The sequence below is a fragment of the Impatiens glandulifera genome, chromosome 5 (assembly GCF_907164915.1).
Source record: "Impatiens glandulifera chromosome 5, dImpGla2.1, whole genome shotgun sequence".
In the NCBI taxonomy this organism is placed as follows: Eukaryota; Viridiplantae; Streptophyta; class Magnoliopsida; order Ericales; family Balsaminaceae; genus Impatiens; species Impatiens glandulifera.
In genome coordinates, this window is record NC_061866.1 from 18,129,879 (window position 1) to 18,201,967 (window position 72,089).

Genomic DNA, 72,089 nt, shown 5'->3' on the forward strand with positions numbered 1-72,089 from the left:
TTATTATTATAATAATTTTATAGAAATATATAAAAATATTAGAAATAGATGAGAAAAAATAAATAAAATAATTAGAGAGAGATTAAATAGAAGAGAGAATGAATAAAATGAATAAAAAAAATGAAATATATAAGAGAGAATGAATAAAAAAATATTTAAAAGTGATGAGGGAAAAAAAATGATAAGTTATAAGATTAAACGTTGTTGAGGCAGATATAGAAGAAATTGAGTTTAAACGTAAAATGTGTTTGATTATAATTTTGTGCGCGAACTTATTACATAAAATTATTATAACAAATTATTACGCAAACGCTCAAACACAACATTTAAACACTAAATCAAACATGGCCATTTTTTTTGGAAAACGATTTAGTATCATTTTATTAAAAATCTCATAGAAATAAAACCTATACGAATTCATAAATTAAGGGAAAATAAATATTTAGCTTAATTTTAAGTGACAAAAACAACATCAATGAATAACGGAATAAAATAAGCAAACAACAACCACAATTAATGAAAATTAAGTCATTTTAAAATATTTAAATAGTAACTTCCTAATAAGTAATGATCCATCTTTGACAAATCAATCAATTTATTTCACAAGTAGGAATTTGCCTCCACGTTCGAAGAAGTGAGTTGAGATAAAAGAAGATATCCCTCCAAAGTTGTTCAATATCTTTTCAAATTCTAGAAAAAAAAACTTTTGCATTACGCTCCATCCAAATATGATAAACAATATTGGCAAAGAAACACTTAAAGACATTTGAAGAAAAGTTTTACCCTTTGACTTGATGAGAGCAACACCTTTAGATGTGGAAAACTTATCCCAAAACAAAGAAGCAAATGGGCAGCCCCAAAAATATGATATAGGGTCTCCTCATTTCTCACACATAAAAGACAACTTAAATATGAAATATTCTTGTACTTCTTGATTCGATCTCGCGTATTAGGCCTTCCACAATACACCAACCACAAGATTAATTGGTGTCTAGGAATGATTTTTGAAGACTACACCAAATGAGACAATGGTACCGACTACCTTCTAGCATGAACAACATCCCATGTTAATCTCGAGAAAAACCTGACTTTACATTCAACACCCTAAATTCGAGAATCCTCACTGTCTTTAAAATGATAAGAATATGTAAAATGAAGAATCCTTGTTCCTTCTGAAATACTCCAAAAAAGATTGTTCAATTCCTCATTCTTGACTTGATGAATTGTAGACAATTGAAATTTCCTTTTGATTCGAGTAAGAGAAAAATACCTATTAAGAATAATTGGATGATCATCGAACCAAGGGTCATGACTCATGCCAAAACAGGGTTCCAATCCCATTTCCAATATGAATCTTGAGCATCTTATTAGTACCATCTTTGAGTTTCAAAATATTTTTTAGAGACCACACCATTTCATCTTAATTTTGCAAGTCCAAATCCTGATATCCTTCCTTATGAACCTCGAGTGCACCAATCAAACCCATAGTGAAACTTGTTTTTTCTCTAACGCTCAAAAATGCCGATAAGTTAGGGTTTTGTTCCATTCAATACAATTTTTAAGACCAATGCCCCCTTCTTCCTTGGGCTTACAAACATCAATCCATTTCATCTTCTTGCCTTCACGCCCTTGACTCCTCTAAATAAAATTCCTCATAAGTTGATCAAGCTCTTTCATGACTTTTTTTGGAAGAACTTTTGTTGCTCATAGCATCCAATAGTTCCTAAACCACCTTTGTGACATAGTCTCTTTGTAGCTCATCCCATAATAGAGTTATTCACATTTTCAATCAGTGGCATGCAATGAAAGGTTTAAAATTGCTTCGACGAGAGCGTCATTTTGTTATTATTATGCTAATCATCCCAATAGTTTGATATTTATAGGGTTTATGTAACTTGTATTTTATTTTAATTTTTTTAATATTTAAAAAAAATATAGAGAGATATAATAGATTAATACATAATAATTAAAATATTATCCTCTTTATTAATATATAATGACCATAAATTTACTGTTTAAAACTTAGCATATATATATATATATAAATTTTTGTAAGGTTCTATAAAGTAAGGGATACCCCGGGCTTGCCCTCGCTATAGTTATCGTACTAATCTTAACTAGAAAGTGGGGCATGAGTAGCGTACAACTATAGCACGTGGGTAGGCGGGTGCTAGCTTCAAGCATACTGCTTAAGCTGAGTATTAGACGTATTTCAGTTAGATAACGTCGTTTAATGAAATCAAACATCCCCGTCTAAGAGCAGAATCCATTAGACCGCCTGGTCTAATGGGATTAGACGTACGTCTAATTACAATCACTTTAGACTAATCTGAAGGAGTTAGACTTACGTCTAATTATACACTAACCATTAGACTGCACGTCTAACTCCACTGAGTTAGACTACACGTCTAATTCCGGTTCTACTTCAGACTAATCTGAAAGAGTTAGACTTACGTCTAACTTTCACTAATTAGACTACACGTCTAATTGTTACAAACCATTAGACTGCACGTCTAACTCCACTGAGTTAGAATGAACGTCTAATTCCGGTTTTACTTCAGACTTGTCTGAAGGAGTTAGACTTACGTCTAACTTTCACCAATTAGACTACACGTCTAATTGTTACAAACCATTAGATTGCACGTCTAACTCCACTGAGTTAGACTACACGTCTAATTCCGGTTCTACTTCAGACTTGTCTGAGTTAGACTTACATCTAAATTTCACCAATTAGACTACATGTCTAATTGTTACAAACTATTAGACTACACGTCTAACTCCACTGAGTTAGACTGCACGTCTAATTTCGGTTCTACTTCAGACTTGTCTGAAGGAGTTAGACTTACGTCTAACTTTCACCAATTAGACTACACGTCTAATTGTTATAAACCATTAGACTGAACGTCTAACTCCACTGAGTTAGACTGCACGTCTAATTCCGGTTCTACTTCAGACTTGTCTGAAGGAGTTAGACTGACGTCTAACTTTCACAATACAATAGACTGCACGTCTAACTCTGCTAAGTTAGACTACACGTCTAATTCCAAATATATTAGACTGCACATCTAACTCCGCTGAGTTAGACTGCACGTCTAATTCCAAAATATATTAGACTGCACATCTAACTCCGCTGAGTTATACTGCACGTCTAAATCCAAATATATTAGACTGCACGTCTAACTCCGCTGAGTTATACTGCACATCTAATTCCAAGATCTATTAGACTGCACGTCTAACTCCACGAGTTAGACCGCACGTCTAATTTCGAGATCTATTAGACTGCACGTCTAACTTCACTGAGTTAGACTGCACGTCTAATTACGGAATCTATTAGACTGCACGTCTAACTTCACGAGTTAGACTACACGTCTAATTATGTGCATCTAATGCTAAATCGGTCTAATGAGCCTCATTAGAGCCAAGTCTAATGAAATATGATTTCGATACACTTGCATCAAAACACATAAATCATTTCATCATCAAAATTCCAATAGTTAAATTATTTCAACACTTGGTCAAAATAATTTGACCCAACAATTTCCCCCTTTTTGATGATGAAATTGAAAACCTGCATAAATATACCAAAATATGCATTCATCATATAAATAAACAAACCTTGTTCACTTACATCACATTTCACAAATTTCCAAGACCAATATTCAAAACATCATCAAAGAAACATTGTTCAAAAACTTAAACAGAGTAAGAGAAAGGAAATTATTGTTCTTCCCTTTTAACTCGGGGATCGGTTGGGCTCATGTCTTGACCGGATAACATATTCAGAAACGGAGGAAGACTGCGACCACTATGACCGCTTCCACTTGATCTACCACCACGATCACCGCCACTGGCACAACCTCTTTGATCAAACCCAGATTGCCTACCTAGACCACCACCACTACTTCGGCCTCCATGATCACCACCGCTTTGACCTCCGCCTCTTTTAGTTGGCCTAGGATTTTCATCGTTACTTGGAGCTCGTTTGGATCTAGTGTCGGTTGACAAACCGTCACTTCTTCTTCTTGACTCACCTTGGGTGATTCGAGGTTGATCTCTATTAGCATTAACTTTAGCATTCTCCTTTGCTTGAAACTTCCTTGCAATAGAGTCAGCAAATTCCTGTCGTTCACCATCTGTTCTTCATAAACATCCTTGAATTTCCACCATTTGATTCTTTATCAGGCTGAATTCATCCATAGTCTCCCTATGACGGTCATCATTGATGTGCCTTTCAAGGTCCATAATTTCAGATTGACAACTGAAGAGCTTCTTTTCAAAATTGGAGAAGTTTAAATTTGAGACGTGAGTCTCATACGTGTTCTTCTTCAGAGTGTTCCAGTTCAGTAAGAACTTTGATAACTTCAGCAAAATCCTTTCTTTCTTCTTTCTGGGTGTTCAAAACCTTAATCATGTTTGATCCCATCGAAACCACGTTCTTCTGAAGAGATAAGAGCACAGAAGTCATAAACTTTAGAAGCTTAATACCTTCAGCAGAGGATTCTTCGTTGGATGAATTCTCTTGAGACTCTGCTGCCATGCTCTAGATAGGTTCAAAATGAGTGTGAATCTGCATGGATTTCTCCAGTTGATCCTTCTCAGCTACCTTATCAGCTTCATTATGCTCTTCTTTCGACAGTTCACTTTAAGCTCTCTGAAATCTTTCATACAGATCTCTAGAGTAGTGACGAGGGTTGTTGACATTTTCATGAACACTTCCCGCAATGATATTGGGGAATGGAAGGGGCCTGGCATAGCTTGCATATTGGTCATGTTCCTCCTCAGATGAGGAACTTTCTTCTTCAACATCCTTGTCTTTGGAGGGTTCCCCCTCAGATCTGATAATCTTTGGTTGAGTTACTTCAACCACCTTCTCTTGGGCTTCCTCTATTCTCACAATAGGGGATATCGCAACATTTTCATCAATAGGAGCTTGAGCAGACTCCTCAACCACATCTTCTTCAACCTCTGAGCCTTTCTCAACAGGGTTAAAATTAGCCTTTCTGGCTTCAAGAATTGGGAAAAGTACTCTTCCACATAAGCACGCTTCAACAAGATCCTTTCTCTTCAGAGCTTCAGCCACTTCTGAAGTTTTAGCTCACTTTAGAACTTTCTTCTCATTGGCTACATGCTTCTTTCACTCTCGGGTTATTGAAGAGTTTGATAGGGCTTCATTGCACTTGGCAGACAATCTTTCCAGGGACCATGATTCAAAAGTTTCCAACTTTTCAGCCGCAATGGCTTTGACTTGATCTAACACGAGGTCAGCAATGTTTGTTGCCTCTAATACTTCTTCATAAGCCGGAGTTTCAATATCTTTACCTTTTCCAACAACCTCGACGGGTTTTGGAGTAGGTCGGGGTTCATTGAAGACAATTCCACATGACAGCCTTGCGGAATGCATCAATTCGTAAGCCGATTGGGGTTTCTTGCACAGATCAGCAGGGAGCTCTACACGAGTAACATTCCTGGCCACTAAAGAATCTTTTACAGCAGATTTACCAGTAACAAGGGTAAGAACAACACTTTGTTCTTGTTGAGCACTTTCTGTAGCACCTGTGGCTACTTGATCGGGTTGCACAACAGGAGTCTCAGTCTTGTTAGCATTTTCATCATTTGGACCAGTTGACTCAACAACGGACCCTTCAGTAGTTTCTTTTATCGAAGTAAAAACGGATTCATCTTGTTCCACTACAGGAACATTAAACTTAGGCACATCGGCCACATGTCTAGAATAGGACGTTACCTTCATTGATTTAGACGCGCGGGGCGCCTTCGACTTTTTTTCCTTTGAGACACTAGATCTTGAGGGCTTTCTCAGGATGGTTGCCGGAGAAGATAAAGAGGACATGGGAGTAGCAGCAAGTATGCCTAGACCTTGCCTTAATCTTGAATCGACTGATTCAGATTCCTTCTTCGTGGAGCTTTTCAGAATGGAGGAACTGGCCTCCAATTCATTCATTGTCTTTGATCTTTTTGCCCCCGTTGACATGATGGAAGCAGACGGTTGTTTGGATCAAGTGGAAGGCTTACCACTTGTCTGATAACTAGACGCACCAGAAGCGAATTCCATATTGTTCTTCATCCTCATAAAGGTACTATCAACTGTAAGGGCAGAGAATACCCTGAGAGTGTTAATCTACTCAGGTTCACCCATAGGAACCCCCAAATGCTCCATCAATCGACTCAGTTGAGCCGCATACGTTATGATTTCCTTGTTTGCCTGGCAGATAGAAAAGCAAAGGTTCTGGAAAAGGGTAGATGCCCAGTTTACCTGGATTCCTTTTGAGATCGCGCACATATAGTCATAACGGTCTTGACTATAGAGATGAAAGGAACCAGACTTCCCTTGGAGGGCTTTTGCAATCACATCGTTCAGCAAAATGAAGTGGGGTTTGAGGACCTTCTTGTTTCCATTTACATGGATCATCGAGCCATCGGCAGAAAAGGCCTTCTTCATCTCTTGCATAATATCTGATGAAAGAATCATGTCGAACGCGTGCTCCTCCGTCGGAAGTTCAAAGAACTCCGCATATACAGTTTCATCGAACGATATTTCCACGTCGTTGACGGTTGCTACAATAGAATCTCCCACCATTAATGCAGATTTGAAGAACTCGCGAAATTCGTTTTCATAGAAAATGAATGGACCACCGAGATACTTTCTCAACCCAGAATACTCTAGGATTCTGAACATATCCACTACTTCCGACTGATCGAAAGTGTAGACCGATGGAAAATCCACCTACAATGTACAATGACCTAGAGTGATTTTCTTGTTCACCATTTTTAGAAGAATATGAACAGACACAAGATTTCAGAGAGATTTAGAGAGAAGAATGCAAAGAAAGCTGAGGTTCTTAAGGATTTCGAGAGATGAAAAGCTTTCAAACTCATGCAAGGATATCCTTATATAGACAGAGAAACGATACACAGAATAACCGTCACTTTTCTTAAGGGTATGGCCCATCAATAAGTGTTAGACGTCCTTTCCAAAGAGTCATCATTAAAAATGAGGGTATATCAGTCATTTTCTATAAACCTGAAAGACACGTGTCTTCATGTTGTTAAGATATGACTGTTTGATATTTAAGTGGGAAAAACGGATATCTCCTCACGTGAGACAGCAGTCCTTGATCAGTCTAATCGGCACGTAGTTAGACATTTTTCTTACTACATAAATCCATATATCTAAACGTCTATTAGACGGATGGGTCTATTAGACGCATACGTCTAATTCTGTGTTGTATAAAAATACGTCTAATGTCTATTACACGTGTATGCCTAATTCCGCATGAACATCACGTGTTAGACGTGTGTTTAATTATACGTGAGCATCCTCTTGCTCATGACGTAAAAACGTCTAACGTCTATTAGACGTGTACGTCTAATCGCGTAGGTTTTAAACCTCAACATATAGACTTAGATGTATAGATTTTGAGGAAAAATACATCTAAGTACAAACCATTTCTTTTATACACACTTGTCTAATAGACCGATTAAGGATTTTCGTCTTGAGAGTATCCTTACTTCCAAATTAATTTTCCCTCTCATTTTGTATAGGAACAGAAATGCATAAGAGACAACTTTTGTGGTCCACAGACCAAAAATATTTTTGACAAATAAAAAAAATTAATATACTAGAATGGCAAAAGCCATTGTTGATCTTCCAAGCTGTGTAATCAAAAGAATATTCTTCTTGCTTCCTTCCTGCAATCCTCTTGCATCACCTACAAAAGAAACTATTTACACATTTTTGTACCCATATTCAATTGGGTCCTCGATCAATTAGTCCCTTAGGAATCCATATTTGAGTTATTCTGATGGATTTCCCATTTTGTGTTGTAATTAATGCATAAGATTTTGACTTAGCAGATGACTTCCTGCTAGCCACCGATCCCTTAGACTTTGAAGAAGACTTTCTTTTAAAACTCCTTGACTTAGAGTCAGGTTTTAAATTTCCAGACTTATTAGCTGCTTCTAGCTTATTCTTAAGCCAGCTAACAGTCGGCGAAACATAAATTATTTCATTTTTGAAAGCTACTTCTTCATGAATAGGATCAGATTCAATGTTAGTCATACTCCCTTTGACAAAACTTATTGGCTTAAGCTTGTCAGTTGAGTTGGACTTTTTGCATGACAGGTTAGGGTCATTTCTATCAAATCCCAATCCGGATCTAGATCCAGCAGGTTTTAACTTGCTGATCTGATATTTGACAGCTTCTCCAGACTTTGTCCATGCACAGACAACATAGTTTAACCTCTTGTTTTCAGATGAAAGAGTTTGAATATGTTCTTTGAGCATCTCATTCTTAGATGAGATCTCTTCAATTTGGTTTGTTTACATCTGGTGAAGATTTAGTTTCATTTAGAGATTTTGCTAGCTTTCTGTACTCAATGACCATATCATCTAGTGCAACTACCAATTGTTCCCTTGAAAACCTTTCTGAGGAGAAGTCAAATACTTTAGTTTCCTGAGTCCTTTCTTCATCTTCTCTTACCATGAAGCAGACTACCTCTTCTTCATAACTTTCACTAGATGAAAAGTAGGAACCACGGCTGCTTCGTTTATTCTTCCAGTCACCTGCCATAAAAGCCTTCAGCTCTTTTCCATCATCCTAGGCATCTTCACGTTTCGGCTTCCGGCATTCCGATGCATAATGACCTTTAATACCACAGTTAAAACAAGTAACATTAGCTTTAGATTTTTTATTGTCATTAGAATTTGAAGAGTTTGAGTTAGAGTTGCTCTTCTTCATGAAGTCGCCAAACTTCTTCACAAAGAGAGACATGGCGTCGCTGCTCAGCTGTTGAGCTGCCATCTTCACATCCGGAGCGGTTGGTGGCTCTTCAGCGGTCACCAGCGCCTTGGCAATAATAACGGATGTGGGTTGATCTTCTTCCATGCTACAGTTTAGCTCGAACTCATAGGCCTTGAGATCAGCAAAGAGATCAAAGAAAGAGATCTTGTTAAGATCTTTGGATTCTCTCATCACCATAGTCTTTATGTCCCATTCCCTTAGAAGAGCACGCATGACCTTGATAGCAAGCTCCCTATTGCTATAGGTCTTGCCTAGGATGGATAGGGAGGAGACAATCTTGCTGAATCTGGTGTCGAAGTCGTTCATTGTTTCACCAGGACGCATCTTGAAGCTATCAAACTGCTAAGTAGCAACCATGATCTTGTTTTCCTTGGTTTGCTCGTTGCCCTCACACAGTTGGGTGAGTCTGTCCTAGACCTCTTTAATAGTATCACATTCGATAATGTAGTTGAACATGCTATCATCAAGAGATTTGTACAAAACATCGAGAGTCATGTTGTTAAGGTTGTTCTGCCTCTTTTCATCAGGGGTCCAGTCAGCTTTATCCTTATCGATCTTGATAGGACCTTCTGTGACGACACTCCACATGTCGTCATGAATAGAAGAAAGAGGAGCACGAACTCTTTTCTTCCATACAATGTAGTTTTCTCGAGAGAAGGTTGGAATGGTTGTAGCACTGCTATCTTTGGTTATGGTCGACATTTTTCAGGAAAAGCTTGAGAATAGAAATAGGGCTCTGATACCAATTGATATGATCGGCTTTATCGATAGAGACGGGGTCTGGCTATTGATGAAGGCTTATGAAAAACGGTTTGAAAGAAATCTTGTTAAGGATTTAATTCGCTTTCTATTCTACGCAAACCTTTGTAAACACTTGAAACAGATTCAAGGCGGAATTGTTTACTTGAGTTTGAAGCTGAAGATGAAAAATGATAATATGACAAAAATGAGAGAACCCAGCAGTTTGCTTATGGATGTTCGGAGAAACTCTCCTACGTCACCCCTTCTTCCAACCACCGGAATGATTCACTAAAATATGATTAGAATCAAATACAGTATGCACACACTTAGCTCACTATTGAACAGAACACACTCGGTTCAATTTACAAGATGAAGAATATCACTCAGCTAATGGTATTTTTGATTCTGGATCTCTCTTGATTCACACAGTACAATCAGGAAAGCAGTTTCACAGTATGAATATTCAAAGGCTTGATATCTCTTTGTAATTCCAGGAAGCAAGATGATAGAGAGATTGTTTCAATCAGTTAGGCAGATTGTCCATTGTCCTTGAGATTTGTTAAATACTGGGTAGAGATTAACGGTCGAATCTTTTAGAATGATACGTGTCACTCTTCCATTGGAAAGCCTCCATAATACACAACAGGTTATGAGCACAAGGATCGTGGCCGTACAACAATTGGTACTGCGCCGAATATTCCATCAGGGATGTACCTGCAAAACAAGTAATATGAGGGAAATTCTCTTACGTGGAATTATTTGGTTGGTTGCATATAGCTATCGTACTAATCTTCACTAGAAAGTGGAGCAGGAGTAGTGTACAGCTATAGCACGTGGGTAGGCGGGTGCTAGCTTCAAGCATACTACTTAAGCTGAGCATTAGACGTATTTCAGTTAGACGACCTCGTCTAATGAAATCAAACATCCCAGTCTAATAGCAGAATCCATTAGACCGCCTGGTCTAATGGGATTAGACTTACGTCTAATTACAATCACTTCAGACAAATCTGAAAGAGTTAGACTTACGTCTAACTTTTACTAATTAGACTACACGTCTAATTATACACTAACCAATAGATTGCACGTCTAACACCACTGAGTTAGACTGCACGACTAATTCTGGTTATACTTCAGACTAATTTGAAGGAGTTAGACTTACGTCTAACTTTCACTAATTAAACTACAAGTCTAATTGTTACAAACCATTAGACTGCACGTCTAACTCCACTGAGTTAGACTGCACGTCTAATTACGGTTCGACTTCAGACTTGTCTGAAGGAGTTAGACTTACTTCTAACTTTCACCAATTAGACTACACGTCTAATTGTTACAAACCGTTAGACTGTACATCTAACTTCACTGAGTTAGACTGCACGTCTAATTCCGGTTCTACTTCAGACTTGTCTGAAGGAGTTAAACTTACGTCTAACTTTCACCAATTAGACTACAAGTCTAATTGTTACAAACCATTAGACTGTACGTCTAATTCCGGTTCTACTTCAGACTTGTCTGAAGGAGTTAGACTTACGTCTAACTTTCACCAATTAGACTACACGTCTAATTGTTACAAACCATTAGACTGCACGTCTAACTCCATTGAGTTAGACTGCACGTCTAATTCTGGTTCTACTTCAGACTTGTCTGAAGGAGTTAGACTTACATCTAACTTTTACAATCTAATAGACTGCACGTCTAATTCAAAATATATTAGACTGCAAATCTAACTCCGCTGAGTTAGATTGCATGTCTAATTCCAAAATATATTAGACTGCACGTCTAACTCCGCTGAGTTAGACTGTACATCTAATTCCAAATATATTAGACTGCACGTCTAACTCCGCTGAGTTAAACTGCACGTCTAATTTCGAGATCTATTAGACTGCACGTCTAACTCCACGAGTTAGACTACACGTCTAATTTCGAGATCTATTAGACTGCACGTCTAACTCTACTAAGTTAGACTGCACGTCTAACTCTACTAAGTTAGACTGCACGTCTAATTACGGAATCTATTAGACTACACGTCTAACTCCACGAGTTAGACTGCACGTCTAATTATGTGCATCTATTGCCAAATCGGTCTAATGAGCCTCATTAGAGCCAAGTCTCATGAAATATGTTAGGATCTAGATCGCGGCTGGCGGACCGGGGTCTGACCGGTTAGCGCCTTTCACTCAACGGTTGGTGATTAATTCGGTTAGAGATTAACACCGGGGTTTCAATACTACACAAACTATCACAAACCCTTAAAACGAGTTTAAGTGCGGAAGTGGTTTGTTTCAGGTTGAAGCAGCACGCACACAAGATGAATAAGACCGGATTTAAGTAAAGTCGGTTTGGGGATTGGTAAGTCGGTTAGGATGATGTAAATCGGTTAGGATAGTACGAATCGGTTAGGATTGGTGAGTCGGTTAGGATAGTACAAATTGGTTAGGATTGGTGAGTCGGTTAGGATATTGTGTCCGTTAGGATATTGAGTCGGTTGGAAAATAGACCTGACAAAAAAAAGACACAAGACAGGTTTTTATGGATGTTCGGAGATAAAACTCCTACGTCACCCCTACTTCTTGAAACCGCGAGAAGGATATTCACTAAGGAATACTCAACCACACTACACAATCGAGTCTTATTTACTGCTCGATAATCACTCTTACAATTCTCACAGAAATTGTAATCACACTTAAGCTCTCAATCTTGTAGAGAGATAAACACACTTAATTTATCTTGTCTTGTATCTTGGTTTTTCGTATCTGGTATGCTTTGCCTCTTCAGCTCCTTTTATAGATGAAATGTGACAATGGTCACATTTCTTCAACGGATACCTTTAGGGTCATCTTTGAGTCTAATTGGTTGAGCAGAGGTTCAGCCTTGCATTAAATGCGGTTCTGGTTTCCAAGACATCGGTCAAATTGGCTAGGTTTGTCTTTTACTTAATATAACAACTTTCGATTGGACAGTTGCCTGCACCTAGAAGGTTGCGCCTCTGACTTATCCTAGAGTGGAAAGATCTCTTCAGACAATCTTCTGCAGCATGCAGAGTATCATCAGACTTGTATGGATATGGCAATGTCACAATCTGATCCTTTGATGTTATCTTCTGCAGATACCCAAAGTATCTGTTTGCACCGATTTGTAAGTTGTACTTAGTTTGATATTCTTGACTTCTTTCTCTAAGTAGTCTTCTCATCGGTTTTCCAGTTGGATACTGTATTTCGGTTTAGGATGTCTACCGGTTGTTCATGGCTTCAGGTTAACCGGATAACTTCCGGTTTTGGATACATCCTTTGCTTCTTCTTCTAATTGGTTTGATTACTTGTCCGGTTGGATTCTTGACTGGTCAGATTCTTGACCGTTCCTGATAACTTCAGGTTTGTTCATTTATTTCTTCTGGCCGGTTTGATATTCAACCTGATAACTTCAGGTTTGTTCATTTTCTTTTTCTGGCCGGTTTGATATTCAACCTGATAACTTAAGGTTTGTTCATTTGCTTTTTTTGGCCAGTTTGATATTCAACCTGATAACTTCAGGTTTGTTCATTTGCTCTTCTGGCCGGTTTGATATTCTAGCCAGTTAGATTTCTTGACCGTTCTTTCGGTTTACAACTCAACCGGTCTTGAACTTGAACATGTCCGGATTTCTGCATATAGGTTGAACCTGTCCGGATTTCTGCACACAAGTTGAACCTGTCCGGATTTCTGCACACAAGTTGAACCTGTCCGGATTTCTGCACACAGGTTGAACCTGTCCGGATTTCTGCACAAATGTTGAACCTGTCCGGATTTCTGCACACAGGTTGAATCTGTCCGGATTTATGCACATAGGTTGAACCTGCCCGGATTTCTGCACATAAGTTGAACCTGTCCAGATTTCTGCACACAGGTTGAACCTGTCCGGATTTTGAACTTCTTGACCGAACCGGTTGACCGAACGCTTTAACCGAGCTTCTTGACCGATCCGGTTGACCAAGCTTCTTGACCGATCCGTTTGACTGATCCGGTATACATTGTCGAGCCGATCTTGCCTATAGGTAAATTTCGGATTTTGCTCAGCTTCCCTGAAATAGCAAAACTTTAAATATTATTTGAAGTCGGTGAGATTTGATCCTTGGTCACCTATGTGACAAGCATGGGTGTTTACCACTACGCTACAACACCTTCTTGTTATAATTAAACCAATTAATATACTTGATATGACTTAACGTTTTATTTTCTAACAGTTTCTCCCTTTTTGATTATTTAGAATAAATATTCAAAACTTGTAATCATTGGCCGGTTTAAAATTAACTTACTTAATTTTTCTAACAATTTCTCCCTTTTTGATTATTTAGAATAAATATTCAAAACTTGTAATCGTTGGCCGGTTTAAAATTAACTTACTTAATTTTTCTAACAATTTCTCCCTTTTTGATTATTTAGAATAAATATTCAAAACCATGCAAGAAATAAGAAGTAGGCCGGTTTAAAATCTTATGTTTGTTTGGCCGGTTTAAAAATCTTATGTTTGTTTGGCCGGTTTTTGGAAAAACGGTTTGGTTTAAGGAGAACATTATTTGAAGAAGAATTTTGTATGAAAATTTTTGTAATCTAACAATTCTAAAATATTTCTAAGGGAAGAAAACTTAGACTCGAGAAGTGGCTTTGTGAGGATGTTAGCCACTTCATGCTTGTTCCTTTCATGTGATGTGTCTGTCAGCAGTCGGCTGTCCGGATGCAATGTTGTCTCTTCCAAGTTTTTGTCTTGATTTACCTACATTCATAGACAATAGAAAATCCGGTCTCCATTTTTTTTGGGTCCGTGGCTTAATAATCCCTTAGGAATCCATATTTTGATTATTTTGATGGACTTCTTGTTGTGTGTATGTATAGTATATCTATCTGTTGATGATTTAACTTTAAAAGATGATTTTTGGTAAACATCTCTTGACTTTCGGTCAAGTTTTTCTTTGCCATACAAACTGGCTGTCCTTCTCTCAGGTTTCAGCCAGCTTGAAGTTAGCTTTACATAAATCAGCTCATCCTTTGAAGTTATATCATTACAGCTTGTAATTTCTTCATTAAGCTTCTCATTCTTAGATGAGATCTCACTTATTAAAACATCAACCTCTTTGATTTGAGATGAACAACTTGAACTATTAGACTTGCTTTTTGAAATAGTTTGATTGAGAGATTTTAACAGTTTTATGTACTTAATGACCATGTCATTGAGTGCAGCAATTAAATCATCTCGGGTAAAGTCACCAAAGGAGAGATTAAATACCTCAGATTCTTTCTTAGCCGTGAGGCAGGTTTCAACTTTATCATCACTGTCGCTAGATGATGAGTCGTCCGAATCACTATCGGCCCATTTTCCATTACTTTCAGCAGCCATTAGAGCCTTATGCTCTTTCTGGTTCTCCTTTATTTGGTCACTACCTTCAAAAAGTTGAATCACCGTTTCCCATGCTTTCTTTGCAGTTTTGCAGTCTCTGATCTTACAAGAAATATTCCTGTCCAAAGCCTTGAAGATATGGTTTTTGGCGTGATTATCCAGATTATTTCTCCTATTATCCTCAGCTGTCCAATCCTTTCTATCTTTATCAATCTTTATCGGTCCTTCAGACAGGATGAACGACATCTCATCATCCATAGTGATTAAGTACGGGTGCATGCGTACCTTCTAGTTGACGAAATCATCGACTTCTAGCATTGGAGGCTTATCGAGAGTCATGCTTGCTTGAGTATTGAAACTAACTGCTCTGATACCAATTGTTAGGATCTAGATCGCGGCTGGCGGACCGGGGTCTGGCCGGTTAGCGCCTTTCACTCAACGGTTGATGATTAATCCGATTAGAGATTAACACCGGGGTTTGAATACTACACAAACTGTCACAAACCCTTGAACCGAGTTCAAGTGCGGAAGTGGTTTGTTTCAGGTTGAAGCAGCACGCACACAGGATGAATAAGGCCGGATTTGAGTAAAGTCGGTTTGGGGATTGGTAAGTCGGTTAGGATGATGTAAGTTGGTTAGGATAGTACGAATCGGTTAGGATTGGTGAGTCGGTTAGGATAGTACAAATCAGTTAGGATTGGTGAGTCGGTTAGGATATCGAGTTAGTTAGGATATTGAGTCGGTTGGAAAATAGACCTGACAAAAAAAAAGACACAAGACAGGTTTTTATGGATGTTCGGAGATAAAACTCCTACGTCACCCCTACTTCTCGAAACCGCAAGAAGGATATTCACTAAGGATTACTCAATCACACTACACAATCGAGTCTTATTTACCGCTCGATAATCACTCTTACAATTCTCACAGAAATTGTAATCACACTTAAGCTCTCAATCTTGTAGAGAGATAAACACACTTAATTTATCTTGTCTTGTATCTTGGTTTTTCGTATCTGGTATGCTTTGCCTATTCAGCTCCTTTTATAGATGAAATGTGCCAACGGTCACGTTTCTTCAACGGATACCTTCAGGGTCATCCTTGAGTCTGATTGGTTGAGCAGAGGTTCAGCCTTGCATTAAATGCGGTTCTGGTTTCCAAGGCATCGGTCACACCGGCTAGGTTTGTCTTTTACTTAATATAGCAACTGTCGGTTGGACAGTTGTCTGCACTTGGAAGGTTGCGCCTCTGACTTATCCCAAAGTGGAAAGATCTCTTCAGGCAATCTTCTTCAGCATGCAGAGTATCACCAGACTTGTATGGATATGGCAATGTCACAGTCTAATCCTTTGATGTTATCTTCTGCAGATACCCAAAGTATCTGTTTGCACCGATTTGTAAGTTGTACTTAGTTTGATATTTCTTGACTTCTTTCTCTAAGTAGTCTTCTCATCGGTTTTCCGGTTGGATACTGTATTTCGGTTTAGGATGTCTACCAGTTGTTCATGGCTTCAGGTTAACCGGATAACTTCCGGTTTTGGATACATCATTTGCTTCTTCTTCTAATCGGTTTGATTACTTGACCGGTTGGATTCTTGACCGGTCAGATTTTTGACAGTTCCTGATAACTTCAGGTTTTTTCATTTGCTTCTTCTGGCCGGTTTGATATTCAATCTGATAACTTCAGGTTTGTTCATTTTCTTCTTCTGGACGGTTTGATATTCAACCTGATAACTTCAGGTTTGTTCATTTTCTTCTTCTGGACGGTTTGATATTCAACCTGATAACTTCAGGTTTGTTCATTTTCTTCTTCTGGACGGTTTGATATTCAACCTAATAACTTCAGTTTTGTTCATTTGCTTCTTCTGGCCAGTTTGATACTCTGACCAGTTAGATTTCTTGACCGTTCTTTCGGTTTACAACTCAACCGGTCCTGAACTTGAACCGGTCCGGATTTCTGCACACAGGTTGAACCTGTCTGGATTTCTGTACATAGGTTGAACCTATCTGGGTTTTGAACTTCTTGACCGAACCGGTTGACCGAACGCTTTGACCGAACTCCGGTATACATTGTCGAGCCGATCTTGCCTATAGGTAAATTTCGGATTTTGCTCAGCTTCCCTGAAATAGCAAATTTTTAAATATTATTTGCAGTCGGTGAGATTTGATTCCTGGTCATCTGTGTGACAGGTATGGGTGTTTACCACTACGCTACTGCACCTTCTTGTTATATTTAAACCAATTAATATACTTGATATGACTTAACGGTTTATTTTCTAACAAAATATGATTTCGATACACCTACATCAAAGCGCATAAATCATTTCAACATCAAAATTCCAATGGTTAAATTATTTCAACACTTTGTCAAAATAATTTGACCCAACATAATTTTTTAATACTCATAAAAATATCATATAACAAAATTAATTATATCTCTAATCCTAATATTAAATAAAAATAATAATAATAATAATAATAAAATAATAATATATAATATTATTATATCTTATTTTTTCTCCATGCATTATATAATTTATTAATAAAATAATTTTTTATTTTTTCTCATATATATATATATATATATATATATATATATATATATATATATATATATATTTTAATTTAAAATATTTATCTCCTAATTATTTTTTAATAGATAATAATTATGTAATGTTACATATTTATTTATTTAATTTATATATAAATATTTATATCATATTTTTTCTAACTAATTGTTTTTTAAATACTAAATAAATATGTATATAAAAATAATTAAATATCTGATCCTAATATGAAATAAAAATAAAAATAATAATAATAATAATAATATATATATAACATTATAATTATATTCTAACTTTTCTTAAATTTATTAATAAAAAAAAATCATTTTTCTCTTATATATATATTATATTAATTTAAAATATTTATCTCTTAATTAATTTTTTAATATATAATAATTATATAATATTACATATTTATTTAATTTTATTTAATATATAAATATTAATATCATATTCTTCCTAACTAAAATTTTATAGAATATTTATAAAATTTAGTGTTTTATATTTTTTTCTTATTTTTAATTTATTTATATATATATAATATTCTGGTTTAATAGATTAAGTTTTGATTTATATATAAATATAATAAAAAAATATATTTATATAAAATTAATGATGACAAAGATTATATTTTTATAAATATTGCGCGTTTTTATTCAATTTTGTTTAAAATTTAAAATATAAAGTCTTAGTTTAGTTGGTTAATGAGTTTTACTTATTTTTATTATGTTCGAAACACATTTATAGCATTTTTATTTTATTAATTTTTAACAATTTTAAGTTTATAGGCCTTGTTCGGATTCGGATTATTGAAATAACCTAGAGGGGAAAATAAGTAATGATTAGTGATGATTTTGAGGAGATAAGAATATTTTTGGTAAAATTACTTAAAAGGTATTAATATATAATAAAAAAATAATAAATGGTAATTTAAAATAAAGAGTATTTTAGTATTTTGGGTAATAAATTGAGTGATGTGATTGATGAGAGGGGGAGTGAAAAGATGTTTGAGTGAGTTAGGTTATTTAATTAACCCCAACCGAACAAGGCCATAGATAGGTGACGCAGGATTCAATCGACCAAATTATCTATTTGTTCATATATATTCAAATTAACCACAATCCTCGATAAAAAAATATTCAAATTGAGCATTATATATTATTATTATATATATATATTATTATTATTATATATTTATAAATATATAAATATATATATATATATATACAAATTAAAATTGAAAACAAAATTTTACAATAAATAAATAGAAGTTAAGCCTGAACGGCATGCATTTTTTTTTAAAATTTAAATTTATGACGAGTATAAAATTATATATGACATGACCTAACAAAATTTAAAAGTATTAATATTTTTTCGTTTTAAAACTGTTATTAATTTTTTCGTTATTTTTATAAGTTTAACATATTTTTGTCAAATTTGTATGTATACAAAATATTTTTGATATATAAATAAATTTTACACCATAAATCAAATTAGTAAATAATTATAGTATTTTTTTTATTTAAAAACTAGTGTCAACGTTTAAGTTTAATTGGTTCACTAACTTATTTTGATTAACTAAAATGAATCTTTCGCAAGTAAATTTTGGGAACAATTACACTTGTCAGGAATCTTTTTATCATCAAACTCAATTAATAAAGGCATTATTTTGTTTTAAGAGTCTTTCTCATTATCATATTCAATGTTTGAGTTATATTTTAGATATTTATTGTCTAATGGTAGATTTGATTTAACTAATTAACTTTTATTTTGTTAAATAAAAATAAAAAAATTGAAAATTTAACTACTTTTATTTTTATTTTTAGATGTTACTAAACGAGCTTAAACCATATATATTGAACACAATTTTAAATTGTATTACCATAATATAATTATATATATATATAGATAAATCATGAAAACTCATGTAGTGATTAATATTAATAATAATAATAATAATAATAATAATAATAATAATAATAATAATAAGTAGAAAAGGCTATGGCCTATGAGTTACAGCTCACCTCTTTCTTACTATTAGATATTGGTTATTTAAGGATTTTTGGTAACTTTTTTATTAAAAAAATATATTTGATGAAACATATAATATTTAGATTTTTATTTATTTAAATTTTATAATTTATTACGATAGTTTAAGTGATAAAATAGTGTTTAAAAATTAAAACAATTCTAAGAACTAAGATAATGACTACATAAACAATTGTTTAAATTATTATAATGTCTCTCTTTTACTTAAAATTTAAATTTTATAGAAAACAAATCCACATCAAAAAACAGTTCGATGATAATAGGCACGGGTCAAAATTAAGTCCAGCTATACTAATAATTAATTAAGCTAAAGAAAAAGGAAGAGAAAAAAATTTAAATCAAGACCTCATTTTAGTAAGATGTTAACCACATTTTCTCTAATAATATTGTTAATTACATTTAAGAAAATGTCCCCAAACAGGCATTAAGTAGCCAATTATATCATATATGGTAATATTTTTGGCCAGTAGTTAATAAATAATAACCATCATATTGATTTGTGTGTATGAACAAATAACTTCATTTCACTTTACATTTTCTTATTCTGTTTTTTTTTATTAAAAATCGATCATAGCTATTTGATTGGCCAAGTTCATCAAATAATTACATAAATCACATTTTACAATTTATTTATTCGATCCAGGGTTATCTTTTCAAGTATTTGGTCTTCATGTTGTTTTAAGAAGAGTGACAGGGAAAGAAATTTTGAAGAGAGAATGACGTGTCATTACATCATTTAATGGAAAAATAATAAAGTGTAAAAAGAGAAAAGATAAAGAAAATTTATTAATTTTTCAACTAATTGTTACGTAATTTTCTCCCAAATTCTTTCCCAATCATTTCTCGTGTTTAAATATGCATTTGAATACATGCCATCTAAGAAACGAAGTGGATTAAAAAATAATGAAACAAATTCCATCTAAAAATTGAGGTAGATTAAAAAATAATAAAACATAGATGACAATGCATAAACTTTGGAAAATTTTAATTTTATATTATTTTTTATGTTAATTTAATAAATTTGAAACATTTTTATCAAGATTGCAAACCTAAATTAAATACTTTTTAAATAAATTTGACACTTTAAACATGGTGATACATAATATTTTTTTCATTATTAAATTAGAAATGTTTTTTTATTATATCCTTAATAAGGTTGTTAAAATTTCGAGTTAAATCATTTTATGATTTCACATAAGTTTAACGAGTCTAATTTTAAGTAAACTCTTAAATAGATAAACTCTTACAATTTTAAATTTATGATAATAAGATTTTACTAATGTATAAATAATTTCGATTTTACGATTTTATACGTTTAAAAAAACAAATTATATTTAAAAATTAAAAATAAAGTTATTATTTTTATTATAATTAGTTTTGTAAGTATAATTTATTATTATTTTTTTTTTAATTAATTTTTTACTTAGATATATATTTTTTTCTTAAATTGGTTAAGTATATAAAACATTTTATTATATATATATATATATATATTAATATATAACTATTATTTTTTCAAATTAAACTCTTACCATTTAAATTTAAAGTTTAAAGTAAACTTTAAATTTTATAAGCTTACAATTGATAAACGATTTTACGTAAATTCTCGATTTTGATTTTCTTAGTTCTGATATCTCCTGTACTAATTATTTATTATTATTTATCGGATATAAAAGAAGATTTTTCAAGTTAATTTCTTCAAAAGAAGATTGCAAAAGAGGAGATTGCTTTAATTTGCCTGCTGGGTGAAGACTCTCATTTGTTACTAGACTAGTGTGATTGTTTGGGATGGATAAGATACAAGTCACCACTTAAAAAAACTTTCCTTGTAAAGAAAAAATTCATTTAAAGTACGATATATGCAAATATATTTGTGGCCCAGCTGCCATGCACCCCACCACCTATAATAATTTAGTTTCTTGTTTCAGTTTGTCTCAATTGAACTATCATTAACCCATATCAACGAATGCACAAGATTTCGTCCAACCTCATGATATGTACTTGATTCTTACATATGGAGAAAGACGTGTCATTATTGGAGTCAGTCCAGAGTAAGTCCGGCAATTGCATGAGCTAAAACTAATTCATTTCCTAAGCAACAAAATAATTTAAAACTAAAATAATAATAATAATAATTCTCCCTTTTTTTCACTCTCCCACACTTTTTATCAAATGTACAGCTAAGTTCCTAACAATTCATTTAAGAAACCTCTTCATTTAATAATGACCAATGAAAATTTTGATCACCATCAGAAAGAAAAGAACATCGATGAGAATATATATATACATAGTTGTGTTAAATATTTTAAGAGAGTTAGACTTACTTCTTGGACTTCAACTTCTTGGAATTTTGAGCGTTTTTGTAAGGGAAATGATAGAGAGTAGAAAATTTTTGACAAGAATAAGTAGGAAAATAATTTGTCATCCCTCTATTGGGTTGAAATTTTAAAATTCTCTTTCCTTTTACATTTTCAATCCAATGGAGGGATGAAATTTAGGGTTTAGGGTTTTACATCATTTACCTACATAATCCTGTCAAAATTTTCTTGCTCTTCATCATTTCCCTTTTTTTTAATATGATAAGTAGATAACTTTCATGATTTTGTACAATTAGTTTTATTTTGATTTGTTAAATTTTGGGACCAAATATGTAAATATATTGGAATGGTTAATTCCTTTAAAATATTAAGAAATAAATTATACACACATCATATTATTGTTATTAGGTGACATTGAATCTTATCTTAAAGACCAAATTTAAAGATGGGTCTAGGACATAAATAAATTTATTTTTTAGACTAAAGTGATATAACTATATGACCTCTACTTAAATTTAAAATATCTAAACTATTATAACTCCCACTTGAACTTACAAAGTTATAGTTAGTATGACTTCCATTTCAAGTTAACTTAAATAGGTTATATTGATTTTCGTTCTTATAAACTTTAGTACTTAGTTACTAGTTTATCTAACTCTTTAAATATAAATTTACCTATAAGGTATAGTTCAAGTGACAAACATGCTTACTAAGAGAACAATGATTGTGAGATAGATTCTCATTAAGAACTCCTTAAATTGAAATAGGTGTCATTTCTATTAGGTAATGCTAATTTATTCAATTCAGTGGAGTTAGAGAAGATAGAATAATGATAGAAGGGAATTATATTTTCTATATACGTAAATATTACATCAACACTATTTATATACATTACATTCATTGAAATATTAAAATAATAAATGACAACACTAATGATATAATTGACAGACCCTTGGTTGGTGTTGATGTTTCCTCAGGAATGAATGAGACTTTATGTTTTCTAGTCTCCTTGGAATGTAAAAAGACATCTTTATCTTTAATAGCCTCCATATCTTTAATAAGTGGTAAGAGTCAGCTTAACGGATCAAAAAGTCACGGGTTCAAATTCAATTAAGAGCGTTTTGAATTTAAGCGACGAACATGACTGTGAGGTGTTAGGTTAGTTCTCCTTTTCAATTTTTCTATAAAAAAATTCTTATATTAAAAAATAATAATAATTAATTATTAAAGATTATACAAATTTACTTGATCCATCAACTTCACTCATTATCTTCCCATTCCCAGCTAGCTAGCTTCTCTCTTTCTTTATTTATTGCTACAATTCGCGGGCAGCAATTCCTGACCTATCTATCTCTTTAATTAAGTTCATATCAATTCAACTTCGAATTCTATACTAGTTCTTCATACAAAATTCTTAATTGTTACAATAATAATATTTACCTTTCATTTCATCATTGATTAATTTATAATTCCAAACATAGAAAAAAATGGTTGCCTCTTCTAATATGCTACTACTACTACTGCTAGTGGTCTTCTGTTCTTGCGGCGGTTCATCTGACACGGTAGATTCGCAATTTCTGAATGTTCCTGTTTCGCAGTTCATAGATTCTATCAAGTTCACCATTGACGCCGTAGAACAGGTTGCCTCCATTGTCTCACGCTTCGGTACCAATTTTGGCGAATTTCGGCTCTCCAATGCAATCGCCGACTGCATTGATCTGCTAGATTTAACCGCCGAGGAACTCTCCTGGACTCTCTCAGCTTCTTCTGATCACAATTCCAATCAAGGTAAAACAAAACATCATACTATTTTGTTCTTTACTTAATTGAAATGTTAACTATGTCACTTGATCACTTGTTTGAGTGCATTGAAGGACGAAAAGACAACAACAACGGCACAGGATATCTAAGTTCTGATTTGAGGACATGGCTTACTGGGGCCCTCGCAAATCAGGATACATGCATAGATGGATTTGACGGCACCAACAGTTTTATTATCAAAAGTGCCATTGCCGGCGGCCTAAACCAAATCTCTTCCTTGATCCTCCAATCGCTCCAACAAGTTCACGATACTCCTCCTCCTCCTCCTCCGACCTCCCCTTCCAGGCAATGGAACCCTGCGTGGTTTAGTTCTAGGGAACTCCAGACCGGTTGGGGGTCGGTCGACGCGGTGGTGGCGACAGACGGCTCCGGGGATTATAACAAAATTATGGACGCGGTAGCCTCTGCTCCATTATTGAGCACGCGGCGGTTTGTGATCTACGTTAAGAAGGGAGTGTATAAGGAATATGTGGAGATTAATAAGCATCAATGGAATATTATGATCGTGGGAGATGGAATGGATGCAACCATTATTTCGGGTAATCGAAGTTTCAAAGGTGGTTACACAACTTTTCGGTCAGCCACTTTTTCTGTGAATGGGAAAGGATTCATAGCACGGGACATCACGTTTGAGAACACGGCAGGGGCGGAGATGGAACAAGCGGTGGCATTCAGGTCGGACTCTGACTTATCTGTCTTGTACCGATGCGGCATAAAGGGGTTCCAGGACACGCTGTACGCTCACAGCTCGCGCCAATTTTACCGGGAGTGTCGCATTTCCGGCACGGTGGACTTCATATTTGGAGATGGCACGGTGGTGTTCCAAAGCTGCCAAATCGTAGCACGGAAAGGAAAGCCGAATCAAAAGAACGCCATAACAGCCCAAGGGCGGAAACATCCCTGCAACACTACCGGGTTTTCGATCCAATTCTCAAACATATCGGTGGAAACAGAGTTGTTAGTGGACAACCAGACGCAGACGTATTTGGGTCGGCCATGGAGGTTGTATTCGAGGACGATGATCATGCAATCTTACATAGGCCCGGGGATAAGAGCCGAGGGGTGGCTGGAGTGGAAGGGGGATTTGGGTCTCAACACACTTTGGTATGGAGAGTATATGAATTATGGGGAAGGGGCAGGGGTGGGAAACCGTGTCAAGTGGCCTGGATTTCATCTTGTCAAGGATCCTTCGCATGCAAGAAATTTCACGGTGGCGGAATTCATTTTGGGGGACTACTGGTTGCCTGCTACAGACATCAAGTACACAGCCGGCTTGTCGGTTTAATATAAAGTTTAATATAAATAAATAAATAAATAATTAACATTGGAATAATCTACCCAGTATCTAATTAGCTGATCATCATCAGTTATTGAGTACTGCTGGTTTGATTTATTATTTATTCAAGGGGTAAAGTAAAGAAGGGTACTTCCACGAAATTGATTCATTGGTGAATGTGATGCTCAATTTAAATTAATGAACTATTTATTATGTAAGTTAATATTATGAAATAAAATAAATGTCTAATAAAAAAATTTGATCTGTGCAGTTCTTTCTTGTGCTAATGTTAGAGATTCCCCGTAATCTCTCCTCATTAAACAACGTTTAAACTTTTCAACGAGTCTAGGGTTAAAAATGCATTAGATTGATCGAAATACTGAAACCAGTCATTAGTTAGAATTTAGATACTGACAAGGACCGTGTATACAAATGAGCTCGAATCAAAAGTTGATTCATATTTCTATGTCAAAAGCCAAAAGTTTTTCTCTCCTTAACTCGTCAATCTTTCAGTCAATTGTTTTATATAAACATATTCTAAAACTTTCATTTTTGAAATTAAATTCTCCACTTTGGAGAGGCAGATTCATTGCACAAAACCACAAATCATCGACTGGAATGCACGACGCTTCACGAAATTAGAGGATGAAGAATCAAAAACTTGTTTGAGATGGTCACAAGAATCACAAAAGTCTGTGTTGGGTGTGAATGTTATTGGAGTTTGACTCAGTTATCTTGTTTATCGATTCCGTTGAACCATTATTTCACACAAAGGAGCCAACCCTCTCACTAGCATCCAACACCACAAAGGAGCTTAAACCTCTACCTCCCACCAAGAGAGTAGTATCTATTTATATTATTAGATCAAGTCCAGTAAGTGGTTTACTAGAGATTGAGCCACAATGTTGAGTCAACTAATACCCAACAATCTCCATCTTTGGCCCAAAATAGTGCAAAAACACAATCACGAAGTCACAAGACACATCATCACCAATTTATTACCACCGAGGCAACAAAAAGAATATCCAAGGTAAACTCGTGTCACAAAGACCATGACAAGAACACAAAGAATGCGAAAATCACAAAGATTAAACGCAAGAGCACAAAAAATGCGAAAAATCACAAAGATCAAACGCAAGAGCACCAAACAAACGAAAAATCACAAAAATTTAACGTAAGAGCAAAAAGCATACGAAAATCACAAGATTGAAGGAAATATCACAAAGCATGCCATGTCCACAAAGGATGAACCTCAAAGAACTTTCTCTAAGTCAAAGTTTACCATCCGTTGACATGAAATAAATTTTTCAGTAGGTAAACACTTAGTACTCATATCAGCAGGATTAAATTCCAAAGGAATTTTCTTTAAAATAACAATGCATTTTCAACAATATCCCAAATGTAATGAAACCGAACATCAATGTGCTTAGTTCTATCATGAAAAACAAGAATTTTACATAGTTGAATAATAGATTGACTATCAGAAAACACAATCATATTTTTGTCAAGAAAACCAATTTTAGACAAAACAACCTTAAGCTAAATTGCTTCCTTAAAAGATTCAGTGACAGCTACATACTCTGATTTTGTAGTAGATAAAGCAACAATGGGTTGAAATTGAGACTTCCAACTTATGCAAGAGCCACACAATGTAAACACATAGGAAATAATAGACTTTCTATTATCCCTATCATTAGCATAATTTGAATCCACATAACTAACCATCTTAATACCTACAGAACAATAGAGAAAGTCAAGCCAACATGAATGGTGGTTTTCAGATATCTCAAAAATCATTTCAAAGCATTTCAATGAGGCATACATGGGTTAGACATAAATCTACTCAAGTAACTAAGTGCATATGTTATATCAGGCCTAGTACTAATCATGAAATACATAACAGATCCTATAACATTGGAATAAGTCACATTCTTCATTTCAGTTATTTCAGTTTCAGTCTTAGGAGACTAGTCTTTACTTAACACAAAGTGGGAATCAAGAGACACATTCACAGATTTAGCATCAGACATAGAATATTTACCCAAAATTTTAACAACATATGCACTTTGATTCAACACAAGAGAAAATTTTGTTCTATCTCTAATGATATTTATGCCCAAAATCTTGAAGTAAAGGCAATGATCAGAAGAACTTCTTTTAAACATCAAAGATTGCATGCACTAATTGAACTTAATATTCCATTGCCTATGAGATTATTTTAAACCATACAAGGCTTTTTTTAACAAAAAAAACATGATCAAGCAACTTGGGTCAACAAACCCATCAAGTTGATGCATATATATATTCTTATCAAGTTCACCATGTAAGAAAGCAGTAGTAACATCCATTTTCTTCAATTTCCAATCAAAGTGAGCGACTAAATCAAGTATAATTCTAACAGTAGTGAATTTGACAATAGGAGCGAAAATTTCAGCATAATCTATTCCCTCCTTTTGAGTAAATCCCTTGGCTACTAACCTTTCCTTGAATCTAACTTTTTCAGACTCTTGCTTCACCTTATACAATCACTTGCAATCCACTAAGGAGCAATTATGAGGTTTAGGAACAAGTTTCCAAATATAATTAATTCTCAAGGAATTCATCTCATTATTCATAGCAATAATTCATTTAGTAGAAAGCTTAGACCTCAAAGATTATTTGTAAGAGCTAGGCTCATTACAGTCTATGGATTCAAACATATTAAAAGAAAATTCAGACATATTGCAATCATTCAAATTATCATCCCTAAATCTAACAGGCATTCTAACCGTTCTTCTACTTCTATCCTTAGCAAGTTGATAGTCATGCAAATCATCAGACAAATCATGTGAATCAGACAACACATTTGAATCATTCAAATTATCAAGAAAATCATGCGAATCAGATAAAACATTTGAATCATGCAAATTATTAATATCATGCACATTATCATGCTCCACCTCATTGAGAACATTCACATCATGTTCAACTAGTTGATCAAAAACTACAAGCACATGCTCCACCTTATTATGAGCATCATTAACAGGACATAGGAAAGCAGGGAAAATTATTCTCATTAAAGACAACATCTCTACTTATCACAATCCCTAGTTCAGGTTCACTCCTATCCCTAAGCCTATAACCTTTTACCCCTTCAGGGTAACCTAAGAACACACATTTCTTGGACCTAGGATCCAACTTGTCAACCTTCTGATGCACATAGCCAACACAGCCAAAAACTTTCAAGTTGCTCAAATCAAGAGGTTTAACTGAAAACATAGATTTAAGACATTTCTCTCCTAAGGGAACACTAGGGGACTTATTTATTAAATAAGTAGAAGTGTGTAAAGCATCCCCCAAAACTTCTTAGACAACCTAGATTACGCTAATATAGGTCTCACCTTCTCTAAAAGTGTCATATTCATCCTCTCAACAACACCATTCTATTGTGGCGGGACACAGATCTATGCCTTTTAATACCCCATGTAACACATAAATCATTCATATGTTTATTACAAAACTCAAGACCATTATCTGTCCTAAGGGTTTTAATTCTCTTACTTGTTTGATTCTCAATTAAAATCTTCAACTCCTTAAACTTTTCAAAAACATCAGACTTATGTTTCAAAAGTAACACCTAAACTTTCCTAGAATAATCATCAATGATGGACATAAAATTTTGGTTCCCCCATGTGTAGCAACACTAGAGGGACCCCACACATCATCATGCAAATATTCAAGGATATTAGTACACTTAGACACGTTTGGGTAAGAGGAGAAGGGAAAACTCACATTATGTTGTTTTCCTAGCATACATAATTCATAGAAGAGAATGGGGGATAATTTATCACTACCAAAGTGACCACCTTTATGAAAAATCTCTAGACCTTTGTTACTCATGTGACCTAATCTATTATTCCAAAGAGCAAATTTATCACCAATCACAGAGTTCTTAAATGGTACATAACAAAATTGTCAAAAGTTAGCTTTAAAACATAAAATAAAATACAAACACGTCCTTAACAAAATATTTTTTTGTTGGAAATATTATTCTTAGATATTTTATAACTTGTTTATATTTATCAAATTTTATTAAGATATTTAAAAACAAAAAATAAAGAAACCACAAGAAATGTTAAACAAACAAGCCCTTAGATTAACGGGGTTCAGGCGAGAAGTCACCAATTGGGCAACTGATTGAGAGACCGATCAATGAGTTCACGTACGCGGGCATGGGCGACCTAGGTGTACAAGAGAAATAAAAGGGAAGCCTCGAGAATCAATCTCAAGGCAAGAAGTAGGTGCTCCATGCTCGGACGCCCCTTTTAATTGTTGGTCGGACATCCAAAGAACATAATCCAATAGTTGTCTTCAATTCTCAGTTAGAAAATAAGTCATGTCTTAGGTCGTTGGCTAATTTTTTCGGTCGAAAATTAGGCAACGACCAAGGGTCTCAATCATTCACCAAGCCAAATAGTACCAAGATTTCAAAAACGTTTTTATTGTATTTCCCAATCTCAAGTAAACCCTGGCTCAATCCTAATCAAACTTGTACTATAAAACACAACTTATTAACAAGGTCCGATCATGATGACATGTTATAACTTGTAAAACCAAAAATTCACACCCCAAACCATAATTTTTCGAAACTATAACTTTGGAGACTTTTCCTTTGCGCTTGTCTCTTCCAAATCATTCTAGGAACATGTTCAAATGATTTTGAAATGCATAGGTAGACTCTTGTTAAAAAGAAACACTTTGAAACTAAAATTCACAAAAGTTTAAATTCATACGTTTTGGTCTTAATTCATTTCATTCATTCATTCAAATCAATCTAGACTTGTCACATAACACGCTAAGAACTATATCAAATCTTAAGATTGAACAGTAAAGAGCTGAAATGCAAAAACAAATTTTTTTTATCATAATCGTTGTAGACACAAAATTTTCACTCCCCAATTATATAGTTTATATATTTTTAATAAATCTCAAACTTATTGATATACGAAATCCATATACGAGCTCATTACACAAATTATTAAGCAAGTACTTACTTTTATCGCCATTGTCTTGTCAATATCACTCCAAAATAATTAATTTCGAGTTCGGTTAAGAATGGATCAAAATATAAAGATAAAGGATGTTAATAGATATTTGAATTTGAATTTATCTATTATGAATATATTTATTTTATTTTGAAGGTTGTTTTGAAAATAATGAGGTATTAAATAAAAAAAATGGGTCGAGTTTTATCCGACCGACCGAGAATCAAGATCGGAGCATTCTCGAGGAGTCTTCAACAAACACCTAAAGACTTGGTAAAGGTAATTATGGAAAATTTTCATTTCTTAATAACGATTTTTCTCCATCAATCCAAATCCAAATTTGAATTGGTCTAATACAGTGGAAAGCTAGGAGAGTATATTATTTGAATAATCAACAAATTCATATAAATAACTATGAGGAATTATTCAACAAAAAGCCAACACAAATAGGTAAATTTAAATTTGAAATTCCATGGAGTTTTAACCTATTTATTTTATAGCACCTTATAAATACTTTACCCTAACTTTTTTTTAAAGAGTACAACCTCTTAAATCCTCTAAATTTTTGTTTTTGAATTTTTGAAGTCAGAATCCCAATCATATGGTATTGACACTTTGCAGTTTACTTCATAAGAAATTATTGAATCATTGTAAGGATCCCTAAAACTGCAATTTTTTTTTTTTAAGTTCTTGAATTATATATTGATTGAATTATTGAATTGAATTTGTATTATTGAAATTTGGTATATTTTGAAGATTCTTGTCTTTTGCTTTTTCTTAAATCCAATTTAAAATTGGAATCCCCGAATTTGCATGTATTAGATTAATTTGTAGGTTTGTGTTCTTGAATTGGTCAATTAAAATAGAAGGGTTAAAAAAATACCCATGGTTGTTCTCTAACAATGTGAGAGTCTCTAATTGTTCTTCGAGTCGTAGAACCATGCGTCATAGTTTATTTGTTTCTAATTAAGATTTCATGTCACCCAAACCCCGATCGTCTAATTTATGCACTAAGATCGACTATTTGATTTAATTACCACAAAAACTGGTGATGGCTATTAGCTTTTGGTCGTTGATAATCAAATCAAAGCTGATGGATCTCCCCCATTTGTTAAACTCTCTTACCTCGATTAGGTTCATAGTCTATGTCGGAAACATATTTGTTTTAGCTTCTGAGTTGGGATGACCATTTTATTAATAAGGTCCTAGATCACATGTTTTAAGGAAAGGTAGAAGTTAGTGTTGTTCCCTTTAGCTTGGTGGTATTCAAACCACTCATTTGGGAAAGCTCTAATGATAGGCCTTTTTAGCTTTGAATTAAGACATTAACTAAATTATTTTCTCTAAGAATTCCAGGAGATTGAGATAGTTTCATGCTCATATTGTTAATTTTTCTAGTTGACTTAGGTGCAAATGGAGTAACTCATTTAGATTGTATGGGATAAGTTGATTGACGATTAGGGGATGATTCATGAGGGTGCCATAGCGCATCGTTCATCATTTCTGGTATTTCTATATCCCACGCATTAACGATGTAGTTTATCTCATCTTTAGCTTTCTTCTTATTTAAATGAGGGTTACTCTAATATGACGGCATGCCCTCGATGACTCCTTTCCTTGACGTATCGTCATAGCCCATCCTAGAAGTGATCAAGTCATCAAGGAAGGAGTATCAATTGACGGACATGATCTGTGTACATGCTACGTTCATGTTTGCGTATATAATATCGACATTGGTTTGTTCATTAAGAAACTCGTTGATCTATTACAAAATTGAGCTACTCGAACTCTATTAAATTGAGATCGAGTAGAGCTTTAACCGAGTTACTCACGAGCAGCTTGACTCGTTTACATATTTGGGCTAGATATTCATTTATTGACATGTCAATTTCAATGAAACAGACTTCCCAATTTCACTCCCCATGTCAAGTGGATTTTCAAAAATATTGTTGGATGCAAATAGATTTTCAAAATCAAACACAAAGTTGACGGCTCCATTGAATGACATAAAGAACGTCGTGTTGTTAAAGGCTTTCATCAACAACTTGGTATTGATTATGTAGAAACATTCAGTCTAGTAGTAAAACTAACAATATTCTATAACCCTGAAAAATTCTTCTCCTAGAAAAGCTCGAGGTTCGAGAATTTTCAACTTCAATTTGCATGTTTCTTTTCAAAATAAAATATTAGAATTCCATCAGTCCTAGCTTGAATTCTTGGTAGGGTGCTAAAGCCTCTCAGTCCTTGGCTAGAATTCTCGGTTGGGTGCCAGAATTCTAGATCCTAGGTAAAATTTCATCTGTCAAACCTCTCGGTCTAGGTTGGGATTTCTTAGTCGAACCTCTTGGTCCCAGTCTTCAAGAACATCAAAATTGTAGTTTTTTTCATTTTGATGAGGCTTAGATTCTTTGATCCAAGGTAGGGATATCTAGACTAGCTAGGAAAATCTCCGAATCGAAAGACAACCCCTAAAGTCCTAGGTAGCTTCACAAAGCTCCCAAGAACATTATGAACATCATTTCAATGTTTGATTCAACCTGGATAATGTTCAATTTCATCAAAATAGTTTAGGGGCCAAAATCGTGTTTTTAGTTTTGAAGCTGTAATAAAGTGTAAGTAGCTTACCAATTGTAACCCTTGAGAATCTCGTAGCTTAGCACGAGCCCGTGGGCATGTGGCAATACGGGGTCCGGGGTGGCTCGAGGTTCTATGATTTCGTCTTTGATTTGCGTTCCAGACATCTTTTAAAATAAAATATTATTTTGAAGGATTTTGATAGTACTTTCCAGCTTTTAAAGTTAATTATTTAAAAATAATTAATTTTATTTGATTTTTAATAATTTGGGATTTATTATAATCAAATGACGATTTGATTGAAACCCGATTTAAATTAATTAAACATAATTAATTTAAGAAAAGATTATTCATTTATAGACAGAGTTTCCAATTGAAAATCAATAAAAATGTGTACATGTACAAACATATTTTGCACCAGAATTTTGTTTTGCTTCGAAGTTTAGTGATACTCGGTAAAGGGTTTTCGCGTTTCATTCTCCATGCTCATTCGAAAACAGTCTCTACTTATAAAGTTGGTTTTTGAAAATCGGTTGTATCGGGTCTAGGATTCTCGGTCCCATGTTTGGACCTCTTGTTCCTAGGACTTGGGAGTCTCGGTCCTAGGTAAGGATTGTAATTTGAAATCGCCCTGTGGTAATCAAACTGAATTGTCTTGTTCGGAGTGGTTTTTCCCCGGTTTGACCGGTAGTTGACCGGGGATGAGGAGGGGACGGTATTTGTGTCCCCCGCCTCGAACCGCACCGATTTCACCCCGATTATGCCCTGAACACTAAAAACATAATTAATATATAAAATCACCAATATATTTATTTATACATTATATTTTATAAGAGTTTTGAGTTTATTTCTTTATATTAATATAAAATTTTAATATATTACAATATATATTATATTAAAACCCGTTTATATAATTTGATTAAATAAAAAAATTATTTATTTTTGATAATATGGTATAAACGGTGTCCCGCGAGAATTCTCCAACACCGAATGGGGCAGGAATGGTCGTAAAAAATCCCTGAAATAAAAACGGGGTAGGGATGGTAAATGCGTTCCCCACCCCGAACCGCCCCATTTCCATCCATAGTTCTAGGTTTTGGTTTCTCGGTCATGAGCCATGGGAGTCTCGGTCCTAGTTCAGACATCTCAGTCCTAAGTCTGAATTATATCGGTCCTAGGTTGGACCTCTTGGTCCTAGGTGAAAATCCTCGATCGAATTCCTCGGTCAAATTCCTCGTTCATAACTCAAGAACATCGGTCATAGGTCTCATTCCTGACTTATTTTTATCGGTCATTGGTCTCGGTCTAGATCGAGGATTCTCAGTCGGATCTCTCGGTGTTAGGCTCATAGGCCTCGGTCCTCAAGAACACAACGATTCAATTTTTAAATTCATTTTTTAGCTCTGATTCTTTGATCCAAGAGCTTGGGTAGCTTTACAAAGCTCCTAGAAAGTTGATCATCATCTCAAGGTATTGATCGACCTAGATGATGATCAATTTGTTCAAAATAGTTTATGATCAAATATCAAGTTTTTAATTTTAAAGTTGTTTTGAAGTGATAAGAGTTGTTCAATAACTTCATTATAATACATATACTTGATTGATATCAAAATAAGAACACTAACGGTTCATTTTGACCAAATTAATAAATCAAAATTTTCATTTTACTTTGAAATTTTTTGTTTTGATCAAACATGATCCAAATAGTTGTCCAACATCATTACAATCATGTTGGGAAGCTTTCTGAGTTGTGGTTCGATCAAATTAACCCAAGAACATCAAACTCGTTTTTTTATTTTTGAAATTTAAATTTATGTTTTTGTTATTTAGATCGATGATTGGTTCTATCCTATCTAGATATTTTATAAATCATCTAGGAAAAAAATTTCAACCATAAAACATCATAAACAACAAGCATACAAGTTTATGAAATTTAAAATATAAAAATTTTAAATTCAAATTGTAAATATGTATTAGAGGTTGATTTGAACCATACCAAGGATTGGAGAACACTCTTTGATCCTTAGAGAAGTTTTATAGATGCACAGATCCGAGATTGAAGGCCTTAAACAAAAAGTTCGAAAATTCGGAACTTTGAAGCTTTAATGGCAGATTTCGATTTTATTTTATTTGAGGTTTCTATGTTAGTAGGTTACCTTTGGAATAAGTTGAGGAGGGTATTTATACTCATCCTAGGACGGTTGGGGAAGCCTAGTGGCCTAAATCAGTCAAAAAGCATTAATGGCTTTTCGTAGGTGATTCATCTCTATTTTCGTAGGGGAGAATGATCAACATCGTAGAGTGATCATTATGACTTTTGAATCAGTCAAAATGATCAACCAATGGTTGAGTTCCAAAAACAAAAAATCATCATGACTTCTTCATGTTTATCCTCACGGTGTCGCGATGAAGAAGGTGATCAGAGCAAAAAAAACGACGTTCTTTCGTTTATTTTGGCGTTCTGTTGGCGTTCCGTCAGCACTTGAGTGGTCCGTTAGTGTTCCAACTAACGGTCGTTTGGTGATCGGCGGTCTCGCGTGCGCGCGCTTCCTATGCTATAACGGGTTGGGTGGAGCGCTCTTGGGCGTTGGATGAAAATCCAACGCTAATCCAATGCGCGTGGTTGCTGTTTTAGATTCTTCTCTCGGTTTCGGCTACACCTAATTATGAATTTATTATTTTATTAAAACATTAAGGGTTTGTTTGAAATTGTTTTTTCTTTCACCCATTTGACTTTAATTTTAATCTTTTTAAATACACAAAACATTAAAATAAATATGGCAAATATTTTACCTTTTTTTTAATATTTTTAAAATTTAAATAAATAATTCTCTTTAAATGAAATGGATACAACATTTTATAAAAATTATTTATTTTTGTCCTTTAATTTTTCTAAAATTATTTTGAGACATTGTGGGTACAACATTTATCGTAAATAATTTTATTTTTATATTTTGGCCTTAACTCTTAAATAAATTGATTAATTAGCACAATAATTTAATAAATTGGACAAATTTTGTTATGTTTGTATATACATAGATAGAATTTTACAATTTAAGTAATAAATTTGACACATTAATTAACTTTATACATGAAATTAACATTTAACTTATTTTATTTTATGCAATAGGTTATAATATTTTAAAACTCAAATGTCATAGAATTAATACACAACTTTATTTTTCTATATTTGAGTTTGTTTGAAAACGATGAAATCCAAGTTAAATGTGGAGTTGTACTCACTTATATTTGAAACTCTTTTTAATTAGATGTAGTCAATCCAGATGAGAGCAGATCTAGTTACACATGTTGTTGCTTTGTAAAAAAAACAAATATTTCTCTGTCATACATGTATACAAATGTAGGTGACTAGCCCTATTTCCAGTTTTCCTACCTTCATTTTGTTTCCCTTGTCTTGCCTTCTCATCTTCGTTATTCAACTAAGCCTATTGTCTATAAAAAAACATTCTTTATATTATATATTAAATGTTCACAAAAATAAGAAATCAAACAATAATAACTTTATATTTAAAATAAAAATAAAAGAGTATATCATTGCATAAATTATAAAAACAATTGTTTCTAATGTTCACATATTTTTATATATTTTAATAAATGAATATTTTTAAATTAACGGTGAAGACAAAGAACACAAATCTAACCATTAAACTCTAATTATACTTTTGCAAAAATATTTATAATTATGACGGAAAATAAATAAATTTATTTATAATTTTCTTTAGTAAATATCTAATAAGCGTTTTCAAATAAAATATTCATATCTAATACATTTTTATTTTAATAAAAAAAATAGTAAATTGTAACAATAATTGAGTGTTGAATTTTTTTTTATAAATTATTATCATTTAATAAATATAAAGTAATATAGAAAAACATAACTTGGTAATGTCAAATATATTTAAATATTGTTAGATGTTATAAATAGTTTTAAAATCATTTAATGAAAATAAGTAGGTGCATGAAAATTAGGAAAGAAAAATATTGTGGGTTTAAATTCGACTATGTTCTTAGTTTGGTGCTTAGTTATACGTGATAAATTATCCCGTGCTATGTCTCATGTGCCCGTCAAAGGACGATGTCTATTATAAATTCTTAGCCATTTAAAAGATTATGATTTTATAATTTATTCATTTATTACGTCATAAATTGAATCCAAACTTAAATGTGTGATTTAGTTGATATTAATATATTCCTAAAAGTGGGTGGAAAATAATAAGTATTTGGGAGCGATGAGTGATACTCAAAATGGTACATATGAAAATAGTCAAGTTAGTTTTATAACTTAAAATAAAATCCAACACGTCCTTAACAAAATATTTTTTTATTTTTATTGTTGGAAATATTATTCTTAAATTTTTTATATGTTTTTTATATTTTTAAAATTTAATTAAGATATTTAAAAACAAAAAATAAAGAAACTACAATAAATGTTAAACAATCAAGCCCTTAGATTATCGGGCAGGCCAGTTAGACCCACGACGTTGAATCGGGGTTCAGGCGAGAAGTCACCAATTGGTCAACTGATTGAGAAACCGATCAATGGGCTCACGTACGAGGGCATGGGCAACCTAGCCGTACAAGCGAAATAAAAGGGAATCCTCGGGAATCAATCCCAAGGCAAGAGGCGGGTGCGCCATGGTGGATGCCCTTTTAAATCTTGGGAGGACGTTCATTGAACACGGTCCAATGGTTGTCTTAAATTCTCAGTTAAAAAATAAGCCATGCCTTAGGTCGTTGGCTAATATTCTCGGTGGGCACGTGGCAATACGGGGCCTGGGGTGGCTCGAGGTTCGATGGTTTCAACTTTGGTTTGCGTGACAGACATCTTTTAAAATAAAAAATTATTTTTAAAGGATTTTGATAGTACTTGTCAGCTTTTAAAATTAATTATATAAATATAATTAATTTTATTCAAATTTTAATAATCTAGAGATTTATTATAATCAAATGACGATTTGATTTGAAATCCGATTTAAATTAATTAAACATAATTAATTTAAGAAAATATTATTCATTTGCAGACAGAGTTTCCAATTGACAATCAATAAAAAAAAGTGTAAGTGTACAAAAGTATTTTGCACAAGAGTTTCGTTTTGGTTCGAAGTTTGGTGATACTCGGGAAAGAGATTTCACGCTTCATCCTCTGTACCCGTTCAAAAATTGTCTGTACTTATAAAGATGGCTTTTAAGAATCGGTTATATACGTTTGAGTTTGAACTAATTATTCTTCTGGTCTTTGTATGTTTCTAGGTTTAGCGTTATTTAAAATATTGAAACATCAATATTTAAATGCTGGAAACTGTTACGAATGATAATTATGGTGGTTACCTGAAGAATATCACACATTTTTAAAGGCATTAGGGTTTAGAAATAAACACCAAGAAAGCCCTTGTTGAAATTTTTGTGGAAATTTCCCAAAATATTTAAAATACATTTTCTAATTTTTTAGGATTTTTAGAAAATGATTTGGAGTCCCAAAATTACAAAAATAATTTTAGATTTTGAAAAGTGGACCAAACAGGCCTTAGGACCGAAGTCTTAAGGCTTGGGTCTAATTTTATCAATCAGGGTCCGAAGACCCTCGGTCTGGGCTCGAGAGCTCTCGGTCTAAGTACCGGAGTCTCTCGGTCGAGGTGCTAAGGACTCTCGATCCTTATTTGATCTTACCGGTCTAGGTGTATAAACCTCTCAGTCTAGGGCTAGCTTTAGGCTAAGTTCATCGGTCCTTGGTCTCGAGAGTTTCGGTCCTGGGTCTGGGATTCTAGGTCCCAGGTTTGGACCTCTAAGTCCCAGGTCTTGGTAGTTTCGGTCCCACGTTTGGGTTTCTCAGTCATGAGCCCGAGGAGTCTCGGTCCTAGGTCCGAATTCTATCGATCCTAGGTTGGACCTCTCAATTATAAGTGAAAATCATCGGTCGGATTCCTTAGACCTAGCTCAAGAATATAGGTCTTAGGTCTCAATCCTAGATTATTTTTATCGGTCCTTGGTATCGGTTCAGACCGAGGATTCTCAATTGGATCTTTTGGTCCTAGGCTCATAGGCCTCGGTCCTCAAGAACACAAGGATTCAATTTTTAAAATTCATTTTTTTAGCTCTGATTCTTTGATCCAAGATCTTTGATAGCTTCACAAAGCTCCCAGGAACATGTTGATCATCATTTTAAAGTATGGGTCGACCTAGATGATGATTAATTTGTTCAAAATAGTTATGATAAAAAATCGTGTTTTTGATTTTAAGGCTATTTTGAAGTGATAAGAGCTATTTAATAACTTTCTTATAACACATATACTTGATTGATACAAAAACAATAACACTAGCAGTTCGTTTTGACCAATTTAAAAAATAAAAAATTTCATTTCGTTTTGAAAAAAATGATTTTGCTCAAATATGATCGGGATGGATCAACAGGATCTAAATAGTTGTTCAACACACAAAAGGTTTGTTTGAAATTGGTTTTTCTTTTACCCTTTTGGCTTTAATTTTGATCTTCTTAAACACACAAAATATTAAAATAAATATGACAAATATTTTACCAATTTATTTTTATATGTTTAGGATTTAAATAAATAATTCTTTTTAGATGAAATGGATACAACAATTCATCAAAATTATTTATTTTTGTCCTTTAATTTTTCTAAAATTATTTTGAGACATTGTGGGCACAACATTTATCCCAAATAATTTTAATTTTTTATTTTGGCCTTAACCCTTAATTAATTTGATTAATTAGCCCAATAATTAATCATAATTATGTGTTTTAAATAGATTTTTGGCCATGAGGTTAATTATTTTGATCTTATTTATTAAAAAATAATTCAAAATAATTATTTTAATATTATAAATTGGAGTGTAGATTTTTAGTGTTTACACTAACAACTTTCTTATACTTTATATTATTGACTAATACCAAAAACATGAGTACTAGCTGTTTAGTTTGACCAATTCAAGAATTTCAAATTTTTATTTTTTATAAAAATTTTAATTTTGATCAAACATGATCGGAATGAATCATACATGATTCAAATAGGTTCCTAACATGATTAGAAACAAATGTTCGAGCATTTGATGTAATTCGAATAGATTCCTAATTTGATGTAATTTGAGCATTTGATATAATTCGAGCATTTGATATATTTCGAGCATTTGATGTCTTTGGAGCATTTGATGTAATTCGAGCATTTGATGTATTTTGAGCATTTGATGTATTTCAAGCATTTGATGTAATTCGAGCATATGTTCTAATTCGAGCATTTGAAGTATTTCGAGCATTTGATGTATTTGAGCATATGTTATAATTAGAGCGTTAGTTATGTAATACTGAATATTATGATGTAATTCTAACATTAGTTATGTAATACTGAATATTATGGGTCTAATTCGAGCACTTGATGTATTTTGAGCATTAGTTATGTATATTGAATATTATGATGTAATTTGAGCATTAGTTTTCAGAGAACATTCAAACCTTTGTTTGACTTTGTAGAAAAATGAGTAACATCATCCGTAGTTTTCCACTCTCCATCAAAGTTAGGAATTACTTGAGCTGTAATTGAAAACAGTTCAACAACATTACAAGAATTACGCGTATTGTAATGTTTTATTGTTGCCTCACTCACGATTTTTACTTACTTCGGTTGTTGTTTTTTTAAGATGGCGTGAACCATGACCGAGGAGGAGTTTGCTGGTAGAGTGTTAGATAAAATAGATAGTTAATTAATAAGTAAATAACTATCTAAATAATTTAATTAAATTCAACTTTATGTGAATGTACAAAGGAGCGGTCACATTTTTGCCGGGTAAATCTACATCTCTAAAGCAGCACAAACCGGAATCAACTTAATTGAATTATCTTATCAGAAGACCGGTCGGGCTTAAACCTCAGAATCTGTAAACTTGCTATCAGAAATCGGTTTTCATCTGCTAAGTGGTAGAACTAATCAATCGGTTCTCTAGCAACAAACCGATATGTGTCCGGTTGAATCAATTTCCGGATAATCATAAGCCAACGAACATTTCCAACGGGCAGATTTAAATCAAGACAAGATCAAAGATATGTAAATGTTGACAGTTGATATTTCGGTGCAAATAGATATTCTTTGGGAATGTGCAGAGGAAGATCTTCAAAGGATCAGAATGTGTCTTTTCCTTTCTGATACAAGTCTACTGATAAGTCTGCAAGCAGCTGGTAATTGTCAGATTAACAGTTACATGGGTTGGTATAAAGCTAAAAAGCAGTTTTTCAAGGAGCAGGTAACCGTCAAAAGTACAACCGTCTAGAGTACAACTATCAAGTGAACATTTACCTAATTTGAGTCGGCGCTGCATTATGCCTTGGGAATCTTCAACCGTATTAAATGTTATGCGGCTCCTTTTGACCAATTGCACCAACCGCATTAAATGCAAACCAGAAAGTGAAATATGACCGTTGGCATATTTTCACTATAAAAGAAAGAAGTTGAAGAACTAAAGATGACACAGATCCATCTAAGATAACAATTAATCTGCTGATACAACTCTTTAAACAATCTTTAGAAAAGCAATCATTAAATTGTATTTGTGAATCAAGTGTATTACAATTTTGTGTGAGAGTTGTAAAGTGAATATCGAGCAGTAAATAAGACTCCATCGTGTGTTGTATTTTGTTTGAATATTCCTATTGAATATCCTTTTCGTTGTTTGAGAAGAAGGGGTGACATAGGAGTTTTATTTCCGAACATCCATAAAATTCTTGTCTTGTGTTCTTTATCATTTCCGGTCATTTTATTATCCGAACCGATTTCTTCTTCTCTCAACCGATCCTTCATTCTTCTCTTTATCCGATTTGTGTGTGTTGCTTCAGGCTGAAACAAACATTTCCGCACTTGAACCCGGTTCAAGAGTTTGTGACAGACTGTGTAGTGCTGAGACCGGTGTTAATTCTTAACCGGATTTACGCCAACCGTTGTGTGTTTGTAAGAGGTCTCCTTTAGCCAGACCTCGGTCCCTATTGGCGATCCAGATCACATCAACTAGTATCAGAGCAGCTAGTCCCAACACTCAAGTAACACCAAAGCAGGAAAACATGACTCATAATGAGAAGCCCCCTATGTTGGAAAGTGAGGAGTTTGCCGACTAGAAGACTCAGATGTATCTACATCTGATTACCATGGATGACGAAATGATGTTCATCCTTTTAGAAGGTCCGATAAAGATCGATAAAGAGAGAGGCGAATGGACAGCTGAAGATAAGAGAAGAAACAACCTAAACAACCATTGTAGGAGATATATTTTCAAATCTTTAGACAAAAACACTTTCGGGAAAGTCGGAGATTGCAAAACTACAAAGGAAGCTTGGGAAACGGTGATTTAACTTCATGAGGGAAACGGAAGAATTAAAGAAAACAAGATATTAGTGGCAATCCAGAAATTTGAAAATATCAAAATGAGGCCAGGAGAAACTATGAAAGAATTTAGTGATCGGTTCACTAGGGTGGTCAATGAGTTGTCTACACTTGAAAGAAGTATGACAACAAGGAAATCATTGTCAAAGAATTAAGATCTCTTTCCAGTGCTTGAGACATAAAGACCATGGTAATTCGAGAATCCAACAGCCTCGGGAAAATGAAACGGCATGACGTCTTTGAAGACTTGAAGGCATACGAGTTCGATATGAAGTCTCAAATCGAAGATGAAGCCTCAACGTCACCCGCAACCAAAGCCTTGGTGACATCCGTGGAGCCAACCGTTCCTGCACCGGTTAAAACTGCCGAACAATTTACCGAGGATGCGATGGCTATGCTTGCAAGAAAATTCAGAAAGAAGATTCAACCGTTGAATAACTACAACCACAACTACAATGACAAATCTAATGTAAAATGTTTTAATTGTAATGTTTTAGGTCACTACAGGTCGGAATGCATAAGACCAAGAAGAGATGACCGAAGACCGGATGACAACAACCAAAGGGGTGAACATCAGTAATCCGATGAAGGCAAGGGAGTTTAGAAGGCATTTATAGCCGATGATGGTGGGAGCTTGTGGGCTCATACCGACTCGGATAGCGATGACGAAGGAATCACTTGTCTTATGGCTAAGGAGGAAGAGGTATTTGATTTTTCTTGTGAGGAATTTACTAGAGAAGACTTGGTTACTGCTCTCAATGACATAGTCATTGAGTTCAAGAACATGTTTACTCTTGTACCAACCCGACTAAATGTCCATACCGATGAATCAGGCAACTTCCAAACCGGTGAATCGAGTGGAACTAAAATCGATGAACCGCTTGAACTATCCTGTGAGAATTAAAAGCTCAAGGAGATAGTTCAATCGTTAATTGAAGAAAATGAAAAATCAAAATATATCATGGCTGCTTGGAAGATGTCTAGTGAAGTTGTAAGTCAGATGTCAACCTATCAAAGACATCCTAACTGCAAGTCCGGTCTTGGATATAAAGTCAGTAAATCGGCTAAATGGAAGTCTTCCAACGGGTTGAACCTCAGCAAAGACAAGCTTCCATTCATAAGCTTTGTCAAGAGTAGTTCAACCAACAATGAAGCAGATCATGATTCAAAATTGGCCAAAGAACTCAAATATGTAGGTCCAACCGACACGGAAAAATGGCTTCATCCTGAGAGAAGGAAAGCCATCTGGCCGGTAAGAAGAGAAACCGATAAATATTAAAATAGATCCTATCAACATTCACAACCATTACACAATGAGGTACAAAGAGGCAGACAGAGAGATGTCAAGCCTGGTACCGGTAATTATATAAATACTATTACTGGGAAAGTCATTCGAATAATAAAAGTGTGGATTCCTAAGGAACTAATCAACCGCGGACCCAAGTGAATATGGGTACCAAATATGTGTAAATATTTGTATCTTGCAGGTTAAGAAGAACAAGCGGCTGGGAAATTTTGAATGGTATTTGGACAGCGGTTACTCCAGACACATGGCCGGAAATAGCAGCTTGTTGACCGGTATTGTTCAAGAAGCCAGTGCAATGATAATTTTCTGCGATATTGTTGACCGATTTCTTCTTCTCTCAACCGATCCTTCATTCTTCTCTTTATCCGATTTGTGTGTGTTGCTTCAGGCTGAAACAAACATTTCCGCACTTGAACCCGGTTCAAGAGTTTGTGGCAGACTGTGTAGTGTTCAGACCGGTGTTAATTCTTAATCGGATTAGCGCCAACCGTTGTGTGTGTAAGAGGTCTCCTTTAGCCGGACCCCGGTCCCCTATCGGCGTTCCCGATCTCGTCATAAAGTTTCAAGAAATCCAATACAGCAACTTTTCGAGAAATTTGTTGCAATGGATCTAATGGGATAGGAGACCCATATCCAATGGGTCCATTGAAACAAACTTGTGGACAATTCTTGGCACATTGTATTTCCATGAAACATACCTGCAAAGTACTCCTCCTTAGTGAGTATTTCGCATGAGTGAGAAACAATACGTGTGAGTGAGCAAAATACATGTGAGTCACATCTGTATTTGTTCATATAACATAGTATTCATTCACATTCATTCAGGAGTTATCGAATCACTAACTAAGAATACAACCTAGTTATACTATACTATAATCAACCTAGTGTTCATAATCACTAAGTAACAAAAAATAAACTTACCCATTTTGAGAACGAAGAGTAGTGGGTCTTCAAACTGAGAGGTCGTGGTCGTAGTCGTCGTCGTCAGTTGCTGCTCGTGGTCGTGGTCTTCACGGGAGTAGGGTTTGAGAGTAGAGTCAGAGAGTGAGTCGAGAGTCGTGAAAGGAAAGGTTTTTTTTAAATTAGGGCAAAATAATATATATATATATATATATATATATATATATATATATACGATAAAAGACGTGAAATACCACTCTCTCACTTTCATCTAAATCCCGTGAGTTCAAAGACTCGATTTAGGTGAATGTGAGAGAGTGGTATTTCGAGTCTTTCCATTAACATGAAATACCACTCTCTCACTTTCATCTAAATCGCGTGAGTTCAAAAACTCGATTTAGATAAAAGTGAGAGAGTGGTATTTCGCGTAAATGAGCGGTAAAGTGGGCGCGCGTGGGGCAATACGGATATTTTCGCAGGACGAAAAAGCTTTTTTTTTCAATGTTTATCAGGCGTGGCTTTTTTTTTTATTTAAACCAGGGCATTTCATCAGATTTCCCCTCTCACCTCTTTCTTACAATTAGATATTTGTTATTTAGGTTTTTTTTAACTTTTTTATTAAAAAAGTTATTTGATGAAAAAATATATTATTTAGATTTTTATTTATTTGAATTTATTATAATTTATTAAGATAGTTTAAGTTATAAAAATAGTGTCTAAAAATTAAATAAATTCAATTCACGAATTTTATGCAAATTAGAACGAAGATAATTACTCCATAAACAATTACTTAAATAATGTCTCTTTTTACTTAAATTTAAATTTTATAGAAAACAAATCCACATCAAAAACTGTTCGATGTTAATAGGCACCGGCAAAAATTAAGTCCAGCTATACGAGAAAAATATTTAAATCAAGGCCTCCTTATAGTAAGATGTTAACCACATTTTCCCTAACAATATTGTTATAGACATATAAGAAAATGTCCCCAAACAGGCATTAAATAGCCAATTATATCATATTGGTAATATTTTTGGACAGTAATTAATAACCATCCTATTGATTTGTTTGTATGACCAAACAACTTCATTTCACATTTTCTATTCTGTTTTTTTTATTAAAAATCGATCATAGCTATTTGATTGACCAAGTTCATCAAATAATTACATAAATCTTTTTAAAACTTATTTATTTGACCCAAAAGACTAAGACTAACATATCGTATTATTAATAAAAAAAAAATACATTTATTTTTTGTTATAATTTAAAATTAATTTCATTAAACTCAAAATTATTGTGAATTCCTCTTACATTGTGGATTACATCTTCTTATAATTCCTTGCACATATTATTAAGTAATTACTTATTTTTTAAGCCATTATTTTATAATTTGACTTCAAATATTAAAACATTAATCGCTACACCATTTATGTTTATTGAAATTGTTTTATAATTATATAAATATATATATATATATATATATATATATATTATAATTTTTTAATACTAATAAAAAAAACATATAACAAAATTAATTATATCTCTAATCCTAATTTTAAATAAAAATAATAATAATAATATATAATATTATTATATCTTATTTTTCTCCATGCATTATATAATTTATTAATAAAATTATTTTTTATTTTTTCTCATATATATATATATATATATATATATATTATTTTAATTAAAAATATTTGTCTCCTAATTATTTTTTAATATATAATAATTATATAATGTTACATATTTATTTATTTAATTTTCTATATAAATATTTATATCATATTTTTTCTAACTAATTGTTTTTTAAATACTAAATAAATATTTATATAAAAATAATTAAATATCTTATCCTAATATGAAATAAAAAAAAATAATAATAATATATATATAACATTATAATTATATTCTAACTTTTCTCAAATAAATTTATTAATAAAAAAAATTAATTTTTTTCTCTTTTATATATATATATATATATATATATTATTCTAATTTAAAATATTTATCTCTTAATTAATTTTTTAATATATAATAATTATATAATATTACATATTTATTTAATTTAATTTATATATAAATATTTATATCATATTTTTCCTAACTAAAATTTTATAGAATATTTATAAAATTTTATGTTTTATATTTTTTTTTTCTTATTTTTAATTTATATATATATATAATATTCTGATTTAATAGATTAAGTTTTGATTTATATATAAATATAATAATAAAAAAATATTTATATAAAATTAATGATGACAAAGATTATATTTTTATAAATATTACGCGTTTTTATCTAATTTTATTTAAAATTTAAAATATAAAGGCTTAATTTAGTTGGTTAATGAGTTTACTTATTTTTATTAGGTTCGAAACACAGTTATAACATTTTTATTTTATTAATTTTTAACAATTTTAAGTTTCTAGGTAGGCGACGCAGGATTCGACCGACCAAATTATCTATTTGTTCATATATACTTAAATTAATTTATTCAAATTAAGCTCTCAACAAAAAAAAGGAAATTCAAATTAAGCATTATATATTATTATTATATATATATATATATTTATATTTCATATAAATTAAAATTGAAAACATAATTTTACAATAAATAAATAGAAGTTGACGGTGTGACTTTAAGCCTGAACTGCATGCATTTTTTTTTAAAATTTAAATTTATGACGAGTATAAAATTATAAATGACATGACCTAACAAAATTTAAAAGTGTTAATATTTTTCGTTTTAAAACTGTTATTAATAATTTTTTCGTTAATATCATAAGTTTGACATATTTTTGTCAAATTTGTATGCATACAAAATATTTTTTATATATAAATAAATTTGACACTATAGATCAAATTAGTAAATAATTATAGTATTTTTTATTTAAAAACTAGTGTTAGCGTTCAAGTTTAATTGGTTCACTAACTTATTTTGATTAACTAAAATGAATCTTTGTTTGTCCTACCCATTAGATTGACTACCAAATATTTTCGCAAGTAAATTTTAGGGACAACTACACTTGTTAGAAATCTTTTTATCATCAAACTCAATTAATAAAGGCATTATTTTGTTCTAAGAGTCTTTCTCGTTATCATATTAAATGTTTAATGTTTGAGTTATATTTTAGATATTTATTGTCTAATGATAGGTTTGATTTAACTAATTAATTTTCATTTTGTTAAACCAAAATAAATAAATTGAAAATTTAACTACTTTTATATTTAATTTTAGATGTTATTAATAAACGAGCTTAAACCATATATATTATATATATTGAACACAATTTTAGATTGTATTACCATATTATAATTATATATATAAAGCTATATATATATATATATATATATATATATATATATATATATATATATATATATATATATATATATATATATATATATATATATATATATATATATATATATATATATATATATATATATATATATATATATATATATATATATATATATATATATATAAAGATAAATCATGAAAACTCATGTAGTGATTAATAATAATAATAATAATAAGTAGAAAAAGCTATGGCCTATGAGTTACAGCTCACCTCTTTCTGACTATTAGATATTGGTTATTTAAGGATTTTTGGTAACTATTTTATAAAAAAAAAAAAATTATTTGATGAAACATATAATATTTAGATTTTTATTTATGTAAATTTTTATAATTTATTAAGGTAGTTTAAGTGATAAAAATACTCTCTAAAAATTAAATAAATTCAATTCATGAATTTTATGTAAGTTATAAGAACTAAGATACTGACTACATAAACAATTGTTTAAATTATTATAAAGTTTCTCTTTTATTTAAAACTTAAATTATATAGAAAACAAATCCACATCAAAAAACAATTCGATGATAATATTTGACCGTTCAAAATTAAGTCAGCTATACTAATAATTAATTAAGCTAAAAGAAAAAGGAAGAGAAAAAAATTTAAATCAAGGCCTCATTTTAGTAAGAAGTTAACCACATTTTCCCTAACAATATTGTTATAGACATTTAAGAAAATGTCCCCAAACAGACATTAAGTAGTCAATTATATCATATTTGGTAATATTTTTGGACAGTAGTTAATAAATAATAACCATCATATTGATTTGTGTGTATGAACAAACAACTTCATTTCACTTTACATTTTCTTATTCTGTTTTTTTATTAAAAATCGATCATGGCTATTTGATTGGTCAAGTTCATCAAATAATTACAAATCATATTTTACAGTTTATTTATTCGATCCAGGGACTATCTTTTCAAGTATTTAGTCTTCATGTTTTTTTAAGAGGGTGACAGGAAAGAAATTTTGGAGACTACATCATTGAATGGAAAAAATAATAAAGTGTAAGGATATTAATTTCTCAGCTACTCACTACATAATCTATCCTAAATTCTTTCCCAATCCTTTCTTGTTTTTTAATATGCATTTGAATACATGCCTCTTGGTATCTAAGAAATGAAGTGGATTAAAAAATAATGAAACAAATTCCATCTAAAAATTAAGGTAGATTAAAAAATAATAAAACAAATCACATAGCATGAACTTTGGAAAATTTCAATTTTATATTATATTATTTTTTCATGTTAATTTAATAAATTTGGCACATTTTTTTGGAGATTGCAAACATAAATTAAATACTTTTTAAATAAATTTGACATTTTAAACATGGTAATATATAAAAAAATTTATTATTAAATTAGAGATGTTTTTGTACTCCGTCCTGAACAAAATTGTTAAAATTTCGAGTTAACTCTTAAAATTTACGATTCTATGATTTCACATCAGTTTAAGAGTCTGATTTTAAGTAAATTCTTAAATAGGTAAACTCTTATTATTTTAAATTTACGATAATAAGATTTTACGAGTGTATAAATAATTTTATATTTAAATATAATTTTTTCTTGAATTGACTAAGTATATAAAACATTTTATTATATGAATAATGATTTGGGAGCCGAGGGTGGGGCTCAGATCATAAAGCGAATCTATGTGGCATTGCCACGCTGGATTTTTTGAATTAAAAAAAAAATTAAATAGCTTTAATTCGCCTGCCCTTCTCTCTCATTACTCTCTCTTCTCGCTCCCTCCCGTGTAAACCCTAGTCGAGCCGTAGTCTAACCATTGATTCTCTCTCATTACTCTCTCTTCTCGCTCCCTCCTGTGTAAACCCTAGTTGAGCCGTGATGTATTTTCTGTCTCGCCGTGGAAGCGCTCAACCATTTCCATCAATCTCTTCTTGCCGCCACTTGTTATCCGTCTCGCTGTGGAAGCCCCTCGCCTCCTCTTATATTCTCGCCGTACATATTCTCCAATATCCAATCGCTTCTGCTACCGATATCAACATCCCATCTACCGTCCCTCCTAATTCCGACATTGTAACAACTCCGAATGCACGAAAGAGGAAGACCATCCCGAAGACACGAAAGAGGAAGACCAACGATGTTGACAACCAAGATTTTGGAAGGTAAGTTATCTTTTGCGTGTTATATTTCGTAATAATTAGTTATATTGAGCGTAAAATATAGTTATATGAAGCGTACTAAATAGTTATATGAAGCGTAATTAGTAGTTATATGAAACGTAATAAGTGGTTGTATGGAGTATAATATGTAGTTATATGGAGCATAATAGGTAGATATATGGATCGTAATAAATAGTTATATGGAGCGTTCACCTTTGTCATTTTTTCCGTTCGAAATTGTCAAAAAAAAGAAGATTGCCGAAAACAACGATTCCAAACATCCACACTTCTCCTCAGGGCCTATGTAAACTCGTGAATGGACTGTCGGACCTCCAGAAGCAAGTTGTCAAGGATATCGGCTTCGGCTCTCTCCTTTCCTTACGTGTCTCAAAATTGCAATCCTCAATTGCAATGTATTTGTTTGAACACTTCGATAAACTAACGTGTTCCCTGAGTCTGAGCAACCATCAAAATATGGTTATTGACGAGTAAAGCTAAAAAAAACTTAATATAATGCTGAATTATGCTCTATAGTTTATTGTTTGTGGTATCATAGTCAAATAATTTATTTGAGATCTATATAATGAGGCAATCAGCTCAATATAACGAAGCAACAAGTACAATATAACGAGTCAATGATCTCAATATAACGAAGCAATAAGTACAATATAACGAAGCAATGATCTCAATATAATGAAGCAACAAGTACAATATAACGAGTCAATGATCTCAATATAACGAAGCAACAAGTACAATATAACGAGTCAATGATCTCAATATAACGAAGCAACAAGTACAATATAACAAGTCAATGATCTCAATATAACGAAGCAACAAGTACAATATAACTACAATAATGTGGTAAAAGAGAATTGAGTGGAGACTATTGTTTGTGGTATAGTAGCTGGGTCATTGAATTGTTGCGCATCTGTTGGTTTATCCCGCATTTTTTTCTATAACAAAATTTAACAAGGCAATTAGTTAAATATATTACATCAATATAACTAGGCAATGAGCTCTATATAACGAGTAAATGAGCTCAATATAACAAAGCAACTAACACAATATAACGACTCAATAAGGTAAAACTAACCTTTGTTGAATGTTTGGACCTGTTAATTACTTTTTCTACGGCAGATAATTTTCGTTTCGTTGGTGGCCTACCTCGAGCCCTCACTCTAACCTTAGTGTATTTAGATCAATATATATGTGTATTGAGCTCAATATATCCGTGTATTGAGCTCAATATATTCGTGTATTGAGATCAATATAATGATGTATTAAGCTCAATATATCAATGTCAATATAAAGTTGTATTGATCTGAAGATAAAGGGAGGATAGCGATTAAAGATAACGATGAAAAAACACAATATCAAAACATAGTAGTCATATGGAGTTACCCGAACAATGTCAATATAAAGTTGTATTGATCTGAAGATAAAGTGAGGATAACGATTAAAAATAACGATGAAAAAACACAATATCAAAACATAGTAGTCATATGGAGTTACCTGACCACCGTCGATATGGTTCTCCGGAGCAGCCACCGTCGAAATGTATGTATATCGAGTTATATCCCGGGCGCCGTCGATAAGGTTCTCCGGAAGAACTGAATCTATTATAGGGTTTACAAGAAAGGTTGTCTAGGAGAAAATAGAGAAAAGAGATAAAGTAATTCCGTGCGTTTATATTTCTTTCTCAGATTATAAAACGAATCTATGTGCCATTTTTTTTACAGCCTAGCAAAGCACACATGGCAGCCACGGAGGATTCGCTGTATGGTCGGAGGCCCAGCATCGGCCTCCCTATCACAGCCCTTATTATATATATATATATATATATATATATATATATATATATATATATATAATAATAATAATAATAATAATAATAATATAATTTCAAATTAAACTCTTACAATTTAAATTTAAGTACATTCTAAATTTTATAAGTTTCAAATTGATTAACGATTTTACATAAATTTCCAATTTTAATCCTCTTATTTCTGATATCTCACATTATACTAATTATTTATTATTATTTACCGGATATAAAAGAAGATTTTCCAAGTTAATTTCTTCAAAGAAGATTGCAAAAGAGGAGATTGCTTTAATTTGCCTGCAGTGAAGACTCTCATTTGTTACTAGACTAGTGTGATTGTTTGGGATGGATGATGGGGGAGTACCTTCGTTTAAGATACAAGTCACCACTTAAAAAAAACTTTCCTTGTAAAGAAAAAATTCATTTAATGTACGATAAATGCAAATATATGTGGCCCAGCTGCCATGCACCCCACCACCTATAATAATTTAGCTTCTTGTTTCAGTTTGTCTCAATTGAACTATCATTAACCCATATCAACGAATGCACAAGATTTCGTCCAACCTCATGATATGTACTTGATTCTTCCATATGGAGAAAGACGTGTCATTATTGGAGTCAGTCCAGAGTAAGTCCGGTAATTACATGACCTAAATCATTTCCTAAACAACAAAATAATTTAAAACTAAAATAATAATAATAATAATAATAATAATTCTCCCTCTTTTTTTCACTCTCCCACTTTTTATCAAATGTACAGCTAAGTTCCTAACAATTCATTTAAGAAACCGACCAATGAAAATTTTGATCAACATCAGAAAGAAAAGAACATCGATGAGAATATATATATACATAGTTGTGTCAAATACTATAAGAGAGTTAGACTTCGACTTCTTGGAATTTTGAGCGTTTTTGTGAGTTTTTTTTATTTTTTAATATCTGTGATAATTGATAAGTAGATAACTGTCATGATTTTGTACAATTAGTTTTATTGATTTGTAAAATTTTGGGACAAATATGTAAATATATTGGAATGGTTAATTCCTTTAAAATAATAAGAAATATATTATACACACATCAGATTATTGTAATTAGGTGACATTGAATCTTATCTTAAAGACCAAATTTAAAGGTGGGTCTAGGACAGAATTAAATTTATTTTTTTAAACTAAAGTGATATAACTTTATGACCTTATAACTCCCACTTGAACTTACAAAGTTATATTTAGTACAACTTCCATTTCAAATTAACTTAAATAGGTTATACTGGTTTTCATTCTTATAAACTTTAGTACTTAGTTACTAGTTTATCTAATTCTTTAAATATAAATTTACCTACAAGGTAGTTCAAGTGAAAAACATGCTTAATAAGAGAACAATGATAATGAGATAGATTCTCATTAATAACTCCTTAAATTGAAATAGGTGTCATTTTTATTAGGTAATGCTAACTTATTCAGTGGTAGGAGTCAGCTTAACAGACCAAAAGGTCACGGTTCGATTTCAATTGAGAGCGTTTTGAATTTAATCGACGAACATTAATGTGAGGTGTTATGTTAGTTCGTCTTTTTAATTATTCTAAAAAAAAAATCTTATATTAAAAAATAATAATAATTAATTATTAAAGATTATACAAATTTACTTATCCATCAACTTTGCAGTTTGTATCTATCTTAATTATCTAGGCTGAACTGAACTTCCCTCCTGATCTTCCCATTCCTTGCCAGCTAGCTAGCTAGCTTCTCTCTTTCTTTATTTATTGCTACAATTCGCGGGCAGCACTTCCTGACCTATCTATCTCTTTAATTAAGTTCATATCAATTCAACTTGGAATTCTATTCTAGTTCTTCTTACAAAATTAAGAAGGAGACACTTAACTGTTACAATAATAATATTTACCTTTCATTTCATCATTGATTAATTTATAATTCCAAACATAGAAAAAAATGGTTGCCTCTTCTAATCTGCTACTACTACTGCTAGTGGTCTTCTGTTCTTGCGGCGGTTCATCTGACACGGTAGATTCGCAATTTCTGAATGTTCCTGTTTCGCAGTTCATAGATTCTATCAAGTTCACCATTGACGCCGTAGAACAGGTTGCCTCCATTGTCTCAGGCTTCGGTACCAATTTTGGCGAATTTCGGCTCTCCAATGCAATCGCCGACTGCATTGATCTGCTAGATTTAACCGCCGAGGAACTCTCCTGGACTCTCTCAGTTTCTTCTGATCACAATTCCAATCAAGGTAAAACAAAACATCATACTTAATTGAAATGTTAACTATATCACTTGATCACTTGTTTGAGTGCATTGAAGGCCGACGAAAAGACAACAACAACAACGGCACAGGATATCTAAGTTCTGATTTGAGGACATGGCTTACTGGGGCCCTCGCGAATCAGGACACATGCATAGATGGATTTGACGGCACCAACAGTTTTATTATCAAAAGTGCCATTGCCGGCGGTCTAAACCAAATCTCTTCCTTGATCCTCCAATCGCTCCAACAAGTTCACGATACTCCTCCTCCGACCTCACCTTCCAGGCAATGGAACCCTGCTTGGTTTAGTGCTAGGGAACTCCAGACCGGTTGGGGGTCGGTCGACGCGGTGGTGGCGAAAGACGGCTCCGGGGATTATGACAAAATTATGGACGCGATAGCCTCTGCTCCATTATTGAGCACGCGGCGGTTTGTGATCTACGTTAAGAAGGGAGTGTATAAGGAATATGTGGAGATTAATAAGCATCAATGGAATATTATGATCGTGGGAGATGGAATGGATGCAAGCATTATTTCGGGTAATCGAAGTTTCAAAGGTGGTTACACAACTTTTCGGTCAGCCACTTTTTCTGTGAATGGGAAAGGATTCATAGCACGGGACATCACGTTTGAGAACACGGCAGGGGCGGAGATGGAACAAGCGGTGGCATTCAGGTCGGACTCTGACTTATCTGTCTTGTACCGATGCGGCATAAAGGGGTTCCAGGACACACTGTACGCTCACAGCTCGCGCCAATTTTACCGGGAGTGTCGCATTTCCGGCACGGTGGACTTCATATTTGGAGATGGCACGGTGGTGTTCCAAAGCTGCCAAATCGTAGCACGGAAAGGAAAGCCGAATCAAAAGAACGCCATAACAGCCCAAGGGCGGAAACATCCCTGCAACACTACCGGGTTTTCGATCCAATTCTCAAACATATCGGTGGAAACAGAGTTGTTAGTGGACAACCACACGCAGACGTATTTGGGTCGGCCATGGAGGTTGTATTCGAGGACGATGATCATGCAATCTTACATAGGCCCGGGGATAAGGGCCGAGGGGTGGCTGGAGTGGAAGGGGGATTTGGGTCTCAACACACTTTGGTATGGAGAGTATATGAATTATGGGGAAGGGGCAGGGGTGGGAAACCGTGTCAAGTGGCCTGGATTTCATCTTGTCAAGGATCCTTCGCATGCAAGAAATTTCACGGTGGCCGAATTCATTTTGGGGGACTACTGGTTGCCTGATACAGACATCAAGTACACAGCCGGCTTGTCGGTTTAATATAAGTTTATATAAATAAATAAATAAATAAATAAATAAATAAATAAATAATTAACATTTCGGCTCTTTCTATCTTTTATTTTTCTTAATATTTTTTATCATCATCCTCCATCTTCTTCCTTCTTTTGCACTGTTTGGTTGATCGATCTGTGCAGTTCTTTCTTGTGCTAATGTTAGAGATTCCTCGTAATCTCTCCTCATTAAACAACGTTTAAACTTTTCAACGAGTCTAGAGTTAAAAATGCATTAGATTGATCGAAATACTGAAACCAGTCATTAGTTAGAATTTAGATACTGACAAAGACCATGTATACAAATGAGCTCGAATCAAAAGTTGATTCATATTTCTATGTCAAAAGCCAAAAGTTTTTCTCTCCTTAACTTGTAATTCTTTCAGTCAATTATTTTATATAAACATGTTCTAAAACTTTCATTTCTGAAATTAAATTCTCCACTTTGGAGAGGCAGATTCATTGCACAAAACCACAAATCATCGACTGGAATGCACGACTCTTCACGAAATTAGAGGATGAAGAATCAGATACTTGTTTGAGATGGTCACAAGAATCACAAAAGTCTGTGTTGGGTGCAGGGGCGGAGCCACCCATGGGCTAGGGTGGGCTCCAGCCGCACCTAAATTAAAATCTTAAAATAAATGTTTTTATAAATGTGTTTGACATGTGACTCTTAGCCTAGTTGGCTATGTAACTGAAATGTGAATATGAGGTCAGGTGATCAGACCCTGGCCTCACCTATAAATACTAATAATATATATAAAATTTTGTAAATCATATAATAATATTATTTATTTTAAAATTATATTTATATAATAATTATACATTATTTTTTATTTATTTAAATATAATTAATAATACAAATTATTTATATGGGTAAAATATAAAAATTAAAATAATAATAATAGTGTTTTATATTTCTTAATTTTAAACTATTTCAAAAATTTATAAGAAAATATAAATTAATATTAATAAACAAGTTAAAATAAATAATTTGATATCCCTACTCAAGAACTTAACAAATCTCCTAGAATTGATGTTGATGTAAGTTCTCTTAAACTTGATCCAACATTACGTATTCCGATATAGAAATATCCTTTTAATCAAAGGGATGAAATTAGACGAGCTTATATCAAGATGAGGTCATATTAACCTATTAAGGATGAGTACCCGCCGACCAAATTTGGAAATCAAAATCGACGGTTCCAAAGTCATTGGTTTAAGAAATTTACTTGGTTAGAATACTCTCCTTTGAAAGATGCTGATTTTTGTTTTCCATGTTTCTTGTTTGAACATAAGTAACCCCAAAACCTACATTTACAATAGTTGGATTCAAATATTGAAAGCGAGTTAATGATGAGGATAAATGCTCTTTTGTTATGCATATAGGATATAATATTTCACCACATATTAGGGCAGTTGAATATCTTGATAATCTAATGAATATCTTTGTCATATTGACAAAGTACTAAATGCACAGTCTTCAGATGAAAAACAAAATAACAGATTACGGCTTACAACAACTATTGAAAGCACTCGGTGGCTCACTTTGCAAACGTCTGCATTGAGAGGGCATGACAAGTTTCCATCTTCTAATAATCGTGGAAATTTTATTGAAAAAAAAGCGAAACGTAGAAAGTTAAATTTCTGGTGCAAGTTGGAGTCAGCCCCAGGTAATTTTTTATCCTGGCTCCGCCCCTGGTTGGGTGTGAATGTTATTGGAGTTTGGCTCAGTTATATTGTTTATCGATTCCGTTGAACCACTATTTCACACAAAGGAGGCAACCCTCTCACTAGCATCCAACACCACAAAGGAGCTTAAACCTCTACCTCCCACCAAGAGAGTAGTATCTATTTATATTATTAGGTCAAGTCCAGTAAGTGGTTTACTAGAGATTGAGCCACAATGTTGAGTCAACTAATACCCAACAATCTCCATCTTTTACCCAAAATAGTGCAAAAACACAATCACGAAATCACAAGATACATCATCACCAATTTATTACCACCGAGGCAACAAAAAGAATACCCAAGGTAAACTCGTGTCACAAAGACTATGACAAGAACACAAAGAATGCGAAAATCACAAAGATTAAACGCAAGAGCACAAAAAATGCGAAAAATCACATAGATCAAACGCAAGAGCACAAAACAAGCGAAAAATCACAAAAATTTAACGTAAGAGCAAAAAGCATACGAAAATCACAAGATTGAAGGAAATATCACAAAGCATGCCATGTCCACAAAGGATGAACCTCAAAGAGCTTTCTCTAAGTCAAAGTTTACCATCCGTTGACATGAAATAAATTTTTCAGTAGGTAAACACTTAGTACCCATATCAGCAGGATTAAATTCCGAAGGAATTTTCTCTAAAATAACAATGCATTTTCAACAATATCCCAAATGTAATGAAACCTAACATCAATGTGCTTAGTTCTATCATGAAAAACAAGAATTTTACATAGTTGAATAATAGATTGACTATCAGAAAACACAATCATATTTTTGTCAAGAAAACCAATTTTAGACAAAACAACCTTAAGCTAAATTGCTTCCTTAAAAGCTTCAGTGACAGCTACATACTCGGATTTTGTAGTAGATAAATCAACAATGGGTTGAAGTTGAGACTTCCAACTTATGCAAGAGCCACACAATGTAAACACATAGGAAATAATATACTTTCTATTATCCCTATCATTAGCATAATTTGAATCCACATAACTAACCATCTTAATACCTACAGAACAATAGAGAAAGTCAAGCCAACATGAATGGTGGTTTTCAAATATCTCAAAAATCATTTCAAAGCATTCCAATGAGGCATACATGGGTTAGACATAAATTTACTCAAGTAACTAAGTGCATATGTTATATCAGGCCTAGTACTAATCATGAGATACATAACAGATCTTATAACATTGGAATAAGTCACATTCTTCATTTCAATTATTTCAGTTTCAGTCTTAGGAGACTGATCCTTACTTAACACAAAGTGGGAATCAAGAGACACATTCACAGATTTAGCATCAGACATAGAAAATTTACCCAAAATTTTAACAACATTAGAGAAAATTTTGTTCTATCTCTAATGATATTTATGCCCAAAATCTTGAAGTAAAGGAAATGATCAGAAGAACTTCTTTTAAACATCAAAGATTGCATGCACTAATTGAACTTAATATTCCATTGCCTATGAGATTATTTTAAACCATACAAGGCTTTTTTTTAACAAAAAAACATGATCAAGCAACTTGGGTCAACAAACCCATCAAGTTGATGCATATATATATTCCTACCAAGTTCACCATGTAAGAAAGCAGTAGTAACATTCATTTGCTTCAATTTCCAATCAAAGTGAGCGACTAAAGTAAGTATAATTCTAACAGTAGTGAATTTGACAATAGGAGCGAAAATTTCAGCATAATCTATTCCCTCCTTTTGAGTAAATCCCTTGGCTACTAACCTAGCCTTGAATCTAACTTTTTCAGACTCTTGCTTCACCTTATACAACCACTTGCAATCCACTAAGGAGCAATTATGAGGTTTAGGAACAAGTTTCCAAATATAATTAATTCTCAGGGAATTCATCTCATTATTCATAGCAATAATCCATTTAGTAGAAAGCTTAGACCTCAAAGATTCTTTGTAAGAGCTAGGCTCATTACAGTCTATGGATTCAAACATATTAAAAGAAAATTCAGACATATTGCAATCATTCAAATTATCATCCCTAAATCTAACAGGCATTCTAACCGTTCTTCTACTTCGATCCTTAGCAAGTTGATAGTCATGCAAATCATCAAACAAATCAAGTGAATCAGATAACACATTTGAATCATTCAAATCATCAAGAAAATTATGCGAATCAGACAAAACATTTGAATCATGCAAATTATTAATATCATGCACATTATCATGCTCCACCTCATTGAGAACATTCACATCATGTTCAACTAGTTGATCAAAAACTACAAGCACATGCTCCACCTTATTATGAGCATCATTAACAGGAGTGGGGGACATAGGAAAGCAGGGAAAATTATTCTCATTAAAGACAACATCTCTACTTATCACAATCCCTAGCTCAGGTTCACTCATATCCCAAAGCCTATAACCTTTTACCCCTTCAGGGTAACCTAAGAACACACATTTCTTGGACCTAGGATCCAACTTGTCAACCTTCTGCCAACACAGCCAAAAACTTTCAAGTTGCTCAAATCAAGAGGTTTAACTGAAAACACAGATTTAAGACATTTCTCTCCTAAGGGAGCACTAGGGGACTTATTTATTAAATAAGTAGAAGTGTGTAAAGCATCCCCCAAAACTTCTTAGACAACCTAGATTACGCTAATATAGGTCTCACCCTCTCTAAAAGTGTCATATTCATCCTCTCAACAACACCATTCTATTGTGAAATAAAAGGGAAGCCTCGAGAATCAATCCCAAGGCAAGAAGTAGGTGCGCCATGCTCGGATGCCCCTTTTAATTGTTGGTCGGACATCCAAAGAACACAGTCCAATAGTTGTCTTCAATTCTCAGTTAGAAAATAAGTCATGTCTTAGGTCGTTGGCTAATTTTTTCGGTCGAAAATTAGGCAACGACCAAGGGTCTCAATCGTTCACCAAGCCAAAAGTACCAAGATTTCAAAAACGTTTTTATTGTATTTCCCAATCTCAAGTAAACCCTGGCTCAATCCTAATCAAACTTGTACTATAAAACACAACTTATTAACAAGGTCCGATCATGATGACATGTTATAACTTGTAAAACCAAAAATTCACAACCCAAACCATAATTTTTCGAAACTATAACTTTGGAGACTTTTCCTCTGCGCTTGTCTCTTCCAAATCATTCTAGGAACATGTTCAAATGATTTTGAAATGCCTAGGTAGACTCTTGTTAAAAAGAAACACTTTGAAACTAAAATTCACAAAAGTTTAAATTCATGCGTTTTGGTCTTAATTCATTTCATTCATTCAAATCAATCTAGACTTGTCACATAACACGCTAAGAACTATATCAAATCTTAAGATTGAACAGTAAAGAGCTGAAATGCAAAAACAATTTTTTTTATCATAATCGTTGTAGATACTAATTTTTCACTCCCCTAATTATATAGTTTATATATTTTTAATAAATCTCAAACCTATTGATATACGAAATCCATATACGAGCTCATTACACAAATTATCAAGCAAGTACTTACTTTTATCGCCATTGTCTTGTCAATATCACTCCAAAATAATTAATTTCGAGTTCGATTAAGAATGGATCAAAATATAAAGATAAAGGATGTTAATAGATATTTGAATTTGAATTTATCTATTATTAATATATTTATTTTATTTTGAAGGTTGTTTTGAAAATAATGAGGTATTAAATAAAAAAAATGGGTCGAGTTTTATCCGACCGACCAAGAGCTCGACCGAGAATCAAGAGCGGAGCATTCTCGAGGAGTCTTCAACAAACACCTAAAGACTTGGTAAAGGTAATTATGGAAAATTTTCATTTCTTAATAACGATTTTTCTCCATCAATCCAAATCCAAATTTGAATTGGTCTAATATAGTGGAAAGCTAGGAGAGTATATTATTTGAATAATCAACAAATTCATATAAATAACTATGAGGAATTATTAAACAAAAAGCCAACACAAATAGGTAAATTTAAATTTGATATTCCATGGAGTTTTAACCTATTTATTTTATAGCACCTTATAAATACCTTACCCTAACTTTTTTTAAAGAGTACAACCTCTTGAATCCTCTAAATTTTTGTTTTTAAATTTTTGAAGTCAGAATCCCAATCATATGGTATTGACACTTTGCAGTTTACTCCATAAGAAATTATTGAATCATTGTAAGGATCCCTAAAACTGCAATTTATGTTTTTAAGTTCTTGAATTATATATTGATTGAATTATTGAATTGAATTTGTATTATTGAAATTTGGTATATTTTGAAGATTCTTGTCTTTTCCTTTTGCTTAAATCCAATTTAAAATAGGAATCCCCGAATTTGCATGTATTAGATTAATTTGTAGGTTTGTGTTCTTGAATTGGTCAATTAAAATAGAAGGGTTAAAAAAATACCCATGGTTGTACTCTAACAATGTGAGAGTCTCTAATTGTTCTTCGAGTCGTAGAACCATGCGTCATAGTTTATTTGTTTCTAATTAAGATTTCATGTCACCCAAATCCCGATTGTCTTATTTATGCACTAAGCTCGACTATTTGATTTAATTACCACAAAAACTGGTGATGGCTATTAGCTTTTGGTCGTTGACAATCAAATCAAAGTTGATGGATCTCCCCCATTTGTCAAACACTCTTACCTCGATTAGGTTCATAGTCTCTGCCGGAAACATATTTGTTTTAGCTTCTGACTTGGGATGACCATTTTATTAATAAGGTCCTAGATCACATGTTTTAAGGAAAGGTAGAAGTTAGTGTTGTTCTCTTTAGCTTGGTGGTATTCACACCACTCATTTGGGAAGGCTCTAATGATAGGCGTTTTTAGCTTTGAATTAAGACATTAACTAAATTATTTTCTCTAAGAATTCCAGGAGATTGAGATAGTTTAATGCTCATATTGTTAATTTTTCTAGTTGACTTAGGTGCAAATGGAGTAACTCATTTAGATTGTGTGGGATAAGTTGATTGACGATTAGGGGATGATTCTTGAGGGTGCCATAGCCCATCGTTCATCATTTCTGGTATTTCTATATCCCACGCATTAACGATGTAGTTTATATCATCTTTAGCTTTCTTATTATTTAAATGAGGGTTACTCTAATATGATGGCATTCCCTCGATGACTCCTTTCCTTGACGTATCGTCATAGCCCATCCTAGAAGTGATCAAGTCATCAAGGAAGGAGTATCAATTAACAGACATGATCTGTGTACATGCTACGTTCATGTTTGCGTATATATTATCGACATTGGTTTGTTCATTAAGAAACTCGTTGATCTATTACAAAATTGAGCTACTCGAACTCTGTTAAACTGAGATCGAGTAGAGCTTTAACCGAGTTACTCACGAGCAGCTTGACTCGTTTACATATTTGTGCTAGATATTCATTTATTGACATGTCAATTTCAATGAAACAGACTTCCCAATTTCACTCCCCATGTCAAGTAGATTTTCAAAAATATTGTTGGATGCAAATAGATTTTCAAAATCAAACACAAAGTTGACGGCTCCATTGAATGACATAAAGAACGTCGTGTTGTTAAAGGCTTTCATCAACAACTTGGTATTGATTATGTAGAAACATTCAGTCTAGTAGTAAAACTAACAATATTCTGTAACCCCGAAAAATTCTTCTCCTAGAAAAGCTCGAGGTTCGAGAACTTTCAACTTCAATTTGCATGTTTCTTTTCAAAATAAAATATTAGAATTCCATCAGTCCTAGCTTGAATTCTTGGTCGGGGTGCTAAAGCCTCTCAGTCCTTGGCTAGAATTCTCGGTCGGGTGCCAGAATTCTAGGTCCTAGGTAAAATTTCATCGGTCAAACCTCTAGGTCTAGGTTGAGATTTCTTAGTCGAACCTCTTGGTCCCAGTCCTAAAGAATATCAAAATTGTAGGTTTTTTCATTTTGATGAGGCTTAGATTCTTTGATTCAAGGTAGGGATATCTAGACTAGCTAGGAAAATCTCTGAATCGAAAGACAACCCCTAAAGGCCTAGGTAGCTTCACAAAGCTCCCAAAAACATTATGAACATCATTTCAATGTTTAATTCAACCTGGATAATGTTCAATTTCATCAAAATAATTTAGGGGCCAAAATCGTGTTTTTAGTTTTGAAGCTGTAATAAAGTGTAAGTAGCTTACCAATTGTAACCCTTGAGAATCTCGTAGCTTAGCACGTGCCCGTGGGCATGTGGCAATACGGGGTCCGGGATGGCTCGAGGTTCTATGATTTCAACTTTGATTTGCGTTCCAGACATCTTTTAAAATAAAATATTATTTTGAAGGATTTTGATAGTACTTGCCAGCTTTTAAAGTTAATTATTTAAAAATAATTAATTTTATTTGATTTTTAATAGTTTGGGATTTATTATAATCAAATGACGATTTGATTGAAACCTGATTTAAATTAATTAAACATAATTAATTTAAGAAAAGATTATTCATTTATAGACAGAGTTTCCAATTGAAAATCAATAAAAATGTGTACGTGTACAAACATATTTTGCACCAGAATTTTGTTTTGCTTCGAAGTTTAGTGATACTCGGGAAAGGGTTTTCACGTTTCATTCTCTATACTCGTTCGAAAACAGTCTCTACTTATAAAGTTGGTTTTTGAAAATCGGTTGTATCGGGTCTAGGATTCTCGGTCCCATGTTTGGACCTCTCGTTCCTAGGACTTGGGAGTCTCGGTCCTAGGTAAGGATTATAATTTGAAATCGCCTTGTGGTAATCAAACTGAATTGTCCTGTTCGGAGTGGTTTTTCCCCGGTTTGACCGGTAGTTGACAGGGGATGGGGAGGGGACGGTATTTGTGTCTCCCGCCTAGAACCGCACCAATTTCACCCCGATTATGCCCTGAACACTAAAAACATAATTAATATATAAAATCACCAATATATTTATTTATGCATTATATTTTATTAGAGTTTTGAGTTTATTTCTTTATATTAATATAAAATTTTAATATATTACAATATATATTATATTAAAACCCGTTTATATAATTTGATTAAATAAAAAAATTATTTATTTTTGATAATATGGTATAAACGGTGCCCCTTGGGAATTCTCCAAAACCGAATGGGGCAGGAATGGTCGTAAAAAATCCCTGAAATAAAAACGGGGTAGGGATGGTAAATGCATTCCCCACCCCGAACCGCCCCATTTCCATCCATAGTTCCAAGTTTTGGTTTCTCGGTCATGAGCCATGGGAGTATCGGTCCTAGTTCAGACATCTCAGTCCTAAGTCTGAATTATATCGGTCCTAGGTTGGACCTCTTGGTCCTAGGTGAAAAATCCTCGATCGAATTCCTCGGTCAAATTCCTCGTTCATAACTCAAGAACATCGATCCTAGGTCTCAGTCCTAACTCAAGAATATCGGTCATAGGTCTCATTCCTGACTTATTTTTATTGGTCATTGGTCTCGGTCTAGATCGAGGATTCTCAATCGAATCTCTCGGTCTTAGGCTCATAGGCCTCGGTCCTCAAGAACACAAGGATTCAATTTTTAAATTCATTTTTTAGCTCTGATTCTTTGATCCAAGAGCTTGCGTAGCTTCACAAAGCTCTTAGGAAGTTGATCATCATCTCAAGGTATTGATCGACCTAGATGATGTCTCATGTGCCCGTCAAACGACGATGTCTATTATAAATTCTTGGTCATTTAAAAGATTATGATTTTACAATTTATTCATTTATTACGTCATAAAATGAATCCAAACGTAAATGTGTGATTTAGTTGATATTAATATATTCCTGAAAGTGGGTGGAAAATAATAAGTATTTGGGAGCGATGAGTGATACTCAAAATGGTACATATGAAAATAGTCAAGTTAGTTTTATAACTTAAAATAAAATCCAACACGTCCTTAACAAAATATTTTTTTATTTTTATTGTTGGAAATATTATTCTTAAATTTTTTATATGTTTTTTATATTTTTTAAATTTAATTAAGATATTTAAAAACAAAAAATAAAGAAACTACAATAAATGTTAAACAATCAAGCCCTTAGATTATCGGGCAGGCCAGCTAGACCCACGGGCGTTGAATCGGGGTTCAGGCGAGAAGTCACCAATTGGTCAACTGATTGAGAGACCGATCAATGGGCTCACGTACGAGGGCATGGGCGACCTAGCCATACAAGCGAAATAAAAGGGAATCCTCGGGAATCAATCCCAAGGCAAGAGGCGGGTGCGCCATGGTGGATGCCCTTTTAATTCTTGGGAGGGCGTTCATTGAACATAGTCCAATGGTTGTCTTAAATTCTCAGTTAAAAAATAAGCCATGCCTTAGGTCGTTGGCTAATTTTCTCGGTGGGCACGTGGCAATACGGGGCCTGGGGAGGCTCGAGGTTCGATAGTTTCAACTTTGGTTTGCGTGACAGATATCTTTTAAAATAAAAAATTATTTTTAAAGTATTTTGATAGTACTTGTCAGCTTTTAAAATTAATTATATAAATAAAATTAATTTTATTCAAATTTTAATAATATAGAGATTTATTATAATCAAATGACGATTTGATTTGAAATCCGATTTAAATTAATTAAACATAATTAATTTAAGAAAAGATTATTCATTTGCAGACAAAGTTTCCAATTAAAAATCAATAAAAAAAAGTGTAAGTGTACAAACGTATTTTGCACAAGAGTTTCGTTTTGGTTCGTAGTTTGGTGATACTCGGGAAAGAGATTTCACGCTTCATCCTCTGTACCCGTTCAAAAATTGTCTCTACTTATAAAGATGGCTTTTAAGAATCGGTTATATACGTTTGAGTTTGAACTAATTATTCTTCTGGTCTTTGTATGTTTCTAGGTTTAACGTTATTTAAAATATTGAAACATCAATATTTAAATGCTGGTAACTGTTACGAATGATAATTAGGGTGGTTACCTAAAGAATATCACACATTTTTAAAGGCATTAGGGTTTAGAAATAAACACCAAGAAAGCCCTTGTTGAAATTTTTGTGGAAATATCCTAAAATATTTAAAATACATTTTTTAATTTTTTAGGATTTTTAGAAAATTATTTGGAGTCCCAAAATTACAAAAATAATTTTAGATTTTGAAAAGTGGACCAAACAGGCCTTAGGACTGAAGTCTTAAGGCTTGGGTCTAATTTTATCAATCAGGGTCCGGAGACCCTCGGTCTGGGCTCGAGAGCTCTCGGTCTAAGTACCGGAGTCTCTCGGTCGAGGTGCTAAGCACTCTCGATCCTTATTTGATCTTACCGGTCTAGGTGTATAAACCTCTTGGTCTAGGGCTAGCTTTAGGCTAAGTTCCTCGGTCCTTGGTCTCGAGAGTTTCTGTCCTGGGTCTGGGATTCTAGGTCCCAGGTTTGGACCTCTAAGTCCTAGGTCTTGGTAGTTTCGGTCCCACGTTTGGGTTTCTCAGTCATGAGCCCGAGGAGTCTTGGTCCTAGGTCCGAATTCTATCGGTCCTAGGTTGGACCTCTCAATTATAAGTGAAAATCATCGGTCGGATTCCTCAGACCTAGCTTAAGAATATAGGTCTTAGGTCTTAATCCTAGATTACTTTTATCGGTCCTTGGTATCGGTTCAGACCGAAGATTCTCAATTGGATCTTTTGGTCCTAGGCTCATAGGCCTCGGTCCTCAAGAACACAATGATTCAATTTTTAAAATTCATTTTTTTAGCTCTGATTCTTTGATCCAAGATCTTTGATAGCATCATAAAGCTCATAGGAATATGTTGATAATCATTTTAAAGTATGGGTCGACCTAGATGATGATTAATTTGTTAAAAATAGTTATGATAAAAAAACGAGTTTTTGATTTTAAGGCTATTTTGAAGTGATAAGAGCTATTTAATAACTTTCTTATAACACATATACTTGATTGATACAAAAACAATAATACTAGCAGTTCGTTTTGACCAATTTAAAAAATCAAAAATTTCATTTCATTTTGAAAAAAATGATTTTGCTCAAACATGATCGGGATGGATCAACATGATCTAAATAGTTGTTCAACACACAAAAGGTTTGTTTGAAATTGGTTTTTCTTTCATCCTTTTGGCTTTAATTTTGATCTTTTTAAACACACAAAATATTAAAATAAATATGACAAATATTTTACCAATTTATTTTTATATGTTTAGGATTTAAATAAATAATTCTTTTTAGATGAAATGGATACAACAATTCATCAAAATTACTTATCTTTGTCCTTTAATTTTACTAAAATTATTTTGAGACATTGTGGGCACAACATTTATCCTAAATAATTTTAATTTTTTTTATTTTGGCCTTAACCCTTAATTAATTTGATTAATTAGCACAATAATTAATCATAATTATTTGTTTTAAATAGATTTTTGGCCATGAGGTTAATTATTTTAATCTTATTTATTTAAAATAATTCAAAATAATTATTTTAATATTATAAATTGAAGTGTAGATTTTTAGTGTTTACACTAACAACTTTCTTATACTTTATATTATTGACTAATACCAAAACATGAGTACTAGCTGTTTAGTTTGACCAATTCAAGAATTTTAAATTTTTATTTTTTATGAAAAAATTGATTTTGATCAAACATGATCGGAATGGATCATACATCATTCAAATAGGTTCCTAACATGATTAGAAACAAATGTTCGAGCATTTGATGTAATTCGAATAGGTTCCTAATTTGATGTAATTTGAGCATTTGATATAATTCGAGCATTTGATGTATTTCGAGCATTTGATGTAATTCGAGCATTTGATGTATTTTGAGCATTTGATGTATTTCAAGTATTTGATGTAATTCGAGCATATGTTCTAATTCGAGCATTTGAAGTATTTCGAGCATTTGATGTATTTGAGCATATGTTATAATTAGAGCATTAGTTATGTAATACTGAATATTATGATGTAATTCTAACATTAGTTATGTAATACTGAATATTATGGGTCTAATTCGAGCATTTGATGTATTTTGAGCATTAGTTATGTATATTGAATATTATGATGTAATTTGAGCATTAGTTTTCAGAGAACATTCAAACCTTTGTTTGACTTTGCAGAAAAATGAGTAACATCATCCGTAGTTTTCCACTCTCCATCAAAGTAAAGAATTACTTGAGCTGCAATTGAAAACAGTTCAACAACATTACAAGAATTACGCGTATTGCAATATTTTGTTGTTGCCTCACTCACGATTTTTACTTACTTCGGTTGTTGTTTTTTTAAGATGGCGTGAATCATGACCGAGGAGGAGTTTGCTGGTAGAGTGTTAGATAAAATAAATAGTTAATTAATAAGTAATTAACTATCTAAATAATTTAATTAAATTCAACTTTATGTGCATGTACAAAGGAGCGGTCACATTTTTTGGCCGGGTAAATCTATATCTCTGAAGCAGCACAAACCGGAATCAACTTAATTGAATTATCTTATCAGAAGACCGGTCGGGCTTAAACCTCAGAATTTGTAAACTTGCTATCAGAAATCGTTTTTCATCTCCTAAGTGGTAGAACTAATCAACCGGTTCTCTAGCAACAAACCGATATGTGTCCGATTGAATCAATTTCCGGATAATCATAAGCCAACGAACATTTCCAACGGGAAGATTTAAATCAAGACAAGATCAAAGATATGGAAATGTTGACAGTTGATATTTCGGTGCAAATAGATATTCTTTGGGAATGTATAGAGGAAGATCTTCAAAGGATCAAAATGTGTCTTTTCCTTTCTGATACAAGTCTACTGTTAAGTCTGCAAACAGCTAGAAATTGTCAGATTAACAATTACTTGGGTTGGTATAAAGCTAAAAAGCAGTTTTTCAAGGAGCAGGTAACCGTCAAAAGTAAAACCGTCTAGAGTACAACTATCAAGTGAACATTTACCTAATTTGAGTCGGCGCTGCATTATGTCTTGGGAAGCTTCAACCGTATTAAATGCTATGCGGCTCCTTTTGACCAATTGCACCAACCGCATTAAATGCAAATCGTAAAGTGAAATATGACCGTTGTCATATTTTCACTATAAAAGGAAGAAGCTAAAGAACTAAAGATGACACAGATCCATCTAAGATAACAATCAATCTGCTGATACAACTCTTTAAACAATGTTTTGAAAAGCAGTCATTAAATTGTATTTGTGAATCAAGTGTATTACAATTCTGTGTGAGAGTTGTAAAGTGAATATCGAGCAGTAAATAAGACTTCATCGTGTGTTGTATTTTGTTTGAATATTCCTATTGAATATCCTTTTCCTTGTTTGAGAAGAAAGGTGACATAGGAGTTTTATTTCCGAACATCCATAAAATCCTTGTCTTGTGTTCTTTATCATTTCCGGTCATTTTATTATCCGAACCGATTTCTTCTTCTCTCAACCGATCCTTCATTCTTCTCTTTATCCGATTTGTGTGTGTTGCTTCAGGCTAAAACAAACATTTCCGCAAATGAACCCGGTTCAAGAGTTTGTGACAGACTGTGTATTGTTGAGACCGGTATTAATTCTTAATTGGATTTACGCCAACCATTGTGTGTGTGTAAGAGGTCTCCTTTAGCCAGACCTCAGTCCCCTATCGGCGATCGTGATCCCATCAACTAGTATCAGAGCAGCAAGTCCCAACACTCAAGTAACACCAAAGCAGGAAAACATGACTCATAATGAGAAGCCCCCTATGTTGGAAAGTGAGGACTTTACCGACTAGAAGATTCAGATGTATCTACATCTGATTACCATGGATGACGAAATGTTGTTCATCCTTTTAGAAGGTCCGATAAAGATCGATAAAGAGAGAGGTGAATGGACAGCTGAAGATAAGAGAAGAAACAACCTAAACAACCATTGTAGGAGATATATTTTCAAATCTCTGGACAAAAACACTTTCGGGAAAGTCGGAGATTGCAAAACTGCAAAAGAAGCCTGGGAAACGGTGATTCAACTTCATGAGGGAAACGAAAGAATTAAAGAAAACAAGATATTAGTGGCAATCTAGAAGTTTGAAAATATCAAAATGAGGCCAGGAGAAACTATGAAAGAATTTAGTGATCGGTTCACTAGTGTTGTGAATAAGTTGTCTACACTTGAAAGAAGCATGACAACAAGGAAATCATTGTCAAAGAATTAAGATCTCTTCCCAGTGCTTGGGACATAAAGACCACGGTAATTCGAGAATCCAACAGCCTCGGGAAAATGAAACGGCATGACGTCTTTGAAGACTTGAAGGCATACGAGTTCGATATGAAGTCTCAAATCGAAGATGAAGCCTCAACGTCACCCGCAACCAAAGCCTTGGTGACATCCGTGGAGCCATCCGTTCCTGCACCGGTTAAATCTGCCGAACAATTTACCGAGGATGCGATGGCTATGCTTGTAGGAAAATTCAGAAAATTCATAAAGAAGATTCAACCGTTGAATAACTACAACCACAACTACAGTGACAAATCTAATGTAAAATGTTTTAACTGTAATGTTTTAGGTCACTACAGGTCGGAATGCATAAGACCAAGAAGAGATGACCGAAGACCGGATGACAACAACCAAAGGGGTGAACATCAGCACTCCAGTGAAGGCAAGGGAGTTTAGAAGGTATTTATAACCGACGATGGTGGGAGCTTGTGGGCTCATACCGACTCGGATAGCGATGACGAAGGAATCACTTGTCTTATGGCTAAGAAGGAAGAGGTATTTGATTTTTCTTGTGAGGAATTTACTAGAGAAGACTTGGTTATTGCTCTCAATGACATGGTCATTGAGTTCAAGAACCTGTTTACTCTTGTACCAACCCGGCTAAATATCCATACCGATAAATCGGGCAACTTCCAAACCGCTGAATTGAGTGGAACTAAAATCGATGAACCGCTTGAACTATCCTGTGAGAATTAAAAGCTCAAGGAGATAGTTCAATCGTTAAATGAAGAAAATGAAAGTTCAAAATATATCATGGATGCTTGGAAGAAGTCTAGTGAAGTTGTAAGTCAGATGTCAACCTATCAAAGACATCCTAACTGCAAGTCCGGTCTTGGATATAAAGGCAGTAAATCGGCTAAATGGAAGTCTTCCAACGGGTTGAACCTCAGCAAAGACAAGCTTCCATTCATAAGCTTTGTCAAGAGTAGTTCAACCAACAATGAAGCAGATCATGATTCAAAATTGGCCAAAGAACTCAAATATGTAGGTCCAACCGACACGGAAAAATGGCTTCATCCTGAGAGAAGGAAAGCCATCTGGCCGGTAAGAAGAGAAACCGATAAATATTCAAATAGATCCTATCAACATTCACAACCATTACACAATGAGGTACAGAGAGATGTCAAGCCTAGTACCGGATAATTGTCCATGGCAACCTAATTATAAACAATGTTCTTCTTGTTGAAAACTTGCATTTTAATTTGCTAAGCATTAGTCAAATGTGTGATGTAGGATATACTGTAGAATTTCACAAACATGCAGTTTAGTTAAGAATTCTCATGATAGTACTTTACTAACCGGAAATAGGTTATGAAACATTTACAATGTTTACTGGAAAATTAAATCTGAAAACACGGTTTGCATTATAGCTAAGAATGATTCAAACTGGCTTTGGCATAAACGGTTAAATCACTTGAATTTAAAAAACATTAATTACATTTGTACCAAAGGATTAGTTGAAGGAATGCCTAACATGAAATTCTCTAAAGATAAAGTATGTCTGCATGTCAAATGGGGAAATAAATAAAATCAACTTTCAAAGGTAAAGGGAAAACTCAATCTAGCCGATGCTTAAAATTACTTCACATGGATTTATTTGGACCGATTAGGGTCACAAGCCTGGGCGGTATGCATTATATTATGGTAGTTATTGATGATTATTCTAGATGCACTTGTGAAATATTTTTAGTTTCTAAAAATCAGGCTACACCGAATTTGATTAAATTGCTTAAAAGATTACAGAATGAGAAATCTATACACATAAATAGGATTAGAAGTGATAGAGGAACTGAATTTACAAGCAGTACTTTAACTGCATTTATTGAGAAATCCAGTATTAGGAACGAGTTGTCTAGTGCTAGAACACCTCAACAAAATGGATTGGCCAAGAAAAGAAACCGAACTTTCAAGGAAGCCGCAAGGTCCATGATAGTGGATTCGGGTATTGCTAAAAAGTTTTGGGCCGAGGTTATTAATACTGCATGTTATACACAATATCGCTCTATGATAAACAAACAGCTCAATAAAACACCGTTTGAAGTATACTATGACAGAGTTCCTAACATCCGATATCTTAGGATCTTTGGCTGTAAATGTTACATTCACATAAATGACAAAACTTATCTGACCGCTTTTGATGTAAAATCCGATGTCGGTATAATGTTGAGGTATTCGGCGGTTAGTAAAGTATATAGAGTATATAATACTAGAACTTTAACT

General features: G+C 33.3%; 3 protein-coding genes across 3 annotated transcripts; 2 read left to right on the forward strand and 1 right to left on the reverse strand.

The window, feature by feature from the left end:
* Nucleotides 1-23,345: 23,345 nt before the first annotated feature.
* On the forward strand, nt 23,346-24,964 carry LOC124939081 (pectinesterase/pectinesterase inhibitor PPE8B-like). The gene is made up of 2 exons (XM_047479591.1): nt 23,346-23,646; nt 23,733-24,964. The coding sequence occupies exons 1-2, from the start codon at nt 23,346-23,348 to the stop codon at nt 24,962-24,964; spliced, it is 1,533 nt and encodes a 510-aa protein (XP_047335547.1).
* A 28,455-nt stretch (nt 24,965-53,419) lies between these two features.
* On the forward strand, nt 53,420-55,017 carry LOC124939082 (pectinesterase/pectinesterase inhibitor PPE8B-like). The gene is made up of 2 exons (XM_047479593.1): nt 53,420-53,717; nt 53,801-55,017. Exons 1-2 carry the CDS (start codon nt 53,420-53,422, stop codon nt 55,015-55,017), a joined length of 1,515 nt encoding a protein of 504 aa, XP_047335549.1.
* Nucleotides 55,018-57,574: 2,557 nt separating this feature from the next.
* LOC124939083 (secreted RxLR effector protein 161-like) lies at nt 57,575-58,065 on the reverse strand. Its single transcript, XM_047479594.1, has 2 exons — nt 57,879-58,065; nt 57,575-57,768 (listed from the first exon to the last, which is right to left on the reverse strand). Exons 1-2 carry the CDS (start codon nt 58,063-58,065, stop codon nt 57,575-57,577), a joined length of 381 nt encoding a protein of 126 aa, XP_047335550.1.
* Between the last annotated feature and the right edge of the window lie 14,024 nt (nt 58,066-72,089).

Excerpts from the sequence above, each read along its gene's own strand:
- LOC124939083 (XM_047479594.1), bottom strand. The coding sequence starts at position 58,065 with ATGTCTGATGCTAAATCTGTGAATGTGTCTCTTGATTCCCACTTTGTG. Across the intron at positions 57,769-57,878 it reads ATATGCACTTAGTTACTTGA|GTATTAAGATGGTTAGTTAT; the intron begins GTAAATTTATGT and ends ATTGTTCTGTAG.
- LOC124939082 (XM_047479593.1), top strand. The coding sequence starts at position 53,420 with ATGGTTGCCTCTTCTAATCTGCTACTACTACTGCTAGTGGTCTTCTGT. Across the intron at positions 53,718-53,800 it reads TGATCACAATTCCAATCAAG|ACAACAACAACAACGGCACA; the intron begins GTAAAACAAAAC and ends GCCGACGAAAAG.
- LOC124939081 (XM_047479591.1), top strand. The coding sequence starts at position 23,346 with ATGGTTGCCTCTTCTAATATGCTACTACTACTACTGCTAGTGGTCTTC. Across the intron at positions 23,647-23,732 it reads TGATCACAATTCCAATCAAG|GACGAAAAGACAACAACAAC; the intron begins GTAAAACAAAAC and ends AGTGCATTGAAG.